At 29.5% G+C, this 67,037-nt stretch overlaps 14 protein-coding genes and 2 long non-coding RNA genes across 22 annotated transcripts; 2 read left to right on the plus strand and 14 right to left on the minus strand.

The window, feature by feature from the left end:
* Positions 1-2,361: 2,361 nt before the first annotated feature.
* LOC108562546 lies at positions 2,362-7,532 on the minus strand. Its single transcript, XM_017920928.1, has 13 exons — positions 7,526-7,532; positions 7,202-7,357; positions 6,983-7,139; positions 6,684-6,927; positions 6,496-6,606; positions 6,114-6,216; positions 4,372-4,527; positions 4,158-4,314; positions 3,863-4,106; positions 3,693-3,803; positions 3,526-3,628; positions 3,379-3,470; positions 2,362-2,409 (listed from the first exon to the last, which is right to left on the minus strand). The coding sequence occupies exons 1-13, from the start codon at positions 7,530-7,532 to the stop codon at positions 2,362-2,364; spliced, it is 1,689 nt and encodes a 562-aa protein (XP_017776417.1).
* Positions 7,533-9,349: 1,817 nt separating this feature from the next.
* Positions 9,350-11,372, minus strand: LOC108562550 (cytochrome P450 9e2-like). Its single transcript, XM_017920933.1, has 5 exons — positions 11,072-11,372; positions 10,811-10,974; positions 10,425-10,756; positions 9,911-10,367; positions 9,350-9,860 (listed from the first exon to the last, which is right to left on the minus strand). The coding sequence occupies exons 1-5, from the start codon at positions 11,266-11,268 to the stop codon at positions 9,424-9,426; spliced, it is 1,587 nt and encodes a 528-aa protein (XP_017776422.1). The 5' UTR covers positions 11,269-11,372; the 3' UTR covers positions 9,350-9,423.
* A 991-nt stretch (positions 11,373-12,363) lies between these two features.
* LOC108562556 lies at positions 12,364-14,352 on the minus strand. Its single transcript, XR_001891065.1, has 3 exons — positions 13,990-14,352; positions 13,831-13,928; positions 12,364-13,747 (listed from the first exon to the last, which is right to left on the minus strand). It is a non-coding gene; the product is annotated as an uncharacterized LOC108562556 (long non-coding RNA).
* A 657-nt stretch (positions 14,353-15,009) lies between these two features.
* Positions 15,010-17,199, minus strand: LOC108562553 (cytochrome P450 9e2-like). Of its 2 annotated transcripts, none has more exons than XM_017920936.1 (5): positions 16,851-17,199; positions 16,539-16,702; positions 16,155-16,483; positions 15,638-16,094; positions 15,010-15,583 (listed from the first exon to the last, which is right to left on the minus strand). In XM_017920936.1, exons 1-5 carry the CDS (start codon positions 17,045-17,047, stop codon positions 15,147-15,149), a joined length of 1,584 nt encoding a protein of 527 aa, XP_017776425.1. In that variant the 5' UTR covers positions 17,048-17,199; the 3' UTR covers positions 15,010-15,146. The 2 variants fall into 2 exon arrangements, with proteins under 2 accessions (XP_017776425.1, XP_017776426.1); XM_017920937.1 differs by having other exon boundaries at positions 16,539-16,724; positions 16,851-16,930.
* A 675-nt stretch (positions 17,200-17,874) lies between these two features.
* On the minus strand, positions 17,875-21,231 carry LOC108562552 (cytochrome P450 9e2-like). The gene is made up of 6 exons (XM_017920935.1): positions 21,075-21,231; positions 19,992-20,144; positions 19,760-19,944; positions 19,541-19,704; positions 19,152-19,483; positions 17,875-19,097 (listed from the first exon to the last, which is right to left on the minus strand). Exons 3-6 carry the CDS (start codon positions 19,927-19,929, stop codon positions 18,207-18,209), a joined length of 1,557 nt encoding a protein of 518 aa, XP_017776424.1. The 5' UTR covers positions 19,930-19,944; positions 19,992-20,144; positions 21,075-21,231; the 3' UTR covers positions 17,875-18,206.
* A 2,123-nt stretch (positions 21,232-23,354) lies between these two features.
* LOC108562551 (cytochrome P450 9e2-like) lies at positions 23,355-25,342 on the minus strand. Its single transcript, XM_017920934.1, has 5 exons — positions 25,250-25,342; positions 24,995-25,194; positions 24,776-24,939; positions 24,389-24,720; positions 23,355-24,334 (listed from the first exon to the last, which is right to left on the minus strand). The coding sequence occupies exons 2-5, from the start codon at positions 25,186-25,188 to the stop codon at positions 23,441-23,443; spliced, it is 1,584 nt and encodes a 527-aa protein (XP_017776423.1). The 5' UTR covers positions 25,189-25,194; positions 25,250-25,342; the 3' UTR covers positions 23,355-23,440.
* Positions 25,343-25,775: 433 nt separating this feature from the next.
* Positions 25,776-27,745, minus strand: LOC108562557. Of its 4 annotated transcripts, none has more exons than XR_001891069.1 (3): positions 27,220-27,745; positions 26,827-27,156; positions 25,776-26,522 (listed from the first exon to the last, which is right to left on the minus strand). It is a non-coding gene; the product is annotated as an uncharacterized LOC108562557 (long non-coding RNA). The 4 variants fall into 4 exon arrangements; XR_001891068.1 differs by lacking the exon at positions 25,776-26,522 and adding an exon at positions 26,688-26,773; XR_001891067.1 differs by lacking the exon at positions 25,776-26,522 and having other exon boundaries at positions 26,719-27,156; positions 27,220-27,375; positions 27,422-27,745.
* Positions 27,746-28,231: 486 nt separating this feature from the next.
* LOC108562566 (cytochrome P450 9e2-like) lies at positions 28,232-30,432 on the minus strand. 2 transcript variants are annotated; one of them, XM_017920948.1, is made up of 5 exons: positions 30,175-30,432; positions 29,921-30,120; positions 29,640-29,803; positions 29,252-29,583; positions 28,232-29,188 (listed from the first exon to the last, which is right to left on the minus strand). In XM_017920948.1, exons 2-5 carry the CDS (start codon positions 30,112-30,114, stop codon positions 28,298-28,300), a joined length of 1,581 nt encoding a protein of 526 aa, XP_017776437.1. In that variant the 5' UTR covers positions 30,115-30,120; positions 30,175-30,432; the 3' UTR covers positions 28,232-28,297. The 2 variants fall into 2 exon arrangements, with proteins under 2 accessions (XP_017776437.1, XP_017776438.1); XM_017920949.1 differs by lacking the exons at positions 29,640-29,803; positions 29,921-30,120 and having other exon boundaries at positions 30,175-30,431.
* A 622-nt stretch (positions 30,433-31,054) lies between these two features.
* LOC108562565 (cytochrome P450 9e2-like) lies at positions 31,055-32,930 on the minus strand. Its single transcript, XM_017920947.1, has 4 exons — positions 32,722-32,930; positions 32,503-32,666; positions 32,121-32,452; positions 31,055-32,069 (listed from the first exon to the last, which is right to left on the minus strand). The coding sequence occupies exons 1-4, from the start codon at positions 32,913-32,915 to the stop codon at positions 31,179-31,181; spliced, it is 1,581 nt and encodes a 526-aa protein (XP_017776436.1). The 5' UTR covers positions 32,916-32,930; the 3' UTR covers positions 31,055-31,178.
* Positions 32,931-34,795: 1,865 nt separating this feature from the next.
* LOC108562568 (cytochrome P450 9e2-like) lies at positions 34,796-36,519 on the minus strand. Its single transcript, XM_017920951.1, has 4 exons — positions 36,422-36,519; positions 36,210-36,373; positions 35,826-36,157; positions 34,796-35,771 (listed from the first exon to the last, which is right to left on the minus strand). Exons 1-4 carry the CDS (start codon positions 36,478-36,480, stop codon positions 34,881-34,883), a joined length of 1,446 nt encoding a protein of 481 aa, XP_017776440.1. The 5' UTR covers positions 36,481-36,519; the 3' UTR covers positions 34,796-34,880.
* Positions 36,520-37,443: 924 nt separating this feature from the next.
* On the minus strand, positions 37,444-39,394 carry LOC108562567 (cytochrome P450 9e2-like). The gene is made up of 5 exons (XM_017920950.1): positions 39,298-39,394; positions 39,043-39,245; positions 38,825-38,988; positions 38,438-38,769; positions 37,444-38,384 (listed from the first exon to the last, which is right to left on the minus strand). Exons 2-5 carry the CDS (start codon positions 39,234-39,236, stop codon positions 37,494-37,496), a joined length of 1,581 nt encoding a protein of 526 aa, XP_017776439.1. The 5' UTR covers positions 39,237-39,245; positions 39,298-39,394; the 3' UTR covers positions 37,444-37,493.
* A 5,127-nt stretch (positions 39,395-44,521) lies between these two features.
* On the minus strand, positions 44,522-49,127 carry LOC108562558 (centrosomal protein of 131 kDa). Its single transcript, XM_017920939.1, has 9 exons — positions 48,399-49,127; positions 48,184-48,337; positions 48,008-48,130; positions 47,513-47,954; positions 46,975-47,364; positions 46,672-46,916; positions 45,857-46,028; positions 45,553-45,695; positions 44,522-44,708 (listed from the first exon to the last, which is right to left on the minus strand). Exons 1-9 carry the CDS (start codon positions 48,868-48,870, stop codon positions 44,576-44,578), a joined length of 2,274 nt encoding a protein of 757 aa, XP_017776428.1. The 5' UTR covers positions 48,871-49,127; the 3' UTR covers positions 44,522-44,575.
* Positions 48,951-50,093, minus strand: LOC108562547. The gene is made up of 5 exons (XM_017920930.1): positions 49,957-50,093; positions 49,680-49,802; positions 49,514-49,616; positions 49,053-49,454; positions 48,951-48,976 (listed from the first exon to the last, which is right to left on the minus strand). Exons 1-5 carry the CDS (start codon positions 50,017-50,019, stop codon positions 48,951-48,953), a joined length of 717 nt encoding a protein of 238 aa, XP_017776419.1. The 5' UTR covers positions 50,020-50,093.
* A 2,124-nt stretch (positions 50,094-52,217) lies between these two features.
* Positions 52,218-54,484, minus strand: LOC108562559 (esterase E4-like). Its single transcript, XM_017920940.1, has 8 exons — positions 54,057-54,484; positions 53,655-54,000; positions 53,407-53,597; positions 53,183-53,351; positions 52,951-53,129; positions 52,739-52,892; positions 52,560-52,689; positions 52,218-52,504 (listed from the first exon to the last, which is right to left on the minus strand). The coding sequence occupies exons 1-8, from the start codon at positions 54,393-54,395 to the stop codon at positions 52,318-52,320; spliced, it is 1,695 nt and encodes a 564-aa protein (XP_017776429.1). The 5' UTR covers positions 54,396-54,484; the 3' UTR covers positions 52,218-52,317.
* A 1,737-nt stretch (positions 54,485-56,221) lies between these two features.
* LOC108562563 (GTP-binding protein 128up) lies at positions 56,222-57,744 on the plus strand. The gene is made up of 4 exons (XM_017920944.1): positions 56,222-56,390; positions 56,448-56,744; positions 56,801-57,209; positions 57,267-57,744. The coding sequence occupies exons 1-4, from the start codon at positions 56,349-56,351 to the stop codon at positions 57,620-57,622; spliced, it is 1,104 nt and encodes a 367-aa protein (XP_017776433.1). The 5' UTR covers positions 56,222-56,348; the 3' UTR covers positions 57,623-57,744.
* A 2,561-nt stretch (positions 57,745-60,305) lies between these two features.
* LOC108562562 (BUB3-interacting and GLEBS motif-containing protein ZNF207) lies at positions 60,306-64,406 on the plus strand. 2 transcript variants are annotated; one of them, XM_017920943.1, is made up of 8 exons: positions 60,306-60,545; positions 60,696-60,904; positions 61,144-61,405; positions 61,462-61,598; positions 61,656-61,903; positions 61,970-62,204; positions 62,746-62,783; positions 63,949-64,024. In XM_017920943.1, the coding sequence occupies exons 1-8, from the start codon at positions 60,505-60,507 to the stop codon at positions 63,952-63,954; spliced, it is 1,176 nt and encodes a 391-aa protein (XP_017776432.1). In that variant the 5' UTR covers positions 60,306-60,504; the 3' UTR covers positions 63,955-64,024. The 2 variants fall into 2 exon arrangements, with proteins under 2 accessions (XP_017776432.1, XP_017776431.1); XM_017920942.1 differs by lacking the exon at positions 62,746-62,783 and having other exon boundaries at positions 60,505-60,545; positions 63,949-64,406.
* The last annotated feature ends 2,631 nt before the right edge of the window (positions 64,407-67,037 follow it).

Here is a 67,037-nt window from a genome sequence, read left to right on the forward strand (position 1 = left end):
TGAGGCTCAAGACGTCCTCCTCATGCCTTGATAGAATCCTTACTAAGGTAGTAGACTCTCCGGTCTTCCTCGAAGTGATACGCCACAGTTTTGATGGTCGAAGCTGATGATCCATCAGGGCTTCCTCTACTTCCTCCATGGTGATGGTTTTGTGTACACCTTTTGTGTAGGAGCACTGTTCATGTTGTTGCGTCGAAAGAAAAGTGAGGAAATCGAGACGGATGGGTTGCCTAGACGGTTCGGCAGCGTCGCAAGCTTCTCTCCCAGCTTGGCGTTAGCAGAAGTGATAAAGGCTGTAGTGCCTCTAAGTCTAAGATCTTCAGTGCTCTTATTAAAATTCATGCCGAATTCAAATGTTCGTAGCAGCTTCGTCATAAAGGTCGGCGTGGAATTAGCGACGGGGATGTTATCAACGCGCCACTTGAAAACTCTAGTTGAGGAGGTCGGTGATGATGGCAAACGCGGTGATCTAGGAGCTGGAGAATCGCGTGACGGGGCAGGAGGAACGGGTGGCGGGGTAGGAGAACCGGGAGACGGATCTGAAGAAACGGGGGACGGAGTCGGTGAAATTGCAGTGCGATTACCTTGTCTATTTGTTAAGCGTGGGGATGAGTCTTTTGAGGTTATGTTTGGACTGCTCGGCGAGGCGGTTACTGCTGGAAGCGTACGCTTTGATACGGAGGACTTGGTGGACGTAGATGGTCCGGCTTTCTTAGGCGCAACTGCACTGCGGGATCCCTTCAAACGATCGGATCTCTTCACGTCGGATACTAAATTTCTATTTACGGGCATCTTGACTGTGTTCACTGGTCGGCCATTGATACTCGAGCACCTTCATAGCTTCTTCTCACACAAGAGCAGCGCACAACTTTATAGACATTATATGTTTTTAGGTGGATTTTAAACTTTTAATTATTGTAATTATTTTATAATTTATTTTGTTTGCTTCATATTATAATAACATAATAAGAAATAATACAAATGGTTAGTTGACGTTGTTTGTTGTATGTGACTATTATATTACAAAATATTGTATAATAACATATATAATAACATATAAATTTAATGTTGTTTTTTTTCAATTGTCTAACATAAAAATTCTACATAAATTGAAATTAATATAAAATTTCATACAAAAGTGAATATTATAGAATAATTTTATCTCTTAAAGATAATAATCTCGGTTAACATTTCAATCAATGTCAATCTTTTAGAAATTTCCATAATAAGAATTTCATCATTAACCAGAAGCTCTGGTCTTAATTTTTCATCTACACGAATTTGAACCAAAATGGATAAATATTTATTATGACTTTCAAATTTTTTTTGAAAATCATCTAAAATATAATTATAATATATAAATAATTCAATGTAACAAAAAATTAAAATATTTTTTTATAATAATAATGTAAAAAACATTGACAAAAATTCAATTTAGTAAATTTTATATTATTATAAAATTCAAATCCATGTTTAGAAAAATAATATATAGTAAGAATATTTAACAACAAATTGAACTGAGTGACTGCGGTTAATAGCCCTTTGTTTGTTATTATACAATAAGTTTTGTTTATTATTATATATGAATACACGTAGTTTAGGTTTCATGTACATTTTAAACATAATAAATTGTGTTTCAGTAGCAGCTGGCATATTGACAAAATGTATAACGGCAAATCTATATGCATAGTCTTTCTAAAATAAAATATTGATTATGCAATTAATGAATATAGAACAGTAGATTTATTCTTACATCGGAAAGTCCAATGAATTTTATAAAATCTGTAGGTTTAATCTTACTAATTACTGAAACGTTCACATTGGAAAAATCGCCAATATATTCATCTCTATTGTTGATGTCGTATGTTACAAGAAGTTTCAGGCTCATGAGTATTTTAATATGGCAAGTGTTCGTAAATCTTTTGTAAGTTGTGATATACCGACCACCTTACTAAAAAATAAGTTTAATAAATTAAGAAAATATATTTAAGAAAAGATATTACAAATATCTGTAGAATTTTAGAATTTTAGGAAGTAATGGACTGAGAAAATGCAACTCAGACATTAGATTGCGAATGGAATAATTCATTTCCAATCTCGATTTAGTTTACTCGATGGAACACTTATTCATTAACAAATATGAAAAGATTAGTCTATCACCTGAAATTGTATCGTATATTGTACTCCATCCGTTCCGAAATAAGTGTCGGATTTCAGTTTGTTTATGGATTATTGAAAAAATGAATTAAATTTAGCAGTATTTATTTGACATTTGTCAAAAAAGAAAATTAAATCCCGCGATAAAATATAAATGGCCTATTGATAGTAGAATCATTCCAATCAAAATACAACAAGATAATGCTAATCCACATTACAGTGTTGATGATGAGGAAGTTGTTCGCGCTGGTTCTGAAAATGGATGGAACATAAGAATGATTTGTCAATGATTTTTCAAATAAATAAAATGATCAACACAGTTTGATCATTTTGTAACTGTGTGCATATGCATGTACGTATAAAGGCTAATGACGTATCTGTCGATGCCTCCAAATAAAGAAAAAAACATCAATAACTACCTCTATACGAGATTAAAATGGTCGACAAGATTGAATTAAATGATTTTGATTCATAGCAGACAAAACTTTGAGTATAGCAACTTCTAAGGAAGTACACCCCTAGGGGTGTCGTGAAAAATATTTGGGGGGTCGCAGAAAAATTGATGACAGATTATTCCGGGATGTTGTAATTTATTGCTGTGTTGGTGGTGGAATTTCTACCGATCTTAAATCACTAATCTTCTCCATTCTTAACGATCTTCTTAAAATTTTACTTGAAATATCGTTAGACTTTAACAAACTCACAAATAACTTTTTAAAAAACAAATGAATTAACGCCTACTTAGCGAACTTTTGTTAGATCCCTCGTACAATTAATTAATAAAGTATAAAAATATGAAAGTGGCTTGATTAAGGATATTAAGTCACCAATTACTCGTTCCCCAATTCGAAAAAATTGCATAATCAAAAAATTCAAGAACTCAAATCAACAGACCATAATTTATAATGTGTTTAATTCAAGTGAACCAGACCATAACAAGACATAATTAGGGTAGATGTAAAATTATTATAATAATAATTTTATATAATCTATAAACCACAAATCATAAAATTAATAATAAAAAAAACATTTAATATAATTTTACAATTATTTTGCATTTCTTTATAGATTAATTATCCTAAATGAATATATGTATATTATAACTATAACATATTATTACCAACAACAACATTTGAATAATAATTCTGAAATTGAAAACATAAATTAATCAACATCGAGCTTTTTAAAATTTCCATAAAAACCAAGAATTTCATCATTAACAAGCGGCTGAGGTCTTAATTTTTCATCTACGCGCATTTGTAGCCATCTCGAGAAATATCCATCGTGGCTTTCAAAAAACTTTTGATAATCGTCTGGAAATGAAACAAATCAAGAGATTTATATGATATTAAATGTAAATATAATAACCTGTAGCTTCATTTATGCATTCACCACTTCCACCGTAATCTTTTGGTAACATATCCACGCTATAATATTTTTTTAATGTCTCAAAGCCTTTATGACAGATTAACTGGATAAAATAAAATATTTATTTGAAGTTATATGATATTTAAGTATGAAAAGTAGTTTCTTACTCTTTCACGGAGTTTTGGCTTCAAGCAAGCTTTAAATATATTTAACAAAGCTTCTCCAGCCGCTGGCAAATTAACAATATGTATAACAGAAAATCGATTTCCATATACTTTCTAAAATATTATATGTATTATACAATTATCGAATACAAAATATAAAAATTATTGTTTACGTCATAAATAGTAACTATTTTCCTCACGTCTGTTGGTTTAATTTTGGTAAACGACGAAAGACTTAAATTCGTGAAATCAGCAATATATTCATCTCCATTGCTGATGTCGTACATTGCAAGAAGTTCTATACTCATAATCATACGTGAAAGGATAAGAGTCATATCAAGACTTGCATCATCTCTGTATATAATGATACAAAGCCTTCGTAAATCATTCGTTAGTTTTGGGACACTCAAGAGTTTACTAAAAAAATAGTGAATAAAAAAATAATATTTTAAATCAATTAAGTATTACTAATATTTATGGGATTCTCTAATTTTAGGATGTAATGGACTGTGCGAATACAAATCAGCCATTACATTTCGAATGGAATAGTTCATTTCCAATCTGGATTTCGTTTTCTCGATGGAAAACTTATTCATCAACAAATAGGAAACGATTAGTCTGTCACCTGAAAAGTAAGTTATTTATTGATTATACATCTTAATTAGTATATTTTAATGATTACTGGGCATATCTGGAATATGCGGTTGAGTTTTAAACCATTCCTTCATTGATTCCAAATCGATCTCGAGGTCCTTCAAATTCTTCCCATGGATTGCTAATATTTTATGCACATCATCCTCGGTGTAATATAACTTCGAGTATTTGAATTCTAAATCAACTTGAAAATAAAATAAACATATTAAAAATGGAAACACATTAAATAAAATATAATTATACATAAAAAGGACAAAAGAAAATCGCAAATGTTTGTATTATGTTATTATATATTAATTATTATTATTAATATATAACCTATACTCTTCTCAATAGCATTCAAGTATCATATTTTTGGTATTTTACAAATATATGAGAATATCAAATATTATTTTAGAATGAAATCATAATAATAATAATAAAATCAGTATTATACTAAATACGTATAATACTAAAAAAATATTGATATAAAAATATCTGTTATAAAACCTCACCTGGCATCTTAAAATAGTATGCACGTATACGTATCGATAAATGTGTTATTGCAATCATTCAACAGCTTTTATAGACATTTTATATTGTGAATAAACAAGTTAAAAACTAATGGACCCAAAAAGAGAAACAAAATATAATTGTTTTGAGAACATCAATTAATAATACATATAAAATGAGTGTTATGCATACCAAAAACAGGTTACATATTTACATTATCTTTCATAATAGATCTTTTGGACGCCAACCTTTATTATACGAAACTCACCGACCAGTAGCTGTTTCGATATGTTGGTCTCCGTTACCAATGAACGGTTAAGCGGTTGTACCACCCAATATTACCGGTAAATTTTGATAAGAAATACTGGTAATTTCAGTAAAAATTTTACATTCGGAAATTGAAAGTGATGTTGCACTTGTAATTTTGCCTTGCCTTGTCATATATTAGAATACATTTATTTTTTTTTGTAACACTTATAACATCTGAAGTGTTGTTTCCTGGTGGTATAAAAACTGTATAACCCAACTAGAAATTGTAATAACAAAGTAAACTACATCTTTGTTTTCATTGCGCCTATCTGTATTTTAGAACATAAAAAGATGAATTTTCTTCTTTTGTATATTTTTTTAAGAGATTTAAATCAATTATTATTTATATAAATCACTTAAACTTATTAAATAATAATAAATTAGTTCTGACATCTAAATGCCTAAATTATTATTTAAAAAATAAAACAACATAAAAACCTAAAAAGTCAAAAAGTTTCCATCGTTTTTTAATATGCAAGCAATTTTACATTTAATTAAGTCATCAATTAAATATTTTTTATTTTATTTTTCTACTTTATGTTAATAAAATTTAAGTTAATCCAATCTAATTATTTATATAGAAAAATAACAGATATTATATGTATTAAATACAATTGTTATTAATGGAAGTTCTCTATTTAAAATTTATTTATAAGTTTTACTTTCCCATCCAATATAATTAATGTTTAAATGTAATATTATTGTAATATTTAATTATATAAATTTTAGATAATATATAATTCTATATTTATAATATATTAATCCACGTCAATTTTTTTGAAATTACCATAAAAACCAAGAATTTCATCATTAACTAGTGGTTGTGGTCTCAATTTCTCATTTACACGCATTTGCACCCATTTTGTTAAATATTTATCGTAACTTTCCAAAAATATTTGATATTCGACTAAAACGATTTTTGTATAAATAAACAAATCTGTACAATTAAATTCATATGTAATTAATTACGTGTGGCTTCATCTATGGATTTAGCGTTACCTCCATAATCTTTTGGAAACATATCCAACCCATAGTATTCTTTTAAAGAATCAAAGCCTTTATGAAAACGAATCTAAAAACAAACAAAAATAATTTCATACTTTATCAATAGAGTGTATATGGAAATACATATTCATCAAATGATTTATCTCTATTTTTAACATACATCCAAAATTACATTAATAAAATATTTCATATATTAAAGCAATAAAAAATATAAGAAGGAAAATGTTTTTAAAAAAATATTCCATTAGACCAACTAGATGAACTTTAAATATATATATATAAGATATTGCATAATATAACTAGTCAATTAATAGAAAAATGGTTTGTAGTTATAAAAATACATTACCTTTTCTCGAAGTTTCGGCTTCAAAGCGAGCTTAAAAATATTAAACAATGTTTCGCCTTCTGGTGGCAAATTGACAGTATGTAAAACAAGAATTCGATTTGCATACACTTTCTAAAACATAAAAAACAATAGCAATAATATTTTTCATTTAGTGTAAACTAAATGAAAAATACATAATATGAATTTACCTCAATAATCGTAGATAATTTTTTTAGATCGGTTGGTTTAATTTTACTAATCATTGACAGGTTTACATTCGTATAATCGCAAATATACTCATCACCACGACTGAAATCGCAAATTGCAAGTAGTTCCATATTCGTAATTATCCGTGTAACAATGAAGTGAGGATCGTAACAAGCATCATAATCGAATTTTATATAACAAAGCCTACGTAAATCTTTTGTTAGTTTTGGCATGGCGAATATCTTACTAAAAATTAAGGGAAATAATTTACTAAAATAACTATATAAAATCTGTCGCCCACCAAAAAGTATGGCTATCTCTGAATTTTGGTTGCAATGGACCGTTGGAGTATATATCAGGCATTACGTTGCGAATGGAATAGTTCATTTCCAATCTTGCTTTTGTTTTCTCAATAGAAAATTTGTTCATTAATAAAAATGAAGCAATAAGTCTATCACCTAAAAATCGAAGATATGATTGTTTGTCGCATAGATAACTTTGTGATTTTAATGATGATTACTAGGCATTTCTGGTATATGCGGTTGCGTTTTGAACCACTCCTTGATTGATTCCAAATCGATTTCCAAGTCCTTCAATTTCCTCCCGTAGTTGGCCAATACTTTATGCACATCATCCTCTGTGTAATGTAACTGGGGTGATACACATCCGATATCCACTTGAACACACAAAATCTTCAGATTAAAATAAAGTTAATATTATTATAATATTATAGATTATTAAATCGAATAATAATTTATAAAAAGGTAAAGTTTTATTTTTATACTCATATTAGATAACGTATATTTATGTAAAATCTATTCATTTTTGTACAGTAAATACTCACAAGGCATATTCTGTGTGATTCTTGCAAACTAAATGAATATGATCATAACGAAACTTGCACTTTATATAGTTTTCAATAACAGTTGATATAAAAAACTGATAATAGCGTTTCGAAAATACGTATAAAATATATTTTTAACCATAATTAAACGATATGTTTATGTATATAAAATTAAAATAAGTCAATAAAATTTTTAATAGACTTATAATTTATGTAGAAGAAATATTTGAACATTGAAAAATGATGTGATAGTTTAATTTTTATATGTACGAGAAAAGTATTCAAAAATTTTTGTCAAGTATTATGTTTTATATAAATATATATTTTTCTTGTTTTTAGATAATAAACAATTTTTAATTCTGAATAAAATAATTATTATAAATATAAATATTTCTTTTTAAACAAATACTTTGTAGGGAACCGAAATAAGCAATAATTATGTATAATACATATAGACTATAGACAGAAGCTCTATTAATTATGTTCTTACAAAAATAATAAATATGCTCAATAATCACAAGGAAATATGCATGAAAGAAAAAAAAACAGTAGTCATTATTATAAGAACATTAGATATTGGAATAAAGTACATGTAGGATACTCAAATTTGGGATGGTTATTTGAATTTCGATGGGATATAGAATTTAGAGATGGAAGAAATATTTAACGAAAAAAAAGAGGGGTACAGAAACAATGTTAGTTTTGTAATACACGAGATTCTTTCGATATCGATTAATTTCAGTACAGCAATGCCTTCATATACGATTCAAAATAATCCAATTTTAACATTTTAACCTATAGACAGAAGACTTTCTGCACACAATTTTTCATTTTCGAAGATGACAAATCAGGATATAATCAATTTGTGAAGATCATCTTCAGTAAATTTTCAATTAAACCTGAAAATTGATTTTCCATAATCATTTGGAAACTACTCATTTAAAATGTGCAAATAAATTATTATAATTTTATTTTTACATAATACAATATTCGAAATTATAGCCTTCCTTCATATTCCTTATAATATTGCAACAGTTCCAGAAGTCGTTCATAGTAAAATACTTAAATATGAAAGGAGGGCGACTAATAGCCGAGTGGTTAAGTCGCCCAACCAATGATTTCGTGGATGCTGGTCAATCCAGGCCCTTTGTAAACCCTCTCGGTGCTTGCAGCAATAGAGCCATTGTTCATCAAAGATGGACAGTCAAATGAACGAGGTTCAGCATATCGACCTGAGCCAAGTCGATAGACAATGACAGTGTTAAGGATAGCAGCAGTTTCACAGTAACAGGAAATAGTGGAATCGCAGAGCATCAATATACCTCTGAAGTTAACCTATAAGATGACAGCCAACCAACAAATTCAAAATCAAATGATCAAAATGGTAACTAACAGCCGGGTAAGATAATCTATTTAATGTTAACCTCGATCTTAAATTTACTCAATATTCACATGAACAGATTGTGAATACAATTATACGATACAAAAAAAATATATGAAGGGATTTCGTTTTCGTTATCTGATTTAGTAACAAGCAGCTATTTTAGTATGAGGGATCAATATGTAAGGTTATATTTACATATTGATGCCCGGGGTCTAAAAATCATAAGGACGGCACTAAATAAATGTAAACATTTTCTTTTAAAATACACGTAAAACCAGAAAGACATACAAGCACTATACGAAAGAAACATTGCTATTAGTGTGGGAAAAGTATAAGAATAAAGTACTTCCTAATTAATTTTTTTAAATAATTTTCTTAAAAAACTACAAAATATTTTGATATACAATTATTTATTTCTAATACATTGAAGCAATTATTATTAAAATCAATATTATTAAAAGCACAATATATATCAAACATATAAACGTTATTTGTAACGCATAAAAGACATAGATCATTTATTTCTTGGTTTCAATCCAACCCAAACTCCATTTTTGGCCAAAAAGTTGAAACCAGTTGTCACTAAAGGCAATGGAATATCAGTTTTGTTTATAACTACAATTTCGAACTTCTTCAAAAGGTGAACGTATACCACTTTGGTTTCCAACAAAGCAAATCTAGAGCCGATGCAGCTCCTAGGTCCAAGACCAAAAGGCATATATGAATAAGGTTTAATTTTAACTTTGTTTTCTTCACTGAAACGTTCTGGATCAAATTTATCTGGATTCTCAAAATGATTAGGATCCATATGAAGTCCATAAACTGGTAACATAACTGAATCTCCGACATTGAATTTAATCTCCGGCTCTCCGGGATTCACAGGGGTAACAGTATATGGTTTCACACATACTCTATCATTGGCAACAGTACCAGGCCACTTCCTCAATGTTTCTAAAACAAAAATATTTATTATACAATGACCAATTTGTTCTACTATTTACCTGAAATGATCATATCTAAATACTTCATTTTAGTAACAGAATCATAAGTCACTTTTCCATTTGTTTCCTTCATAGCATCATCAATCTCATTGCGAAGTCGTTCTTGAATATCAGGATGCAAAGCTAATTCGTAACCAAGGAAAATCATCAATGTAGATACAGAATCGAATCCAGCGAAGAAAAAGAATAGGGCATGTGCCGTGATATCTTTAATAGTAATTTCAGATTTTTGTCGTTTCGTAGATTTTCCAACTTCGGATTCTTCGACTGTTGCGAATCCAGTTTCCTTCTCAGTCAAAGATTCTTCATGCTTCAAACGACCTTCTCCAGCTTCCATCAGAAGGTGAATCATGTCAGGTCTGACGATATTTTTCTCTTTGCGCATTTGCACCGATTGCGAAATCGCTTTCTCGAAAAAACCAATAGTGTTTTTATTGAAAATGCTAAATCTTAATAACTAAAAACGATAAAGAAATAATTATATAATTCATATTATGAAAATATGTGAACCTACTTCACTCATTTTCGGACTCGCGATTGATAAAATAAATTTGAATGATTTCCATAATCCCTTAAAATCGGTTAATTCATCTCCCATCATGTAAAATTCGTTTTCTCTATCTTTCATTGAATTGCATTGAAATCCAAAAGCGCATGTTCCTATTATATCATTGGCGAATCTCGTAAAAATATCTTTCAACTCAACGTCGACTACATCTTTTTTCTGTTCTGCGAAAAACTTGACAAATTCTTCTGCGCATTCATCCATCAAAGTGAACATGGATCGCATTTTGCTACTCGTAAAAGCCGGACTCAAAGTCGCTCGAATATCCCTCCATTTCTCGCCTAAAACAATTTAGAAGATAAAACGCAATTCATTTTACATTTTCCATTTTTTACCTTTTAAAGAAAACAAATTTCTGGTCCAGAGAGGTTCAACTGATTCAGGGAAAAACGTGATGTGATCAGTGAAATGATCAAAGTCTTTAACAGTTATTTGTTTAATCAAATCCAAATCTCTCGCAATTAATGCTGGAAATCCGAACTGATACATTCCTATATATCTAATTAAAAATATTTAATTATTATTTTCTTAATAATAATAAATATAATTTATATGCAATTATATACATACAAAATGTTATTTATTTTATGTGTTACCTTTCATTAGGAAATGCATTGTACTGATCCCTGATTATTTGAGGATACGGTCGTTTTGTAAAGATCATTTGTAGTAAATCACCAATTAACCAAGTCTGTTGCTGGGCAACTCCTCTGCTCTTCCAAAAGCTATACGGTTTTACGCATAGGAAATAGAAAAGAATTAACAACAAAATACCGATGATAATCCAAAACATTTTTGCTGTATTAATCTAAAGAACAAACACTAATCTAATATAATAAATTTGTAGGTTAGATGCAATGTATACTGTTACATCTCCAATTTAGAACTGGCATATGTTAAATTTACATTGGACCTTGACGAAAACTCTGACTCAATTTTTAATTAATTTCAAGTGCGTGATATGAACTTCAATTATAAATATATAGATAAATATGACATCAAAGCGTGTTTTATTAAACTTATGTGGAAATATAAATATTTTTTAAAAATTAATTTAGAAATAAATATACAAATATAACTAATGTTCTTAAATTCCTTTACTTCGAAATTATTATATGCAACAATTACAAATAAATTATAGTAAATGTAATTATAATCTATTAATACATATTACAAATGATGAATTGATATGGTAATTTAAGCGCATTTTAATTGAATTGGTTTGACCTTGTTTGTTTCCTACGAACACAGATCATTTAAATATGTTTAAAAAATATATAGCAACGTCGAAGCAACACAGTGAAATAATTGAAAAACTAGTTTTTAATTTCCATAATAAATAATTACGATTCATCGATTATTTTTTGTCTCCATGATATTAACATTAATAATTGATCCATATCTGTTTATAAGAATCAAATATTAATCATATGAATAATAGTTTTGTTTTTGCATATTGTGTTATAAATTAAACAAAAAAACAGTATTATTAAATACGAACGTTATATATTTTTTTAAATAATCTCTCCCATTTCGCAGCAATTTTAAATAAACTATTCAAATTGCAAACCTAATGTGAGAGCACTTGTAAGAAAACCTTGATTATGTTCATGATTATCCTAACACATTGCGTGACTATAATTTAGAAAATTATACAAGATTTTTCGACCGTGACCATCAATAACATAATAATATAATTATCAAATAATAATATAACTATCAAAATTGAATTAAAACTGCAAAAATAAAACACTCTTTAAGGTACAACTAATACAATGTTATTTAAATATCAATAATCTAATATTATATATTTTCAACTGAAATACTAAGAACATTTTGTATGTTTATTTACTATATATCAATGTAAATAATAAGTTAATTTGTGGTAAATGAATAAACTAATAAATAATTATTTACTTAAGTCTATATACTAAGTCTAGTGATTTATAATGCTTAAGCCTATTGGTTGTTTTGTTATTATCAAGCTTGTAAATAGAACATTAGTATGTGATTTCAACATATCTTCGTGAGATAAACCACGATGCCCTGTTTTTATTCCTTATGCATTTTCATTGAAACCTTTAGATAATTTGTATGTACAATTTGCTGATTCCACTCCACAATTGAATAGCATGCTTCCATACTGATTTTAATATTACTAGTAGAGATTTGTAAACTTAATTTGCAATAGTTATTATAAATATTTATTTTTCTGTTTGTAGCTAGTCTCCAGACCATAGAAATAAATGTATCCTATGTTTTAACCATCTGCAATGAAATGAGATCCCAATATATCATAATTATTTTTAAAGTGTTCCTTTTTAATGGTGTATTTGGATACACATTTTTATTGCTTGTAGATAATTTACTTCGTAATTTACCAATTCACAATGGTTAATTTACGATTTTATAAGAACTGCTGTCCCGTCATGAACAGTACATTCGGATGCTTTGTGTTGTACATAAATTCGGAAATGTTGAAAAAGCTTTTATCCGTGAAATGTGTCTCTGAAATTAGCAAAATATCAATTTTATGATTTTTAAGTAACTTACTTACTGCATGATGACTTAGTTTGTATTCCATGCGGCTATTCGCAGTGAGTTGTTTAATATGGGATGGTCGTTGTTTACCGCAAATCCAGATCCTTTTATTGCGTTGTACATTTTTTTTATTAGATTCAACGACTGTTCCATCGACTGTTTTTGGAGAAATGGTTGTTGTCTTTTGTCGAGGCTGCCTTTCGGCAACTATTGTACAATAGTTACACGTCATTATGGGAAGGCTAAATTCCATAGTCCTATTGTTTTTGTCTATTTTTGTCGTTGTTGTTTTTTGTTATTTATATGTCTGATGAGACTTTTATTGCTGCTGTTACTGAGTATTTTGATCTTAGTTGTTGAGAATCTGATCTTGCAATAGTTTAATTTATTGTTATAGATACAGGTTATATTCGTTCTTTTATTTTTTTTTATATATAGTAAATCCTTTGTAGTCAGTCGGATGTTCGACATTGTATTGATTTTGTTTTCACACATTTAGCACGCGTATCAGTGTTGCAGCATATCTGTGATTATAGTGTTAGTATCGTATAGCTTTCTATTCAGTTTCTCTAAATGCGTTTCATGTACTACATATTTTATTACCGGTAACTCATTTCTTTCTTGAGTTGATAAGTTTAATATTGCATATTCGTGTCTTGGAGTTCCTACCCTGTTTTTTTTTAAGATTTTGATGTTGTGTGGTTGGACATTTTTTTTCCAATTATTTGGAGCTGCAATGTATAATACAGATAATAATTCTTGTAAATTTAATGAAACTCGGTGAGGTCCTTTCGCCAACTTTATTTACACTTACTTTGTGAGATTCCATTTCTATCATTTTCATTGCATCGTTCTCCATTCAGAACATACAACTTTGGTTGGCATCATCTTCATATTTATGTATTTTTATTACTAAAACAAGATTTATTTAATGGTTATTAATTTTGGAGTTATATTAACGGTTCTTTGTCACTTTTCACTTTGTGTGTTTTTATTTTAATGTTCACTTTCACAGAATTAGATGTGGTACCCACATGTGTTTATGATCACTTTTTAGGATGTTAGGGGAGCGATATGACCTTCCTGTTTGGCGGTTAGAGCCAGAATGAATTTTCATCAAAATCCAAAATAAATACAGATTATGTAATACAATATAATGTAAATGTGTTCCTTATATACAGATGATCGGTTAATGAACATAATCCGTGAAAAGATATAAATCAAAACATATAAATCTTTTACAAATCTTAAATGATTTGTTCGCAATCCGTATTATTTGTTAACGATCACCTACTGTATTTAAACATTTCGTAACATACTTTTTCATTTTTTTTTAATATTTATTATTTTTTTATTTATTTATAATTTTTCTTTACATCCATCAACAAATTATTAAGCATATCAACTATTATATGTTTTTGATGTACTATTTTTTTTATGTCGTGTAATTTTATTCAGGCTAGTAGTCGCCATGATGTACTAATTAAAATCAATTATTTATATAATAAAACTTCTGAAATTGTTAAAAATTAAATATCTTGGATAATTTAAAAAATATTTCTGATTTATCAGTTAAATTTAGCATGCAGATGAGCGAATACGACTTTTGCTTCCAGCAAAGAAAATCTTGACTAATGTATTTTCTTGGTCCAGCGCGATCGAGACATCTGTGGTTTAATTTTCAATTTTATTTTCATTGTTGAATTGTTTAACATCTAACTTTTCGAGATGATATTTGCGATTTCTATGATAAGAGCATGGAAGTAATGCTTCCAACATTTAGATTTAATGGATTTTCGTCAGATAAAACAGTCTCAATGTATCGAAATTATCAAAATAATTCACTTTATTGATGAATTTGCATATTACCTTTCTATCTTTTTTTTCACAAACGTCATCTATTTCCATTATATGTTTAATTTGATTCATTTTATAAATTAATAAATAATTAATAATAATTAATAATAATAAAAATCAAATAAAATTAGGAAACTCTTCGGTTGACAGTCTTTTTAGCAACATTTATACAATAAATATTATTATCAAATATTATAAATACATACAATTTTTGTCTTATTAATATAGATATAATTTTTTAAATATAATAAAATAATTTATTATTGTATTGGATTATATATTTCTCGGTTTTAATCCAACCCATACTCCATTTTTAGCCAGAAAACCAAAACCCGTCGTCTTTAAAGGTAATGGAATATCTGTTTTCTTAATAACCACAATTTCAAAATTCTTCAAAAGATGAACATAAAGCACTTTCGTCTCCAATAAAGCAAATCTAGAACCAATGCAGCTCCTAGGTCCAACGCCAAAGGGCATAAATGAATAAGGCTTTATTTTACATTTGTTTTCTTCATTAAAACGTTCCGGATCAAATTTATCTGGATTTTCAAAATTTTTAGGATCCATATGAATTCCATAAATTGGAAACAAAACTGAATCTCCTACATTGAATTTAACCTCCGGTTCACCAGGATTCAAAGGAGCAACAGTATATGATTTCACACATACTCTTTCATTGGCAACAGTACCAGGCCACTTCCTCAAAGTTTCTAAAATAAAATTCTTTATTATAAAATTAATGATCAATATAATATATGATTTACCAGAAATGATCATATCTAAATACTTCATTTTGGTAACAGAATCATAAGTCACTTTTCCGTTTGTTTCCTTCAAAGCGTCATCAATCTCATTGCGAAGACGATCTTGTATATCCGGATGCAAAGCCAATTCGTAAGCAATATAAATCATCAACGTAGATACAGAATCGAATCCAGCAAAGAAGAAAAATAGTGCATGTGCCGCTATATCTTTTACAGTAATTTCTGATTTATGAGGTTTTGTAGATTTTCCAACTTCGGATTCTTCGACTGTTGCGAAACCAGTTTCCTTATCAGTCAAAGATTCCTCATGCTTCAAACGACCTTTTCCAGCTTCCATGAGCAGATGAATCATGTCTGGTCTAACGATATTGTTCTTTTCGCGTATTTGCACCGATTGCGAAATTGCATTTTCGAAATAATCAATAGTATTTTTATTGAAAAAGCTAGCACCAAACAACTGAAATTCAATATATATTTCATATTATTTAATTCATATCTTTTAAATTTGTAAACTTACTCGACTCAATTTTGGACTTGTGAGTGACAAAAAAAAATTGAGCGTTTTCCAAAATCCAAAATCAGTTAGTTCATCTCCCATTCTGTAAAACTCATTTTCTCTATCTTTAATTGAATTGCATTGAATACCGAAAGCGCATGTTGCTATTATATCATTGGCGAATCTTGAAAAGATATCTTTCAGCTCAACAGAAACTACGTCTTTTTTCTGTTCGACGAAAAACTTGACAAATTTTTCTGCGCATTCATCCATCAAAGTGAACATGGACCGCATTTTACTGCTCGTAAAAGCTGGACTCAAAGTCGCTCGACTATCCCTCCATTTCTCGCCTAAAAATAATAAAGAACATGAATCTAAATTAATTTTACATATAACATTTGTTACCTTTTAAAGAAAATAAGTTTCGTGTCCAGAGAGGTTCGACTGATTCAGGGAAAAACGATATGTGATCAGTGAAATGATCAAAGTCTTTAATAGTAATTTGTTTAATCAAATCCAAATCTCTCACCATTAAAGCTGGATGTCCTAATTGATACATTCCAATATACCTGATTTAAATAATTTTTAATACTATAATAATAATATTTATTAGAACAGTCACATAAACAAATACAAAATTAAAACTTATTTATATAATAATATAAAATGAACAATTTCGTCCGGTTACTTTAATACTATTATTATTATTTTATTTACCTTTTTGTAGGAAATGCATTATATTGATCTCTGATTGTTTGAGGAAACGATTTTTTTGTAAAGATGATCTGCAGTATATCTCCAATTAACCAATCTTGTTGCTGAGAAACTCCTCTGTCCTTCCAAAAACTATAGGGTTTTACGCACAACAAGTCGAAACAAATTAATAATAAAATAGCGATTATAAACCAAAACATGTTTGTTCTTAAATCTTAATAAAATGCACAATTTTAGTAGAACATATTTCTATAAAATATAAACAGTATGCTATAAAGTCACATATTTAGAACTGGTATATGTACAGTTTACATTGGACCTTGAACTGCAACACAATTTTTAATTAATCTCAAGTGCGTGATACCAACTTTTTTATATTGTAAATATATTTACAAATTCGATAAATATTTTGCCCGATAGCCAACAAAAATTTAAATAAATAAGTTTTGTTATTAAATTTCAATGGATGAATGTATCTATTTCTAAATATTTATTATATTTTAATTTCATATGCCAAAAAAAAGATCGATAACATCTCAAATCATTGATTGGTACCTCAAGCGAATTGTCATTTAATTTGTTTGACCTTGATTATTTTCTGTAGCATAACATAAAGCATTATATGTTTTAATATGTTAATATGTTAATATGTTTTAATATCACAACTTTATCACTAAATATTCATAAATTATATTGGAATTTATTTACCCCACGCTTATCATCTTCACGTCACCCCGTCACATTGGGGTAATGCCGACGTAAATGAATATATTTTGGGGTAATAAGTAAAAAAATCCCCAACACTTGATTTAAAAGCCATGTCAATTTAGAAAATTCTATTGTTCAAAAGTGTATATTGTGCAAATTATAAAAGAGGAAAAATATTGTTCGAATAAGTTGAAATATTTATATAAATCAGAAAGAAAAATAATAATAATATGTATATTATTAAAAACGTTTAAGCAATACAAGTTACGAATTAATTATTATACAATAGGACATCTGCAAATCAATATTCTCATTCAAAAATGTTAGTTTATATTTTTCTGGTATTGTCCTTAAAACTTTTTAATAAGTGAAAACAGTTATTACGTTCATGAACATGTAAATAAAAAAAATAAGAATATAATTATAGATTTAAATTATAGCAATTTCATACCTAATGACCATTCGAGCACTTATAAGAAAACCTTGATTAAGTTTATGACTGGCTCAACACATTGCGTGACTAAATCGTTTGATCTAACTAAAATACATTTGATAAAAATACATTGTGCATTAGAAAAATAAAATTTATCAATAAAAAATACATTATATAATGTTTGTGAAATGTAAAAAATGAGATCAAATGCCAATAAATTAATCCCTACGTTTTAAACCAAACCAAAATCCGTTTTTAGAATTAAAAGTGAAACCAGTCTTCGATAATTTAAAAGGTATTTCCGATTTTTCAGTTGGAACAATATTGAATTTTGCTAGCAGATAAACAAAAACAACTTTGGCTTCTAATAATGCAAACCTAGAACCAATGCAGTTTCTTGGTCCAGCACCAAAAGGAAGATACATGTGAGGCTTAATGTTAACTTTGTTCTCGTCGTTGAATCTTTCGGGATCGAACTTTTCAGGGTTGGGATAATATTTGGGATCTCTATGAATTCCAAAGATTGGCACAGAAATAACGTCTCCAATATTCAGATTTACCGGAACCTCGTCTGGAGCAACTGGTGCTATGGTGTAAGGCTTAACACATACTCTATCCATGCCTACAGCTGCAGGCCATTTTCTTAATGTTTCAGTAGTAATCATATCCAAATATTTCATTTTGTTGATCGATTCGTAAGTTATCACTCCATCGTTTTCTTCAAAAACAGCATCAATCTCCTTTTGCAACCTTTCTTGAATATCTGGATTAACAGTCAATTCGTAAGCCATGAGGACCATTAATGTTGCAACAGAATCAAATCCAGCAAAGAAAAAAATTAACGCTTGAGCTGTTATGGTATCATCTGTGATTGGGTCTTTTACTTTCTTCACAGTCTTTCCAATTTCCGATTCTTCGGCTGTAGCAAAACCAGTCTCTTTTACAGCTGAAGTTTCTTCGTAATTTAATCGACCTTTTCTAGCTTCCATTAATAAATGTAGCATGTCCGGTCTTGAAATATTATTTTCCTCTCGCATTTTAAGCGAGTCTTTAATGATGCAACGGAAAAACATCTCCACTCTTTTGTTGAAGAACGAAATTCCAAATAACTAATGAACAAAATTTGTAATAATATTATTTGAATATTTATTGATTCTACTCACATTGCTCAATTTTGGCATCATCATGTATAATAGAAATCTGATATTTTTCCAAATGCCCGTAGAATCTGTCAATAGCTTTCCCATCAAATAAAACTCATTTTTTCTTTGTTTAATTGAATTGCATTGCACACCGAAAGCGCAAGTAGCTATAACGTCATTAGTGTACCTAGTAAATAGATCCTTCAGCTCAATGGATTTGCTTTCCTCTGGATTGTTTTCAAAGTATTTGGATACTTCTTGGGCACATTCTGACATCAAAGCAAACATTGCTCGCATTTTACTTCCAGTAAATGCAGGACTTAGAGTAGCCCTCATATCTCTCCATTTATCACCTAGAAAATACAAAATATATTCTATGTTTACAATCTACCTTATATATAGAAGATTACCTTTCAAAGCAAACAAATTACTTGTCCAAAGAGGCTCAACGCCTTCCGGAATAAAGCTCATATGATCTGTGAAATGATCGAAATCTTTCACTGTTATCTGCTTTATCAACTCGGAATCTCTCAGCATAAGCATAGGTCTACTAAACTGAAAAACACCGCTATATCTGAAACAATACATTATCGTCATATGCAAACTACAAAAATAAAAGAAAAGCCTACCTAGACTCTGGAAATTCATTGTAACTGTCTAGAAAATATTCTGAAAATGATTTATTCATAAAAAACAATTTAAATTTTTGTTTGACGCCTTTATTAGTCCAATAATTCAATTTTTTATAAATGAACCAACAGAATGCAATTAACAGCAAAACGACGAGTAACCAAAACATCGTTTTATCTAAAAACTGAAATAACTTTTATTTAATATAACTATAAATTAAATAATATATACCTTGCTTGTTGTCTTATATACGTCTTGCGTGATGTCCACTGAGCTACTACTGAACCAAAATCAACGAACGTATTAATATCATTTAACCTTGACGTAATTGTGGGTCTCGTAACTTAATCAATTATATGATGACATCCTACAGGCAAGTGTACTCTTTAAAAACAAAAAATATATATTATATCTTTTGTTATTAACTCTTTATGATAATATTAATCATATAGGCCAAAAGACCTAGGTCGATAATATTTTGGTCATAATATTTGACAAATAAATATTTTAAAATAAATAAAATATTCATATAAGTAATAATAATGTTTATTGCATCGTACAAAAAAACATACAGAAATAAAAAGAATAAAATAAATATATATTTATATTATATTAACCATAAGTCTTTCTGCTCATATAAGTAATATGATTTCAGTTTACAGACAGCATTTTTTTAAATAAAATAATACATATATACTAATTGTGCGTAATAAAATAATTATTTAATACAGTTAATAAAAAAACATAATTTATTTCAGAAATTAAAATTATAAAATCTATCTTTTTCTATTAATACATAAACTATTGACCGCAGAATAACCGCCCTAATTTTCTTAAATATATTACTCAAAATGTGTAAAATCTAAAATAGTTCTTATATTTATATGTATTTATTTCAACTATATGTATATTTAATACATTTATTTCTATGTTATTCAAATGTAAAAAAAAACAGAAATCCAAACCAAAAATAAGGTATCTCATATTTTGAAGCAGTACAATTTCTTGGTTCAGAACCAAAAAACAGATACAACAATAACTCGATTAATACTCTTCGAATAGTCTGGATTCATTAGAGTCTCGTTTAGAAAATTTAAAAACAATCTAAATTTTAATTGAACAAAATAAAAATAGATTCTAAATGATAGTATATAAATGATCAGGTTTTGTTCAGTTCGTTTCCATTTCCATGAAATAATAACAATAATTGTGGAAACTGTATATAAATTTTGATAAGCATTGTAAAATGCATTTTTTTCTGTTACATTCCTGTTAAAAATACATTTTGATTAGTTTATAAGTTTAAAGTCTTACCTTAAGTTTGAGTATTACAAGTAGGGATCAGCGAGTAAAGATGTTGAGCACAGAGAGCTCTGAAATATGCTGCGAATATGGGGTCCCCTAGGGGGAAGTCCTTGCTCTTGCGCTATACTCTATATACAAATGACATAGCCAACATTGAGTTAGAGAGAAGCATATACATGTATGCGGACGACACATGTATTCTGTACGGACATAGGGAGGAAACGGCGTTGCAGAACAGCATCAACAACGACATAATTAAACTATTAACAATAAATGAGACTAAAACACAATACATGATTCTACACCAAAAAATGCTAGAAAGATCGAACTAAACATCACTATAAACAATATCAGCATAAAAAAAAAGTAGAACAAGAGAGATACTTGGGAATACTATTGAACAACAAACTGGGTTGGGACGACCACATAGGCTTACAAAAAAAATGCTACGTTAACTATGTTTCCATCGTTGAATCGTTCGGGATCAAACTTTTCAGGATTTTTGATAATATTTTGGACCTTTGTGAATTAAAAATACTGTCACCGAAAGAACGTCTCCAACTTTTAAAGTAAGTGGAATTTCATCTAGTAAAACTGGTTTGATGGTATATGGCTTCACGCAGACTTGATCAATTCATTAATTAAGAATAGTACCTTTCAAAGTAAACAAGCTTCTTGTCCAAATTGGCACAGCATCCTCAGAAATGAATGTGTTGTGATCGGTAAAATGATCAAAGTTCACTGTTATTTGCTTTATTAAGTCAGAATCTCTCAAGATTGAAAAAAAAAAGAAAAACACCGCTGTACCTGAAATGAATCATATATGTTATATATAAAATATAAATATCATCAATTGATAACCTTGATTTTGGAAATTCGTCGTAGGTATCTTGTAAATTTTCCGCAAATGATTTTTTCATACAAAGCATTTGAAAAATTTCATATTACAGGAATACTTTTTTTGTTTAATACATTTGTTAGTCCAATAATTCAATTTATTATGATTGTACCAAACAAATATTACCAGCAGCAAACCTACGAGTAACCAAATCATTTTCCTTTTGTAAAAAATCACATTAATATAAGAAAAGCTATAAACTAAATAATGCTACTACATCAACAAATGCATTTGTTTTATTTAATCTTGCCTTAATTTTCGAGCTAGTATTTTATTCAATTTAGTATCGCCATTACAGACTTTTTTATCTTCTGAAAACAAAAACAATACTCAGTAATAAAGTGGAAAATCTGCGGTCAATAGCGCTTTGTATATATATGTACAATTCATTTTGTTTATTATTAATATTATAATCTTTTTTGCAATTAACTTTTTTCATCCCAGATATAAATAATATGATTGATCTTCGCTCAGCAGCCATCAGCGGAAGTGGTTTGCTACTCCAATAACTTTGTCTGTAAGCAGATTGATGCCGAACAACAGTGGAGCAAAGTCCAGCAAGAAATGATTGCTTGGAGTCTACATACAAAACAATAATTATCGTTAGAACTGGTCTAGTTGAGGTGAATTTTCTGATACGCAGTAGAAGTTATAGATGGCGTTCCACCAACAGATCGGTGACTGCTGGAATAGTGGCAGAAAAAATGAAACAATTCAGAGAAGTGACCTAATGTCTAATCCCAGTCATTTTATACTGTATGGCTAAAAAATACAGCCACATAAGGTTTCACATGGGCCAGGCGCTCTTAGGAAACGGGTGCTTTGGTAATTGAAGTTTTGAAGGGTCTATTGTAAAGATGAGGGACGTGATGGTTCCGAAGAACCGACAGCACAGGTTATGCAGATGGAAAAAAATGAACAACTCAGGAAACTAGATCAAGATAGCTTAGTTGGTCAAATGCTGAAGAGACAGATGGTTGCAGAAAATGACAATGGTCCTGGATGATTGATTAAGAATATTTAGTGAATAAAAATCCCACAATATCACGACTCCACCCATTTACCTAAGCAAGATTTCTTGTAAAATACAATAACATATAAATAATATGATTTAAATTATTTTATAAATTAAATCTTAAAATTTAGCTTAAATAAAAACAACCAACTATAACCAACTTTCAATATATAACGTCCCTATAAATATATTTAAAGGAACTATTTTATATTATCTTTTTATTCCGCTTCATTATAATAATTCCTCATTATAATTACAATCTTTTTTATGATAACAACTTTAATTTATTATTTTGGCTAAAAAATAGAAAAACATTTTTTTAAATTAAATTATAATAAACACAATATATTAAATATCAGTAATTATTACAATAGAAAGACCAAATCTATATTTAAATAAAATGTATACGTGACGTAAACGTATATTAGTGACATATAAAATACAATTGTATCGCTTATGAACTTATGAATCCCTAAGTTTCAAACCGAACCAAAAACCGTTTTTAGAATTAAAATTGAAGCCTGTCTTGGATAATTTTACAGGTATCTCCGATTTCTCAGTTACAACAATATTGAATTTTGCAAGTAAATGAATATAAACAACTTTCGTTTCTATTAGTGCAAATCTTGAACCAATACAATTCCTTGGTCCAGAACCAAATGGCAGATACGTGTACGCTTCAATGTTAACTTTGTTTTCATCGTTGAATCGTTCGGGATCGAACTTTTCAGGATTAGGATAATTTTTTGGATCTCTGTGAATACCATAAACTGGCACAGAAATAGCGTCTCCAACTTGAAGAGTTACTGGAATTTCGTCTGGTAAAACTGCTGGAATCGTGTATGGTTTTACACAAACTCGATTAATGACTATATTTGGCGGCCATTTCCTCAAAGTTTCAGAAGTAACCATATCCAAATATTTCATTTTGTTGATGGCATCATAAGTTATCTTTCCATCGTTCTCCTCGAGAACGATATCTATTTCGTTTTGTAGCCTTTCTTGAATATCTGGATGAACAGCCAATTCGTAAGCCATGAGGACCATTAATGTTGCAACAGAATCAAATCCAGCAAAAAAGAAAATTAATGCTTGAGCCGTTATGTCATCGTCTGTAATTACGTCTTTTACTTTTTTAACGGTCTTTCCAATTTCCGATTCTTCAACTGCGGCAAAGCCAGCATCTTGGATAGCTATATTCTCGTCATAATTCAATTGACCTTTCCTAGCATCCATTAACAAATGAATCATATCCGGTCGTGTAACATTATTTTCTTCTCGCATTTTTATGGTGTCTTTAATAATTCGACGAAAGAATATTGATACACTTTTTTCAAAGAACGAAAACCCAAGTATCTAATTATGAGAAATATTAATAATTTTACCATAACTTGTATGAATAATACTCACTTTACTCAATTTCGGTAACATCATGTATATCAACAATTTCGTAATCTTCCAAATACCCGTAAAATCTGTAGCCAAGTTTCCCATCAAGTAAAACTCATTATTCCTTTGTTTAATTGAATTACATTGTACTCCAAAGGCGCAAGTTGCTATAACGTCGTTAGTGTACCTTGTGAATAAATCCCTTAACTCAATGGATTTACTTTCTCCTTGATGGTTTTCAAAATATTTGGCTACTTCTTGGGCACAATCGGACATTAGAGCAAACATTGCTCGCATTTTACTACTTGTAAATGCAGGACTTAGGGTAGCTCGCATATCTCGCCATTTATCACCTGAAATACAATATATAGCTTCTATATGTAAATTAATTTATACTAAGAATATTACCTTTCAAAGCAAATAAATTACTGGTCCAAAGTGGTTCAATACCTTCCGGAACAAGGTTTATGTGATCGGTAAAATGCTCGAAGTCTTTTACTGTTATCTGCTTTATCAACTCGGAATCTTTCAATACCAGTAATGGACTATACAATTGAAAACTACCGCTGTATCTGAAACAAATCATATTTACATAGAAACCAAAGAAAATTATAAACGTGCACTTACCTTGAATCTGGAAATTCATTGTATGTATCTTGTAAAAGTTCCACAAATGATTTTTTCATAAAAAACATTTTATATAACTCATACAACAAAAACGTTTTTTTTTGCTTAACACCTTTGTTAGTCCAATAATTTAATTTCTTGTAGTTGTACAAATATAATATTATAAATAACAAACCAAGAAGTAACCAAAACATATTTCTCTAAAAAATAAAATACCATTACTTTTACAAAGTTACTGTCCAAAAAATACTGTACTAGTTTTTAGATATCCGTCTTGAGTGATATCCACTATGATACAGTTGTATTAGAAGATGTACTCGCTATATTTTCCTTGACGTAACTTAAGATTAATCAATTTAATGTTGGTATTGCAGCACAAAAGTGTTCTCTTGAAAACGATAATAGTAATAACGTAATCTCTTTGGCAATTTATATTTATCTTCCCGGATGTGTAATACAATTTTGTCGTGACCGACCTTTTTATTATCATCTATTATATAAATAATTGGAATATTTGTTAGGCATATAACTTCCCTCTAAATTATTATAACGCACATGTCACATATAATGTTAAATACTTGAAACATTATTCATATTAATACATGTGAAGAGACTTATGCTATGGGATGGCTTACTTCTGAATTGTTGTAAACAGGCAACCAAGCAAACAAAGGAAATTGTAATAACACGGATTTACATCTATAAAAATAAAAAATAAACGTATGTACTAGGAGAGGTGATAGTCTAATGATAGGACAAAAGAAAAAACATATATCTCTGTGGTAAGTTTATTAACTTAAAAGATTAAATTGTTACCCTTAGTTAACAATCTATGAGATCAACACTTGTACAATAAAAATATTTGAGAATATTGCATATAATTTTCATAAACCCCACTAAAATTCCGCAATTCCAATTCACGGTGTCCAGAGTTTTAAAAGAAATAATATACCGCCTTTTCAAAGGCGTAACATATGTCTTTAAATGATTACGTATCTCTTAATTGTGAGTAGTTTAAACGTTAGTTTATAAATTGTAGCTCGTAAAACAAAATCTTAGATAAGTTTTAACCATATCCAAATATTTCATTTTGTTGATGAATTCAGTTATCTTTCCGCAAGAATATCATCGATTTCATTTCGAAATCTTTATTGAATATCTGGATTAATAACCGATTTGTAAGCTGTTAGGACCATAAATGTGGAAACAGTATCAAAACTGACAAAATAGAAAATTAACGCTTAAGACTCATGTCTTTCCAATTTACTATTCTTCGATAATCAATATAAGATTTTACACTCTTTGCATAATTTTGGCATCATGCAAAATATCATCAATGTGACACAATTTGGTTGCCAACTTTCCTTTGTTTAGTTGAATTGTTTTGTATTCTAAAATCGCAAATTGCTTAACGTCGTTAGTGTACCTTGTCAAAAAATCCTTCAACTTAATAGATTTACTTTCTTCTTGATTTTACTAATTGCAAATGAAAATGTAAGCATTTCTCTCATATCTCACTATTTATTACCTGGAAATGCAATATGTAAACTTATTTTTTAATTACGAATAATAAAAGTAAAAAAGTTTATTGTCTAAATTACCTTAGAATTTTTAGAAATGAAAGTGTTGTGATCAGAAAAATGATCAGTCTTTCACTACTATCTTCATGTAAATCACTTTTGTTAGTTAGTTAGTTAGTAATTAAATTTATTTTGTGTCTTTAATGATGCGACAGAATAATCTTGATACACTTTTCTCAAGAAACGAAAATTCAAGTATCTAATTATAAGAATATTAATCATTTTACAATAACTTGTATGAGTACTACTCACTTTGCTCAATTTCGGTAACATTATGTATATCATCAATTTCATAGTCTTCAAAAACCCGTAAAATCTGTTGCCATCTTTCCCATCAAATAAAACTCATTATTCCTTTGTTTAAATGAATTGCATTATACTCCAAAAGCGCAAGTTGCCATGACGTCGTTAATGTACCTCGTAAATAGATCCTTCATTTCAACGGAATTGGTTTCTTCAGGATGGGTTTCAAAGTATTTTGCTACTTCTTGGGCGCAGTCTGACATTAAAGTAAACATTGCTCGCATTTTACTACCAGTAAAAGCTGGACTCGAAGTGTCCGCATATCTCGCCATTTATCACCTGAAATGCTATATGTAGTTTACAGATGTAAATTAATTTATATTATGTCTGGTTTTATATTACCTTTCAAAGAAAACAAATTACTGGTAAAAAGTGGTTCGGTACCTTCCGGAACTAAGTCCACGTGATCGGTAAAAGTCTTTCACTGTTATCTGCTTTATCAACTCGGAATCTTTTAATACTAGTAAGGGTCTACAAAATTGATAACTACCGCTGTATCTGAAACAAATCATTACATATGAGACCATTATAATCGTTAACTTACCTTGAAGTTGGAAATTCATTGTATGTATCTTTTAAAAATCCGCAAATGATTTGGTCATAAAAAACATTTTATACAATTCAAATAAATTCAACCCTCCTTTTTGTTTAACACCTTTGTTAGTCCAATAATTCAATTTCTTATAGTTGTACAAACATATTATTGCCAATAACAAAGCAAGAAGTAAACAAAACATGTTTTCTCTAAAACATTAACTCTACAAAGTTACTGTCCACAAAATTATATACTTGATATAATATATCCTTCTTGTACGACGTCCACTGTGCTACTACTGGATAAAAATATGTATTCGCTTCATTTAACCTTGACGTAATTTAAGATCTCGTAAGCTAATCAATTTAATGTTGGTATTTTCAGAATCAAATTGTTCTTTTGAGAACAAAAATAATAATAATAATATATCTTCCCGGATGTAAATAATATAATAGAAATTATTTTTTTAATTTTAGAAGAAATAATAATATACTGAGATAAAATAATCAACCTCAGCCTTTTCACCTTTTAGAATTAATTACTTATTTCTATAAATTATTACATATCTGTTTTTTGCAAGTATATTCAATTTTACTTTACAAATTGTAGTTAGTTAAATAAAATCTAAGTTGAGTTAGAAACCTATCAACAAAATATGGAACAAATTTATTTTCAAATTGTACTCGATGAACCATATCTTTCTAATTAATTAATCTGAGATTTTGTTTGTTTGATCTGTGTACCTAACAATAATATTTCAAGTAATAATAAATTAAATATATTTCTTTATTCACATTTTCTAATAATTTTTTATTAATAATGAATGTATAATAAAACCTCTTTTCTTATACTATTAGTAGTAAAATAATGTGTAGTGCTTATGATTCAATCTCTTTGTTTTAAGGCAAACCAAAAACCCTTTTTAGAATTAAAACTGAAGCCTGCATTGGATAATTTTAAAGGTATCTCCGATTTCTCAGTTGGAACAATATTGAATTTTGAAAGCAGAGAAACAAAAACGACTTTTGCTTCTAACAGAGCAAATCTTGAACCAATGCAGTTCCTTGGTCCTGAACCAAACGGCATATACATCTGAGATTTAATATTAACTTTGTTTTCATCGTTGAATCGTTCGGGATCGAACTTTACAGGATTTGGGTAATATTTGGGATCCATGTGTATTCCATAAACAGGCACTGAAATAACGTCTCCAACTTGTATTGTTACTGGAACTTCGTCTGGTAAAACTGCTGGTATGGTGTACGTCTTTACGCAGACTCGATCCATACCTATAGCTACAGGCCATTTCCTCAAAGTTTCAGAAGTAACCATATCCAAATATTTCATTTTGTTGATGGATTCATAAGTTATCTTTCCGTCGTTCTCCTCGAGAACAGCGTCTATTTCATTTTGTAGTCTTTCTTGAATATCTGGATTAACAGCCAATTCGTAAGCCATGAGTACCATAAATGTGGCAACAGTATCAAATCCAGCAAAAAAGAAAATTAGCGCTTGGGCCGTTATATCGTCATCTGTGATTGCATCTTTTACTTTCTTTACCGTCTTTCCAATTTCCGATTCTTTAACTGTAGCAAAACCTGCCTCTTGTGCTGCTGAAGTTTCCTCGTAATTCAAACGACCTTTCCTAGCTTCCATCAACAAATGTATCATGTCCGGTCGTGTAATATCATTTTTCTCTCGCATTTTTATTGTATCTTTAATGATACGACGGAAGAACATCGACACTTTATTGTCAAAGAACGTAATTCCAATTACCTAAGTATTTAAAAAAATATTATTTATAATTTATATATATATATATATATTGATACTACTCGCTTTGCATAATTTAGGCATCATTACATATAATATCACTTTGAAATTCTTCCAAAAACCCGTGAAATCTGTAGCCATTTTTCCCATTATGTAAAATTCATTTTTTCTTTGTTTAATTGAATTGCATTGTACGCCGAAAGCGCAAGTTGCTATTATGTCGTTAGTGTATCTTGTGAAGAAATCCTTCAATTCAATGGATTTCTTTTCTTCTGGATGATTCTCAAAGTATTTTGATACTTCTTGAGCACATTCTGACATTAATGCGAACATCGCTCGCATTTTACTACCAGTAAATGCAGGACTAAGTGTAGCCCTCATATCTCGCCATTTATCACCTAAAAATACAACATTTAGATACTATATATAGACTATTTTGTAGTACAAATTTTACCTTTCAAAGCAAATAAATTACTTGTCCATAAGGGCTCAGTGCCTTCCGGAATAAAGTTCATGTGATCCGTAAAATATTCGAAATCTTTCACTGTTATCTGTTTTATCAACTCGGAATCTCTCAAAACGAGCACAGGCCTATAGAATTGAAAACCACCGTTGTATCTGAAATTCAATCGTTGTGAGCAGAAATAACAAAAGATCATTAAATATGAAAGTTTAGTTTATATATCTCAATCCAGAATTAATTATTAATCAAAGTATGCGTCTCAAAAATCTTACCTTGAGTTTGGAAAGTCATTGTAGCTGTCTTTTACTATTTCTGCAAATGGTTTTCTCATACATAGTACTTTATATATCTCATATAACAAGTACACTCTTTTCTGATTAACGCCTTTGCTAGCCCAATAATTTAATTTCTTATAATTAAACCAACAAAATAGTGCCAATAACAAACCGATCAGTAACCAAAACATTTTTTACTAAAAGCAAAGTCACACTAATGTTAAAAAAAAACTACAAATTGTATAGTATACCGTATTTGATCTCGTACATCCGCCCTGCATGAAGTCCACTGTGCTACTACAACATCAAAAATGATTTAATTCCATTTAACCTTGTCGTAATTGTGTATGACGTAATAATATTTTAATGTTAACATCGCAAACGCATTTTTATCTACAGAAAACAACAAATATAAAATTATCTCTCTAGAAATTATCTTTCGATATCCCAAATTCAAATTATGTGATTTAAATTTGAAAATTAAAATGTGAGATCGTTTGTTTTGATCGCTGACCTCAGCCTTTTTAAACAGATTATGTCCAATAAATATTTGTATTTGTATACATAATAAATGCTTATATAGTATATATCATATAAGTTTAGATTTTTGAAAATTGTTTACCTCAAAAAAAAAAGAGTAACAAAACAAGATAATTGAAAAAAAACAGTTAAAGCTGATTACAGAACATAGATCCGCCTACACTATTTTCATTAAAAATTTTCTTCAAATTATAATTTTTAATGTAACAAATTGTATTTATATAATTTTGACAATCACATGATTTTTTTATTATTTTATTTAGAAATATATTTAATGGATTTTTTTAGTATTATGTGTGAAAAGCAACTTCCTTCAATTGAATTTAAATTTAACAAAAAGTGAGAGAAACTATTTTGATTTTCTAATACTGGAAATCGTTGAATTGTGAATAGAATTATGTTAATGTCGTTATTTGAAGAAGATGCGGAAAGCAGACGTTCGGACATAAAGAATAAAATATAATTAACTGTAAAATGTAAAAAATATGTTTCAAGACTTGGATTATTTTAATTAATTTTAACTTAGAACAATATTGTTGAAGGAATATAATTTTAGATTGTAGCAAAGCATACCAAATTATAAAGAAAACATTTTTATAACAACTATAATTTTAATTTTACAACTTATAACTGTTTTCATCAATGTATATTAGCTAATAATAAACATTTTATAATGGTAGTTACGTAAAAAAAAAAGATTTACATTACCTATGAACTATGCCCTACGTTTTAAACCAAACCAAAATCCGTTTTTAGAATTGAAATTGAAACCAGTCTTGGATAATTTTAAAGGTATCTCCGATTTTTCAGTCACAACAATGTTAAATTTTGTAAGCAAAGAAACTAAAACTACTTTCGTTTCTAACAAAGCAAATCTTGAACCAATGCAGTTTCTTGGCCCAGACCCAAAGGGCAGATACATATATGATTGAATGTTCATTTTATTTTCATCGTTGAATCGTTCGGGATCAAACTTTTCAGGATTTGGATAATATTTTGGATCTCTGTGGATCCCATAAACTGGTACCGAAATAACGTCTCCCACTTTTAGAGTTACTGGTTTTTCGTCTGATAAAACTGCTTGGATTGTATAAGGCTTCACACATACACGATCCATACCTATAGCTATAGGCCATTTCCTCAAAGTCTCAGAAGTAACCATATCTAAATATTTCATTTTGTTAATCGCTTCATATGTTATATTTCCATCATATACTTCGAGAACTGAATCAATTTCTTTTTGCAATCTGTCTTGAATATCTGGATTGAGAGCCAATTCGTAAGCCATTAGGACCATTAATGTGGCAACAGATTCAAATCCGGCAAAGAAGAAAATTAACGCTTGAGCCGTTATGTCATCATCTGTGATTGCATCTTTCTGTTTCTTCGCGTTCATTCCAACTTCTGATTCTTCTACTGTAGCAAAGCCAGTCTCTTGTACTGCTGAAGTCTCTTCGTAATTAAATCTCCCTTTCCTAGCTTCCATTAACAAATGAATCATGTCCGGTCGTGTAATATTATTTTCTTCTCGCATTTTAATGGTATCCTTAACGATACGACGGAAGAACGTCGACACTTTCTTGTCAAAGAACGAAATTCCAATTACCTAAGAGTATAAAAATGAATAATTAAAAAATATGTATTTATACCAACTTGCTTTGAATAATTTAGGCATCATTATGTACAATATCAATTTCAGATTCTTCCAAAAACCCATGAAATTCGTCGCCAACTTTCCCATCAAATAAAACTCATTATTCCTGTGTTTAATTGAATTGCATGTTACTCCAAAGGCACAAGTTGCTATAACGTCGTTAGTGTACCTCGTGAATAAATCCTTCATCTCAATGGATTTGCTTTCCTCTGGATGATTCTCAAAGTGTTTGGAAACTTCTTGAGCACATTCTGACATTAGTACAAACATAGCTCGCATTTTACTACCAGTAAATGCCGGACTAAGAGTAGCTCTCATATCTCGCCATTTATCACCTAAAATTACAACATTTAGCTACTAAACTATATTGTAGTACAAATTTTACCTTTCAAAGCAAATAAATTACTTGTCCATAGGGGCTCAGTACCTTCCGGAATAAAGTTCATGTGATCAGTAAAATGATCGAAATCTTTCACAGTTATCTGCTTTATCAACTCAGAATCTCTCAGCACTAATACAGGTCTGTAGAATTGAAAACCACCGCTATATCTGAAATAAAATATAAATGTCATATAACAAATAATATGTATATAAAAAATGTCACCTTGAGTTTGGAAATTCATTGTAACTATCTTGTATAAATTCTGCAAATGGTTTTTTCATATAAATCACTTTAAATAACTCATACAACAGAAACACTTTTTTTTGTTTAACACCTTTGTCAGCCCAATAATTCAATTTTTTATAGTTGAACCAACAAAATATTGCTAACAACAAACCAATGAGTAACCAAAACATTTTTACTCTAAATACTTAAATCCAATTAACGTTAAGAAGCTACAAAGTCGATAAATATATTTGTCGAAGACATCCACTTTGCATGAAGTCTACTGATCTACTGGTACTTCAATGAATGTATTTGTTCCTTTTAACCTTGACGTAATTGTGGATCTCGGAGTTTAATCAATTTAATGTTGGCATCGAAGACGCATTTTATTCTTTTGAAAACAAAAACAATAAAATAATCTCTTCAGGAATTTTGTTATCCCAAATGTAAATAATATAATTTATTGAAACTAGTAAAGAAATACTGTTGACAGTCCTAATATATTTTGATTAGTTTTAATTGAAATTTTCCACAATATTTATTATGATAACCACAATGAAATAAAATAAATATTGTAATACTAAAATAGTATCAAAATACTACTTCTTAAAATTGTTTGTATAAAAACACATATCGCATCTATCTGTAATCTTTTAAATTCCAATGCACGTATTAATTAAAATATATACACTTTTACTTTCTACAATATAGAGAAGAGTTTCGTTGCTTAACTTATCTTGTGTATATAAATAGTTTACAATAATAATTTAAATATTTGTCAATGTTTAGGCAACACAAGCGATTTCATAAAGAGTCAAATTGACATAGTAACGGACAAAATTACAAAGAAAAATCAGGAAATGTCATTTCTATTAACAAATAACAAAACTATGTACAATATGATTCTATGTGGTGAATACCATAGTCTCAAAATTAATAAATTGTTTCATTATTTCTAATACAGTCAGTTATTATTTCTATGTTTCTAATTATTTCAAATTACAATAAACCGTAAAAATATTTTAATACTAATGTATGAACAATATGCCTTAAAAACTAATTCAGTCAATTTTCAGCATGAGGACTTCCTGAAGATTTGATCGCAAATACCATAATGAATATGGATGAATAAGTAGCATATGAGCACATTTTGAAAATGCTTTTGTCCTGAGCGATTTTGTTACGTCGCCCTCTAAGAAGCAGAACAGGCTTAAATAATTGTAAAACGGCATTATATCTCCAACGAATTATCTTCATGTATCATACAAGTATAGAAGAAAATATACACTAGCTGTCTAAAATATGTTCTGGAAATGATTTTTTTTATACAAAATAATTTAAATAAATCATTTAACAGAAACACTCTTTTTTATTCAATTTCTTTGTTTGTCCAATAATTAAAATGATTAGAATTGAACCAAACGAATATTACCACAATAAACCGATGAGTTATCAAAACATAATTTCTCTCAAAACTAAAATCGCATTAGCAAATAATAAACTTGTTTGATGTCTTGCATGATGTCCACAGCGCTAGTATTGTACCAAAATCAACAATTGTGTTAATTAAATTTGACCTTCTCATATCTGTGGAACTCGTAGGTCAATTGGATGCTGCCAACGCAAAAGCAATTACTTTTATTTGAAAAATATGAGACGAGTTGCTGATATATTAAAAATGAAACAGCAATTATATTTTATATGCCAATATACAGTAGTATCTCCATACTTGACAAATGGTATTCCACTTCTCATTCTCACCATGAACTCAATTAATCCGTTTTTTTAAATAGTGCTATTGCCGAAGACATGCAAAATGCAAAATACTTCACTTCAATCTCCCAATTCTTGAAATTATTTTTATGTTTTTCGATTAATTGTCTTTTTAATTCATCATTTTAATTTGAAATAATAATAATATATATGAAACAAATTATGCAATTAATATTTTTTTTTTATTTTGGAATATAATACTAGATTAATAATATATTTTTATTTACAACAAAATGGAATACAACTAATATTCTAATTCAAGTTTATTTAAGATTTGTTAAATTACAATTATAAAGTAAATATTTTAATTTAATACATGCCATTAGTTATTCTTTAATGTACACAACTTATTATACTGTTAGTGAAATTTAAAGGCTTCTAAGCTAATCTCTAAGTTTTAAGCCAAACCAAAATCCGTTTTTAGAATTAAAACCGAAGCCAGACTTCGATAATATTAAAGGTACTTCTGATTTTTCAGTTACAATAATATTAAATTTTGCAAGTAGATGAACGAACACGACCTTCGATTCTAACAAGGCAAATCTTGAGCCAATGCAATTTCTTGGTCCAGAACCAAACGGCAGAAACATACACGATTTAATGTTCACTTTGTTTTCATCGTTGAATCTTTCGGGATCAAACTTCTCGGGATTTGGATAACATTTGGGATCCCTGTGAATCCCATAAACTGGTATAGAAATAATATCTCCAACTTTCAGAGTTACCAGATTTTCATCTGGTGAAACTGGTGGGATAGTGTATGGTTTCACACATACCCGATTCAATTCTAAAGCTGCAGGCCATTTTCTCAATGTTTCAGAAGTAACCATATCTAAATATTTCATTTTGTTGATGACTTCGTAGGTTATCTTTCCATCATTTTCTTCCAGAACTGCATCGATTTCCCTTTGTAACCGTTCTTGAATATCTGGATTAACAGCTAATTCGTAAGCCATTAAGACCATCAATGTGGCAACAGGTTCAAATCCGGCAAAGAAGAAAATTAACGCTTGAGCCGTTATGGTATCATCTGTAATTGGTTCTTTTACTTTCTTCACGGTTTTTCCAATTTCCGATTCTTCGACTGTAGCAAAGCCAGTGTCTTGTACAGCTGAAGTTTCTTCATAATTTAATCGACCTTTCCTAGCTTCCATCAATAAATGTATCATGTCTGGTCGTACAATATTATTTTCTTCTCGAATTTTAATAGTATCTTTTATTAAACGACGGAAAAAAATCTCTACTTTTTTGTCAAAGAACGAAATTCCAAGTACCTAAAGATTAAAGATATTTAAAATTTTACAAAGATGTATAGTAATTTTACTCACATTACATAATTTTGGCATCAATATGAACATACAAAATTTAATATTTCTCCAAATACTAGTAAAATCAGTAGCCAGCTTTCCCATCTTATAAAACTCATTATTCCTTTGTTTAATTGAATTACATTGCACGCCAAAAGCGCAAGTAGCTATAACGTCGTTAGTGTACCTCGTGAATAAATCTTTCAGCTCAATAGATTTGCTTTCCTCTGAATGATCCTCAAAATGTTTGGCCACTTTTTGCGCGCATTCGGACATCAGGACGAACATCAATCGCATTTTACTACCTGTAAATGCGGGACTCAAAGTAGCCCTCATATCTCTCCATTTTTCACCTGGAATTAGGATAATCAGTTCTACAAGTTAGATATATATGACGAGTACTACCTTTCAAAGTCAACAAGTTATTAGACCAAATCGGTTCATTTAATTCAGAAATCAAGTTCACGTGATCAGTAAAATGATCGAAGTCTTTCACTATTATTCGATTTATCAACTCAGTATCTCTCAGAAGCAGAACTGGTTTAAACAATTGAAAAACTCCATTATATCTGAAAAAAAAACATTATGTACAAATACAATTATATAATAAAACTTACCTAGAGTCTGGAAATTCATTGTAATTATCTAAAAGAAGTTCTGAGATTGATTTTTTCATATAAAATATTTTAAATAAATCATATAACAGAATGTTTTTATTTTGTTTGGCGCCTTTGCTAGTCCAATAATTTATATTCCTACAGTTAAACCAAATAAAACTTATTAACAATATACCGATGAGTAACCAAAACATTTTTTTTCTAAGAATTAAAATCACATTAACATTAGAAACCTAATAACAAAAAAGAACTGTCGCGTTCTATTACATCCGCATTGTATGATGTTCACTGTACTACTGCTGCATTAAAATCAACATCTGTATTTATTCCATTTAACCTTGACGTAGCTAAACAACGAGTTAATTTATTGTGAACATGTTCAGTAATAGCATTCTGAGTAGAAATTAGACGATTAAATATATTTTGCAATTTAAAGAAATTTTTATTATATAAATTATTACATATTTCTTTTGAAAAAATGGCAATAACAAAAATTAAGAAAATTTTACTTATTGAATGGCGAAGCTTGAATTATAATAATGAGAAATGTATTACCAATTTAAATCTATTTTTGCAGTACTTTTATATAATACAAATTATATACAATTATACTAAATAATAGATATATCAAGTATATATTTAAACAAATATAATAAAAAAAACTAAAACATATCAATTTCCTTCATTGCAATTTAAAAACAATAGAAACTTGTAGATGTTGGACTATGAGAAAATCTGGATGGTTATGGGATTTAAAAGCAAATAATAAAATGGTTTCCTAATTATAATCAAAATTAATAGAAACAAATTATAATAAACAATACAAGTTCAAATCTTTCCTCGTCTCATGATCCAATCCTAACATATCTCATCATTAACCATCCAAAAAGAAATTACTCAATGTTTTGCTTTGTTTTATTTTTAGAATTAGAATTAGAACTTTAATTAGATTGTAAATATAATATGCTAGAACTGTAAATTTGCAATGAAAATATAACATTGTAACCTAATTTAAATTAGCAATTAAACATTGAAAACTAATATGTATATAATTTTATATAATGTACATGCACTACTTCCTAAGTTCTAATCCAAACCAAAATCCATTTTTAGCAGTAAAATTGAAACCTTTCTTGGATAATTTTAAAGGAACCTCTGATTTCTCAGTTACAACAATATTGAATTTTGCAAGTAGATAAAGAAAAACAACTTTCGCTTCTAGAAGTGCGAATCTTGAACCAATGCAATTTCTTGGACCAGAACCAAAAGGCATGTACATGTGCGAATTAATGTTAACTTTATTTTCATCGTTGAAACGTTCAGGATCAAACTTTTCGGGATTTGGATAAAATTTTGGATCTCTGTGAATTCCAAAAGCTGGCAAGGAAATAATATCTCCAACATTTAGAGTTACCGGATTTTCATCTGGTAGAACTGGCGCAATGGTGTATGGCTTCACACAGACTCGATCCGTTGCTACAGCTGCAGGCCATTTCCTCAAGGTTTCAGAACTAACCATATCTAAATATTTCATTTTATTGATGACATCGTAAGTTATGTTTCCATCATTATCCTCAATAACAGCATCAATTTCGCTTTGTAAACGTTCTTGAATATCTGGATTAACAGCCAATTCGTAACCCATTAGGACCATAAATGTGGCAACAGATTCAAAGCCGGCAAAGAAGAAAATTAAAGCTTGTGCCGTTATGGTATCATCAGTAATTGGGTCTTTTACTTTCTTTGTTTTTTTTCCAATTTCTGATTCTTCTACTGTAGCAAAGCCAGTCTCTTGCACAGCTGAAGTCTCTTCATAATTCAATCGACCTTTCCTAGCTTCCATCAACAAGTGAATCATATCAGGTCGTACTATATTATGATCCTGTCGCATTTTAATAGTGTCTTTTATGATGCGCCGAAAAAACTTGTGTACTCTTTTGTCGATGAACGTAATCCCAAGTACCTAATAATCAGAAATATTATTTTTTTATAATAACACATATTAATATCACTTACTTTGCTTAATTTTGGCATCGCCATGGATATTAAAAATTGAATATTTCTCCAAAAACCCGTGAAGTCTGTTAACAGTTTTCCCATCAAATAAAACTCATTTTTCTTTTCTTTGATTGAATTGCATTGTACACCAAAAGCACAAGTAGCAATAACGTCGTTAGTGTACCTCGTGAATAAATCCTTAAGTTCAATGGATTTTCTTTCCTTTGGATGATTCTCAAAGTATTTGGCCACTTCTTGGGCACATTCTGACATTAATGTGAACATTGCACGCATTTTGCTACCTGTAAATGCAGGACTAAGTGTAGCCCTCATATCACGCCATTTGTCACCTGGAAATACAATTTGTGACTCTTTTATAATGCGAAGTTTTATTACGAATTGTACCTTTCAGTGCAAACAAATTACTTGTCCAAAGTGGTTCAACATCTTCCGAAATAAAGCTAAAGTGATCGGTAAAATGATCAAAGTCTTTCACTGTTATCTGCTTTATCAAGTCAATATTTCTCACAAGCAACATAGGCTTAAAGAATTGATATGTACCATTATATCTAAAACAAAGTACCATCTTTATGTACATATATAAATGAGAAAAACAAACTTACCTAGAATTTGGAAATTCATTGTAACTATCTAATAAATGTTCTGCCATTGATTTTTTCATAAAAATAATTTTCATTATATCATTTAAAATGAATTTTTTTTTTTGATTTACACCTTTTTTGGTCCAATAATTATATATATTATAGTTGAACCAAAGTAATGTTACCAACAACAAACCGATTAGTACACAAAACATGTTCTGTTTCTAAAAAAATAATCATATTAACCTGAGAGTTATAAACAAAAATATCTCTTACTTGATTTGTAATATACGCCTCGTGTGATATCTACTATACTAATACTGCATTGAAATCAACAAATGTTTTTATTCCACTTATCCTTGACGTAACTGTGTATCTCGTAGTTTAATCAATTTAATATTAACAGCGCAGTCGCAAATATCTTCTCATGAAAAAGTAAAAATATTGTAATATTTTGGCGAAATAACAGCTGTTTTTTTTTGTATCAGCACATGGCCAATAGCCCTTTGTAACAAAAACTTATTTGAAATTATATATATTTATTTTGTTCTGTATATGTTTTTTTGTACGATTGCTGCAATAAACATTATTATTTATTATTATTGTTTATTTGATGACGGTATTCTGGATAGAAATTTGTGTTAAAACATTTATTTAATTCTACAATTTATTAGGTATATATTCTCCCTGCGTACTTATAATACATTCAACAGCAATAAAAATGTAGATTAAATTTTACTTTAGGAATAGCGGCGCGTGAAATACGAAGTAAGAAGAGTTACGGATGGAATAAATATAAAACCAATTCATTTTCTAATTATATTCGAGGAAATATATTTATTTCCGACAAAATAAAATAAAATTTATTGTGTGCCTGTCTTTTCATATTAATATTTTTATTCAATTTTTTGTACATAATAATATTTATTGGAATAGTCTTTTTTATCACACATATTATTAACAATAAATTATTGTAGATGTTTAGTAGTGGGTGCAAATTTTTATAATCTCTACTCTCGAGATTATTAGGAACGAAATGTCTGATTATTAAAATTAAATTTTCTGCTTCCCGAGAAATTAAAGACTACTGATATTGATGGGACTGATTACCCGGACTATACGAGTTATAGCTGTATTTATTGTAATTAATATTTTTTAATACATAATATAATAATCTATATTTGTAAATACTTAACAAAAAGTAATTACACATACTAATATATGACAATATGTAAGATAAGATTACACAATTAATCAAACAAATATTTACTTTTCAATTGAGATATAGATAAATCATATAAAAATAAGATAGCAAAATATAAAATTAACATAAACAGATTGAAGTATTTAAGAGAAGGCTCGAAGCAAGTAAAATTATTATTTATACTAAATACTAAAAAACATTTTGCAGAATTTTTAATGCAAATTAAATATAAATTTAAACGTCTTAAATAAAGAGATGTGAATGACAATAGCATAACATGGTCAATTAGATTAAAACACACTAAACATAAATTTCATTTAGTTTTGAAAAATACATTAATTAATAGTAATAGTGGCTATTTCGCTCTTCGTAAATATGTGTACCATCACCTTTTCAATTGTTGAATGGTCTGAGGATAATCACGAAATACTCTTTCGTTTTAGAGTTTGCGAAATTATCCACAATATGGCAGCATGTCTTTGTTAAGGCAAATTTTTGAGGGATGGATAATTTTGCAAACTCTAAAAAGAAAGAGTATTCCGTGATTACTACAAAGACTACGGTTTTTACTCTTTCATCCAGATGTTCTCAACAATTTTTCTATATATATTATACACAGTGTGGTAGATGATAAACATTTCAATTATCTAATATGAAAGGTTACATAAATTATAAATAGATAATTAATTGGGTCGAATTAATAATGTGTTTATATTCTTTTTTATAAACGGTACAATAAATAACACATCTGTCCTTGGCCTTTCGCCAATTAGGTAAGTTAATATGTTTGCTACAAACATCTATAATGAACAAAAACAATTATATCACATTGCACTATACTACTCAAATTTTTCCCTTTATTTTTTCGCTTTCTATTAAACAATTACAGATTATCTTTTAAAATGATCAAAAATGTGTTTTTGTATATCAATACATAGATATTAAATTTTTAAAGCAAATACAAGCGATGTTTATAATAATCTATATTTGTAAATACTTAAGTAAAAAGTAATTACACATACTAATATATGACAATATGTAAGATAAGATTACACAATTAATCAAACAAATATTTACTTTCAATTGAGATATAGATAAATCATATAAAAATAAGATAGCAAAATATAAAATTAACATAAACAGATTGAAGTATTTAAGAGAAGGCTCGAAGCAAGTAAAATTATTATTTATACTAAATACTAAAAAACATTTTGCAGAATTTTTAATGCAAATTAAATATAAATTTAAACGTCTTAAATAAAGAGATGTGAATGACAATAGCATAACATGGTCAATTAGATTAAAACACACTAAACATAAATTTCATTTAGTTTTGAAAAATACATTAATTAATAGTAATAGTGGCTATTTCGCTCTTCGTAAATATGTGTACCATCACCTTTTCAATTGTTGAATGGTCTGAGGATAATCACGAAATACTCTTTCGTTTTAGAGTTTGCGAAATTATCCACAATATGGCAGCATGTCTTTGTTAAGGCAAATTTTTGAGGGATGGATAATTTTGCAAACTCTAAAAAGAAAGAGTATTCCGTGATTACTACAAAGACTACGGTTTTTACTCTTTCATCCAGATGTTCTCAACAATTTTTCTATATATATTATACCACAAGTGTGGTAGATGATAAACATTTCAATTATCTAATATGAAAGGTTACATATATTAAAAATAGATAATTAATTAGGTCGAATTAATAATGTGTTTATATTCTTTTTTATAAACGGTACAATAAATAACACATCTGTCCTTGGCCTTTCGCCAATTAGGTAAGTTAATATGTTTGCTACAAACATCTATAATGAACAAAAACAATTATATCACATTGCACTATACTACTCAAATTTTTCCCTTTATTTTTTCGCTTTCTATTAAACAATTACAGATTATCTTTTAAAATGATCAAAAATGTGTTTTTGTATATCAATACATAGATATTAAATTTTTAAAGCAAATACAAGCGATGTTTGCGACAAGCGACAGTGACATTAAATTATAAGTGCTTTAACGTTCTCGAGTAAATAGTAAGAATAGTAATTATAATATAAAACAAAGTTTTTTATATTTTTTTGTTGTATTATATAAACATTGTATTTACAGGAATTGTTTTTACATAAATATTTCACATATTTTAAATATTTTATATAGCGCCTTTAACAAAAGAAATCTTTGAATTAGAAATAATAATATTTTAATAGAATTCATGGAAATAAAACTTGTCTATAATCGAAATTCTGCTGGAAATAAACATAATGTCGGATTTCTTCTAAATATAACAATTTATTAAACTACGCGTTACTGCGATAAATATAGTAATTTCCTTTATGTGTTATTCGAATAATAAATTGAATTACAGAAACTCAATTTAAATATATATACTTATCCCGTTTTATGTACTTCCAGAAAGTTTACTATATCTTATTTTACGTTATGACAATTTTAGATGTTATATAAAAAGATATCGGACTGTGTGAAATTGTGGTTGACATAAAATGTACCCCAAGTTCTGGTCCATTTATTTTCAGTAGGTCGTGTAGTCGCGTAATTTTACGGTAGAATATAATTCGCTGGTTATCGATCAAATGTAGATGCTTATCTCTGAAAGCTTGCATAAATTTTACAATATTTCAATGTACGTATAATTTCGTTGAGTTTGCTCCTCTGTAATATATAACATTATTTATGCGATGCTAGGCATTATGATGCAACTTGCTTATTATAGCAGTGATTAAAGTTCTATATTTAAGTTAAATATATACTGCACACACATTTTTTTTTTAATAATTACTGTAAGATTCATTTATTTTTAACATGTACGAGTTTTAACAAAAATTTTCAAATTCGGCAAATATGGTTATAATAAATAAATAAATAAATATTGTTTATACAAAACAAGAATCAATATAATAATATCTAAAATATTTAGAAAAACATATTTAGGTTTATATAAAGAATAACCCAATTGAGCTGCATCTTTTCAGAACGCTGTATTTTTTTTTATTTGGAACTGAATTTCATTGAACCACAAATTATATAAAATAAACGTAGAGAAAAAGATCAAATATTATAAAAATCTTCCACCGTTCACGTAGTTTGTCAAATTATAGAAAAACCTAAAGTTTATTATGGAAACCGAAGTTTTGTCCTTCTCTATGACATTAGTCCAAAATAGTTCATTAGGAGATCAAGTTATCCATATTCATTTAAATATATACTAAACTAACTTAGATGATTCATCTTTATCAGTTTTTTTCTTTATTTAGTAATGAGTATGGAAGCACGCATGATTGCTTATTAAAAATACAAACATTTAAAATTTGTGACCGCCAAAGTAAAATTTTCCTTGGTAACACTAACTGTGTATTTTTTTTCCACATCACTAACGCAGGGTTAATAACTTTAATGATTAAGTTGGATATTTGTGTTACAATATAAAATATACTACAACAATACTTGTGCGGATTGTGCGGCTCCGATCAAGCCGGTTTGAAAATTTTAGTTGAGACAATATAAATAAATTTAAAAAAATGAGTATACAAAATTATATTTTATTCATAAAAGATCGTTTATTTCTTTTCTGTATACAGTCAAGTCCATTTTTGCACTTTGTATGTGTACAGTTCCTCAATTAGTCCGGTTTCAAACAGTCCGGGATATTGACAAAACGATTACCAGCACCATAGAATGTATTGTTCCATAGAATATGTAAAGTAACGAGTATCTGTCTGATAGTTACTATCTTATAAGATTAACTTCAAAACTATTGTATCTCTCTTATATATGATGTTCTTTTATCATAACATTGATTTTTTCGCATTTAAAGTTTTAAGTTTCTGAAATATTAGTGACTAAAATAATAAAATCATTAATATATCCAACATATTGTCGAAGCCACATACTCAATTGATTTAATGCACAAATATGTAACGTACATGTTTTTTAAAATTTTTATTATGTTTTATTCTGTTGGACTATAAAAATAATTATAAATAATAAATTAAGAAATATGTAGGAAAACTTTCTACGTTATTACATAATTTAATACTTTTTATATAATAATTATTGAAACAGTTTCATGAATATTTTTTTTACTAATTCCAATAAATTAAAACGTAAAATAAATAATTTGTTACAATTATATAACTTTTTTTTATATCATAAACATGTTATTGGGAATAATGAAAATGTATTTTAATTAAATAGTAAATATATTTAAGTAAAAGTAAAATATATAAGTATAAAAATAGTCTAAACGTATTTCAATCAATAGAAAACCCACACCAACAAAATGCACAAACAAAACACACAATTATTCCTGCCGTAGATTCAGTACTTCATTTTATCAAATACTCCTTCCTCTGCTGCTCTAGAAGACTTTCCAAATATTTGCATTTCTCTTTCAATGCCCCATGATCCCGACTCAATTCGCAAAACATCTCATCTTTCCTAGCAACAGCAACTTTTACCCTGCAAAAAATATTTTTTTTATTCAATTACTAATTAATTTATATTGAATTTAACTAGTAATCATCAATTAATAATGGTTTTAATAATTGTCATAATGCTTTTACTGAAAATAATGAAAATGTAGTATTATTATATAATAATTAAACTGCATTTTCTTCTTTTTGAAATAATTTCGTAAAGCGCTATTTTGTTGAGTAAGAACACATTTTTCATAAAACAAATTTGTGTACGTTCGTAATACTTTTAACAAGGAAATGGAATTCCTAAATTTTTAATAAGGGGAAAAATAAAAATTACGTTTTAAAAATTAACAATTCAACTAAGCAGCTTAAATGAATGAATAATAATTACCAGAGGAAATTAAAATTTAAATATGTTTTTTTGCCAACGTAAATTGGACATACAAAATCCATAAATATTTTCTAAAAAAGCAATTACTTAAATTGAGAACAGAATTCAGGTTTCACATTTACAAACTTTCGCAAACTCCAATTTTGTACATTTAGAAAATATTTTTCAATTAATCTTTTAGTAAATGAGATTTCGTAAATTGAGAACTTATTTGTCTTAAACTCAATTGATTTACTTTAGAACTTTTCACTTTGAAATAAAATTTATTAAAAATAGAGTACTTTCGTAACAAATAAAAATTGCTTTTGACCAATTCAAGTAAGCAGCATGAATTAATGAATTCTAATTACCAAAGGAAATTAATATTCAAATTTGTTTTTTTTTGTCAACGTAACAAAAAGAATACGATAATTAACATGAAGTTTTCGTTTCGCGAAATTTAACTTTCTTTAATTTCACCCGATCCCCACTTTTATAATAATCTCGGCAATACCTGGCATATACTTGCTGAAGCTCTGCGTCTCTGTCATTCTTAATTCTTTCTATTTCCTGCTGCAAACTGGAAATCTCGCCCCTCATTTCCTCCCGCAGACCTTCGCGCATTGTGCTTTTTTCGCTACACAATTTCTCATACAACTGTAAAAAAAGAGATAGAAAAATAAAATGGGATTACATGAAAAGAAATAGAATTAACATCGTTCTCTTTTTCGTTGCTGTTAGTATTCTCAAGTGTGCTGAGAACAGGATATTCAATTACTCTTACTAAATTGACTGGTAACAGGAAACAAAATACTTACATCCTGGATATCAACCAGTCGAATTTCCAAGTGTTTCACGTTGCCTTTCAAGCCGATAACGATATCCTCTGTTTCTAACAGTTTTCCTTTGGTTTCCGCGTATTTAGCTTTTGACTCGGCCTCTGACGATTCTAGATCTCCAATCTCCTTCTCAAACTTTTCCTTCAACCTTCTAAAATATAGAAGAATGTTGTTCAGAACGGATATTACAAATATAAGGAACAGTTTCCGAATTAGGACCGGCTCCTAGATTGAACCACTATTACAACTTAAACTATATACAGAATTTGTATCAAATAGCAAATTATGTCATTATATTCCTAGTAATACATTTCCATATTTGAGTGAAATGTTAATATATGAAATATTTGAAAAAATTGACTACAAGTTAAGAACATTATTGGACCGGTATAATTTCGTTAACTTGTATTCAATTTTTAGAAGAAAAACCAGAAGGTTGTTGTAATAACACGTATTTCCTGTAAATACAAATTAATTACAGAAAAAAATAATTTTATTTTAAACTTAACAGCCGAAAATTAGCATATTTGTATCTGCAAATAGTAAAAAGTACTTTTGCTTCAATTATACTAATAAAAGTTCCATCTTGGAAAACTAGTTGCTTTGATTAGACCCAGAGCGTATATTTCATTTTCATTCTGAGTAGATTTTTTTAAATAAATTATATTATTTTGAATTTATAAATAGTAAAAATGTGATATTTTTACTTTTTCTTTTTTTTTATTAAAAATGGATCAAATTCGGCTACGTTTCCTTATTTCCCCATCAAATTATTGATGAAAACTCAATTTTACCTGATCCTATTCTCCGTTGCAATTTCCAATTGGTTTCTATTGTCACTTGCCTCCGCTTCCAGCCGCTCAATAACAGCCTCGATCTCTTTATCCCGTTCCCTCCTGCAATTCTCCCGAATACTTTGCTCCCTATTAGCTATCTGACATTCCTGCTGTTTCCTTAAGTTACTCCTCCAAGTTTCCATCTCCATCTCGGTCGTCTCCTTCAGCATCTTCACTTCTCCTTCGTGCCTTCTAATCACTCCCTTGTCAATTAACAACGTAATTAATAAATACACCACTCAACTTGTTAAATATATTTACTTGTAATTTATCTTCGTACTCTTCTTTTGTTTGTTTAATGGCCCTTTCCTTTTCGGTAACGGCAGCTGCCTCCCTCGCTTCGCATTCCTTCAACCTGTTTGAGTGCTCATGGAGTAATCTTTTTCTTTGCTCCTGATAACCTTTCTCCTCCGACTCGACCAATGATTCGTATCTCAATCGAATTACTTCTCGTTCGTGGGCCAATGCTTTCTCCCTTTCTTCAGTAAGTTGTTGTCTCAATACTTCACACTGCTGCTGCATTTTTCTTGCGTTCTTCAGTTCAATGTCTTCGATCTCGCGTTTATGCAATGATCGTAAATCTGCTAATTCTTGCTGATGTCGTACAGTCATTGATTGCAATTCAGGCTCGATACTTTTTACAGTCATTTCCTACAATTTACAATAGTTGAAATAATAGATCATCAAAAACTGAATGAATATGCAAATCCTCGTGATTAAATCATAATATTATAATATCTTTTCTACTAAAAAAATATTTAATCTTGACTTATAAATTATTAATACAAAATATAATTACCTTAATTTTTTGAGTTTTTGAATCCAACCATCTTTCTCTTCTGATCTTCTCCCCAGCCACTTGCATTTCCTTCACCTTCTGCAACTCAACTTGATGTCTATGTTCAGCAGCTCTCATATTTGCCCCAAATTTATCTTCCAAAGCCTTCATTTCGCGCACCAAGCTTTCACATTTTTCATTCAAAGACTTTTTATCAACGATCAATTGATCAATAAATTTTTGATGCCTCCTTATAATACCATCGGTTTCATCCTTTTGAGTCTTAAGCTTATCCTTTATAAGTGTATCAGTCTGTTTAGTAGTTTTAATAGCTTGCTCTCTGACCGCTGACAATTCATCTTGAAGCATCTTAATTGAGGATGACTTTTCCTTCAATCTTAAATTCAAGTCTATTATTTGATTCGATAATTCTTCTGAATTAAGGAGCAATAAATCATCTGCCCTAAAATATACAATATTTTAAATCGTATACAGTTACATAATAATAAAGGTTACTTTGGGATTGTGTCTAATCTTATACCGTCGATCATCTCCGTTGCCAAAGATAATCTATGCTTGGCGTTGCATATTGAATCTGAGCTGCTTTTCTCAACTTCATCCAGGAAGCATAGGATATCCCTGCATGATTTATAGTTATAAAATATTTTAATATAATATTGTAAATTACTCACTTAAAATTCGCAGATTTTCCACTCTGCTTCACTTGATTTGGAACCTCATCAATTTTAGAAGCTTGTACTTTTTCTAACGGTTTTATGTTCACAGTGTTGATGGTTGCACTTAATTCCTCAGTTAATATATTCTTCATACATTCTATATTACTTTCTAAAAGAAACAAAAAAGTTATGATAAATAAATAATTAATTACGTAAATAACAAATCTTACGAGATTTTTTACTTTCAGCTTCCAGCACTTCCAAAATATCAGCAATCTCATCATAACTTGAAGCATCATCCTTTTCCGATGTTCCAACCGAATCCTCCGACTCACTTGTTTGAGCAACCCAAGTCTCGGATTCCTTACCATCATCCCTCTCATTTTCAAAATCAACTTCGCTTCTAACTAAAGTCGAAATAAATTTTACTTTCGGCTCTTTCTTCTTACATTGTTTAACCTTAGACTTTCCACTTGCTTCGAAATTAAGTGTCTTATCACTTTCTCCGACAAAACGAACGAAACTCAACTCATTTTTCTTTTTTTTTATCCTTTCGATTGCTTTCACATCATCGGACTTGCAATTCTCTTGCTTTTTATGTTTCAAAATATTATCCTTGATTTCAGATTGGTAATCAGATTTTGCACTTCTCGGTGTGAATTTACTACCGCAATCCTTTTCAGCTTTTGTTTTAATATTCATGCATTCTTGTCGCGCGCTTATGTTTTTAATCGCTTTATCCTTTGATCCTATTTTTGAAAGACCGCCGTGATCTGATGTATTCAGTGATTCTTTGTCGTTCTCAGGGCTACAAATGCCCGAATCTTCAGAATAATTTACATTTTCTGGAGAGAAATTAGTAACAATATTACTTGCTATATTACTTTTGGAGTAATCTATTCCGCCAGTATTAAATTTTACTGTAAATCCAGTAGAATATTTTGGACTATTTTTTGAAACAATGCTTTCATCTTCATAGTAATCAATAATACCCTCAATATTTTCTAACTTTAGTTTATCCAAAATAGCATCTGTTCTTTGTTCAGCAATGAGGCTTTCATCTAACCAATTATGGTACTTAGAGGGCTCTTGTCCATTATATTCTTCCAGTGTTACCTTTTTTGGTGGAATTGGTGGTTTCGATTTTAAACCTGGTTGTAGATCCGATGAAGATGGTTTCGTATTTTTTATTCTGTGGACATGTTTCATACCATCCCTCCAAGATACAATAGGTTCGGATATCAACGAACGCAACAACTCGGTGGATGGTAAATCTTTATCTATTTCTGTAAAGTAAATTATGTTAATACATGTAAAAATTTATAAAGTTTAGATTGTTCGATACCTGAAATACTTTCCAAACTCGAATTAGAGCTCAATTTATTTTCGCATTCTCTCGCATTGTCTGCTGAATAGGGTCGATGGGATCTTATCGTTTCGTAATCTCTCTGAAAAATTGGAAATTTCACATCAATTTGCCGCTCGTTTGATTGACATATTATTCTCCGTACCTTGTCTTCGTAGAGAGTCAAATTGGGGACGGCTGAGAGAGGCCTCGAAGGGCCTTGAACCAAGTAGGCAGATTTAGATGAGGCGGAGCTCCCTCGCGACGAAGGCCTCGACTCCAACCTGATCTAATACAAAGCAGGGCGACCATTAATCTCGTATAAAAATTGGTGATTAATCGTTTGAAATCTTTTATTAATATGGATATGCCGCAAAAATCAATCATTTGAAGGGAAAGTAATTAATTTTGGTACGGCTTTTCTCTTGTTCGGCCTTCCTTACTTTATCTCCTTGTAATCTTAAATCGATGTCGAGAGTGGGATCCTGCCTCATGACGTCTGGCATAATTATGAATTTTTGATGATAATCACTACGAATGAGAAAGGGTGCTCCAGCCAAATTGAAAACTGATCAAACTGACATCGTTTGCGCGACAATACAAACAAAGCGCCCCGCGTGCATTTGTTCGATATTCCTCGCCCCTACCATAGCCGTTACCAAGGATACTTCATCAAAACTGGGCAGCTTATTTTATTTTCAATTTTGTTTACCACAAGCATTTGAACAATGTTTGAATTACAATATATACAGTTAAAAATGTGTTTTATAAAATTTATTTTTCAATTATCATCAATTCCTGAAATTCATTTAATACACACTTAACTTTTTTTAATATATATAATTTGTTATATTTTAAATATTTTACATATGTTTTATCGAAATCCCGACGTTCGAAATAGTCGGAATTTCGATTGCCATTGAAGAATATGCGCTATGCAAATTCAGCTCAATAAATGAATAGTACTTACTTAACAAACTTTTGATAATACGTACATTGTTATTTACATCCTTCTGACCGAACTCACGTACAAATATCCGAAAGAACGTACATTGATATCAATCGAGCATTAACATAATATTTTTACTTCTATTGTCATATTTATGTGCATTAATTTATATATATATATATAATGACAGATAATTGTCTTGTCATTTTCTGACAAATATATATTGCTCCCTCTGTCCAAAAATATGGTATACATTTGAATATTTTTTTGCGAAAAAATCAAATAAAACTAAAATTAAATGTAAAAAACTATTAAATTCATTTTATTATCACGATATAACTAAATACAAATAATTTTAGTGTAATCCAAATTTAGTTAAAGTTAGATTTAGCTTTGTTTAATGCTTCTTCTGAACATATATATTTTTCAGTAAATTGACCCCCACGACGAAGTTTTACCTTATTTATATGAGAAATTTTATTGGAATTTTACCATCCTGTTAACTTTTTTACCATCCTTTATACTTTTCTTAAAAAAAATAATTTTTGGTCTTCAAATACCAACTTAACTCAAAAGCAACGACTTTCAAATATGTTAGGTTATTTAGCTATCAATGTAAATAATACCAATATAATGAGTATTGACTGTTGCTGTCGAAACACTAGATAATCTAAGATTTCAAATGTATACCATATTTTCTGACATTATAGATTCAAGAGAAAAATTATAAAACTATTGTAAATTATATTATAAGATTGAATTACAAATAATCTAATAATTAATCACAAGTAAACATATCTATTTTTTCTTATTTGATAGAATCGTATTAACTGAAATAAACAGTTATAACCAATATTTTTTTATAATTATATTAATTATTATAAAAATTATTTATTTATTGCCGCTTTATATTTATTACAAAATTATCTAAGTACATTTAAATGAAAACAATATTGTTAGTTAACTTTATGAGACAATTTATGTTCACGGGCGGAAAGACCTCGGTCGTTAGCCCTTTGGTCAGCCTATTAATATATAAAATAAATAAATTATTATTAATTGTAAAAAATAAATAATAATTTGAATATTTACAAAATAATTTAATTTCATTGTATTTGTAATATTATGAGTACTTCTTACAAAAAATTCTAATTAAAATAGACCCATATCTCATTTTACGGCCTAGATACATTCCGGAAAAGTTGACCGTAGAGCCATATAACAAATCAATTATTTTGATATAAACATTTATTTAGATTTATTTTTGGCCGTTTAACAAAATATGCTGGGCCGTAAATCGAAAAAGTGCCAGAATTAAAGAAACCCGTATAAAGAACGTGTACTTTAATTTTGCATATACTAAAATTATATAGTATAGACATTATCTAAATAAAATTTCAGGAATATTTTCTATTTTGTCATTGTTGTATACAAGAAACCAGCATGGAAAAATACGAAAAAAAATCTAATATTTATTATCATTATCGAAATAAATAACTGCTGTGACGATATCATCATTGTTATATATTTACAGAATGTGTATACTTGAAATATTAATAATTCTACTACAATTGTTACAAATTATTCATTAAAAGAATGACTATTTTGTGGCAAGGACTATTTTTTTAATATTAGAATATGATTGAACTTATGTAGTTAATAATTATATAAGAAAAGTAATAATATAAAGTTATTTTATACGAAAGTGTTATAAATAAAACAAGAAATAACATTCCTTTTCTTAAACCTTCAACATTTATTTTTTTTGTCATTTTCTTTATTGCCGACCTATATCTAAATATTTATCATACATTAATTTACAGATTCGTTTTAGCAATTTATATTTGTTCCAAATTCAGCCGGAGTGAGCAGCTGAGTGTTTGTTAAGAGGGAACAGCTTCGCCCATTCGGCGTACCTTTTCTCATTCAGGTTCTCATGCATGACCATCTTATTCCCAATATCCATATACTTCTTGTTCTTCGTGGTATAAGGCTCCCACTTTACATTATCTAAGATATCAGTGACTGTTGGTATTGGTTTGCTACAAAAATACATTATTAACAAAACAATATAATAAAATATTAAAAGAAACATACCCAGAAGTAACGAAATTTCCCCAAATCATAACCATCTTCTGTAAATTCGTCGTTTCCGGATCGTTTTCTTTGAAATCAGTAAATTTGTTGTTGTGGAACAAATAAATTAAATCATCACCATGCACAACTCCTACAAAAAGACATATTGATTATAGATTAAATTAATTAATTAAACGTACCATATGGAGAAGTGTTGTTGGTATCAGGTAAATAATAATTACTTAACTTTCCTTTAAAGTTAAATTTGTAATAATATACTGATTCGTTAACTTTTTCTGATAAAATATTTGCGGCTCTGTTAACTGCAAAACCTGCAAGGGCATCCGAGTATATCTGATAAAAAAAATAGAAGTAAATTCTCATAAGTGCAAAAAAAAAAGATTATATTTACTTCGGCGATTTTAGGTAAAGTCGTGTTATCAATTTTCCCGCTTTCCCAGTAAAAGGTCCTCAGTGCTTTCGAAATCACCTTAGAATTGTCGGTATCTCTTTCGTAAATGAAGGAAATAGGCGCCATTTTTTCGAAGTTTTTGTCGTATTCTTGCAATAACGTTTCATTCAAGATAACATCTAAAAAATATCAACGTTTAATGTTATTTCAATTATGTTCATTTTGTAATTACTGAAAGCTTTGAATCCAAATTCATCATTAGTTTGTGCAATCATTATTGGCACATTCGCAACTTGTCCATGGTTGAGCAGACTTAGTGGATGCATAGTCAAAAAGCGATTTTGCCCAAAATCTTGTTCGATTGTTGGAAGCCACGTATAATGAGGATCTTTTACAATTTCCTAAAATAACAACAACTTATATTTTATGAAATTCATTTTTATCATTAAATTTTACTCTTAATTCGGAATTGGTTGCAGCAAGATCCTTGGCAGGTTTCTCTTTCAGACATTTCATCATATCTGCGTTATTCTCAACGGCACAACTCAACTTTTTTGCAACCTTCTTAACTAAATTGAGCTGATTATTAAGAATGGGAATGTTGCCATACGCTGAGCCACTTGCGATAATCGCTTTGTGATATAAACCTTAATACAAAAATAAAATAGTTATTATTAAGATCATAGAAAAATGATTTATATAACCTTTAGATAATGGTGAAACTAAATGTAATGAAACGCTGAAACCACCTGATCCTGAACCAGCAATTGTGACACTATCCGGATTTCCACCAAATGCAGCAATGTTTGCTTTCACCCATTTTAGAGCTTCCAGTTGATCCAATAAGCCGTAATTACCAGTCGCTTCTTTATCTCCTGTATTGATGAATCCGAATATACCAAGCCTATAGTTTGCCGTGACCAAAACTAAATCCTGGTCAAGCAGATATTGGGGACCTAACAAACTGCTTATGGATGATTGATCAGTGAAATCACCTGCATGGAAGAATACCAACACAGGTTTTTTCGGACTATCGTTCCCTTTAGGCACCTTTAAATAGTTATTTCGTTATAATTATAGTATTATTAATAAGAGTAATATTATACTTTAGGACTGTAGACGTTAAGGAGTAGACAATCTTCTCCCGAATTTGGAATATCTGGTTGGGAACAGGCGATTCCGTCTTGAGTAGCATTATAAACGCCTTCCCATTTTTCAGGATCAACCGGAGGCTTAAATCTCAGCTCATCTAAAGGAGCCTTGGCGTATCGGATTCCCCTGAATGCAATGAGATATTTTCCTTCTCTTGAGGTCATACTCGCACCTTGGATGTCCCCAAGGGGAGTAGAAATCGTGGGATAAGCAGCATGTAAACTGGTCGTTTTACTCACGGGCTTTCCACAAGAAAGTCCAATTAGTAACACCAACGTCAACTCCCTAATCATTTTCACTATTTCGAAGAATTATCAACTATTTATTTATTATTATTATAAGCTAACTTTAACATTTGCATAACGCAACTGACGTAGATTGAGCTTTGCTACAATCCTTTTATACCTTTATGCTAAATTGATGTTAAAGTGAATAATTTATTGTTGTAAATAATTGGGGGGGAATCGTAAGTGGATTATGTGCGCTCCAGAACTTTCCTATACAAATTGTTATGGCCATTGGCCAATTGTGTAACGGTCTCTTCTTTTTCGTTTGCGTTTGTCCACTTTCAATAGGATAAGCGGTGATCTTTTGTTGCAAAACGCTGAAACATCAAATTCATGAAATTGCTGCAAATAAATAATGAATCTTTGCTGTCTCTCTCGCCCTCGGTGTATACAAATACTTGTTCAGAAATATTCCGTTTGTCTGCGTTGTCTGCTCAAAAGGAAATTAATAATGCCGAGGACGTGATTGCAGCTCCAACCATTGTCAAGACAATTTTCTAATTTGGAATAACACCAAATGTCCCCACATTTGTATTTTCTACTGCGAATGATTTATCACCACGATACGACAGCAAAAATGTCCGCACGAAGGATGATTTACTACACAATATCAGTTAATTAAAATACATTGAGATCAATAAACGTAGGAAATTAATCTATTTTAACTCAATTTTAACAACACAACTATGTAATAATAATATGCATTATATATATAAAACATTTATAAATTGATATGTAATCATATTTATTGTAACAATCCCGTATAAACAAATAAAAAACATATCTAAATAAAAAAACAATTATTTGTTATAAATGTCTAGACTCTGGAGGTCTTTCTGATCTGCTTATAAATATATATATATATATTTTATAGATAATAAAACCTTACTTATAAATTAAAAATGCATAATGATATTGACCCTATTTTAATTTAACCAAGAAATTACAGATGGAGAAAAGACTGCGGTCAATAGCCCTTTGCATGGAAATATGTATAATACATTTTATTTATAATTTATTCATTAGTTTATTGTATTCAAAACCAATTTTCAAACAAATATACTTGAAATTGAATATAATATGTTTATAAGTAAAAATCGCATATAGGTAAACTTTAAAAAAATATTGTAAATAATAAATTAATGTTCAAAAAGTAAATATATGGTAAACAATAAATTAAATATTATCTCTACTATAAGTTAAATATGTATTTTAATTGATAAATAATATGTGTAGAATTAATGTATCTTCTTAGTATAATTAATTCTGCTGCGTGATATAAAAGTTCATAAATATATTGGCATTATGTTTTCATATATGCATTTGATTATACTTGATTGTATTAGTGGTCCTATAGACTATATGTTAAATACAGTCAATCCTATAACACTATTGATACCACGTTTTAAGAAGTCAGCTTAAAACTAATGCATTTCCCGAATCTAGTCCTCGTTTATATCATTCAAATTGAAATTGTTGATGGTTAATATCTCAAAATTATTCGCCGCTTAAAATATTAAAACATATTTCTGTGTTTTAATATTTCTACATTAGGGAGTCAAAATTTGATCGCGTTAAGGCTTGACTGCATATTGGTATCACGGTACCAACTGTAGTCAAAAGAACGTAAACGAGGGTTTACTGTATACATTTTCATTTTTTTTATAATATTTATAATTAATAGAATTTATAATGCTACAATATTTAATATAGGTAAAAAAGCAGTTATGAATTTAATTTCTATTCAAGAAAATTTTCTTCCCAAAAATGTCACTAATTTTAAAATTGCCGCGCTTTATATTGTCACTTTAGTATGACACGCTGCTCACCAATGCTTTCTATTCCTGTCAGCCACATGCGAGTTGTCAGGCAATTTCATAACACATTTTTGATATTAATTCAAAAATTACAAAAGTAAACATTATAATTTATAGGTGAAGTGAGAACAAGTGATTCAAGATGAGTACGATACTAGAGAAAATTGCGACTATCGAAAGCGAAGTAAGTTTTTGATCATATTTTGTGTCGCCGATTATGGCTTAACCTATAATTTTGTAGATGGCAAGGACCCAAAGGAATAAAGCCACAGCTGGCCATTTGGGTTTACTGAAAGCTCGGTTGGCTAAGCTCAGACGAGAGCTCATCACCCCCAAAGGGGGTGGCGGTGGTACTGGAGAGGGTTTTGATGTAGCCAAAACTGGTGATGCCCGAGTAGGATTTGTGGGTTTCCCATCTGTAGGAAAATCAACTCTGCTGAGTACTTTAGCTGGTGTATACTCTGAAGTAGCAGCATACGAGTTTACCACTTTGACAACCGTCCCTGGGTGTATTAAATATAAGGGTGCTAAAATCCAGGTTTTTTTGTTATTCTAATAGTACATGAGATGTTTTTACTAATGCTATTATTTTAGCTGCTGGATTTGCCTGGTATCATTGAGGGTGCTAAAGATGGTAAAGGTAGAGGTAGACAGGTAATTGCTGTTGCAAGAACCTGTAGTTTAATTTTTATGGTCTTGGATGTTTTAAAACCACTTGGACATAAGAAACTCATAGAGCATGAGTTGGAAGGATTTGGCTTGAGATTGAACAAGCAGCCACCAAACATCAATTTCAGGAAAAAGGATAAAGGAGGTATCAATTTGAACGTCATGGTACCACAATCTGAATTGGACTTGGATACTGTTAAAAGCATTCTGTCTGAATACAAAATTCACAATGCTGACATTACTTTGCGTTACGATGCTACCAGCGATGACTTGATTGACGTAATTGAAGGAAATCGTATTTACGTCCCATGCATTTATCTACTGAACAAGATCGGTATGTGGTTAAATTATTAATTACCATATATATCAATTTTAATTCAAACTTTTTCAGATCAAATTAGTATCGAAGAACTGGATGTTATTTATCAAATCCCTCATTGTGTACCGATTTCCGCTCATCATAGATGGAACTTTGATGATTTGCTTGAAAAGATGTGGGACTATTTGAAACTTGTTAGAATTTACACTAAGCCTAAAGGACAACTTCCTGACTACAATTCACCAATTGTCTTGCATTCTGAACACACCAGCATCGAAGATTTCTGCAACAAACTGCACAGAACCATTGCGAAAGAATTCAAATATGCCCTTGTATGGGGTACATCGGTAAAACATCAACCTCAGAAGGTTGGTAAAGATCACCTCTTGTGCGACGAAGATGTCGTCCAGATCGTCAAGAAGGTGTGATAGTAAAACGCGCGGATTTGGGATTGAATTTTGTATTTTATAATTCTAAATGAATTTAAGCTCATGTCATTGATTTCAAACTAATGTTATTATTACATAAATAAAATCAATTTTAAGATTCATACTTTTTAATAAAGTAGACATTTGTTTAACCTTCTCACATGCAATTTAATAATATACTTTTATAAAAAATGTATTGAGTTACGAAAAAAATGAAATATAATTTATCATTCTGTAAAGAAATAAAGAATGTAATGAACCTGAGGGCTCAGGGCTAAAAATTACAATCAAAATTATGAAGTTTTATAATAAATATTTGATCGCCTTGAAACATTCATTGAATTCTATAGAAATATTTATATGCTCTGAAATTATTTATATGAATATAAACTACAAAGAAGTTTGACGCTACATTTTATACCAAATGGCAACACTTGCATTTGTCGCGCTTAAATAAAAGGACATATTTATCTAAATATTTTGTAATTAAGCTTATTTAAATAATACAGTAGAAATTATATTTGCAAGTATAGTCCGCTTTAAACAAAGATAGTCGAAGATGGTTAATATATACAAAAATACACATAATAAGTGTGCACAGGACTTCTCTTCTCATTTTGTGAGCCATTTTGTTAAGCGAGGTTCCTCTGTACTTTGTTTAGTTTTGCAATATCTTTCATGTCTTTAAGTATTGAAGTATTTTTTAATTTGTGGACTCATTTTGATTTGAGATCATTATTTTTCATTCTTCTCAATATACTATTTATAAAGACAAGAAGACTGATAATAGAATGTAAGATCAAACAGTGACAGTCACGAATCTCTTCAAATTAAGACACAAAATATCTTCTGACCACATACAAAGTTGAGTGGTGTCAATCCGACAGAAGTGACAAGAAGTTTAAACCACATTAAATGTCAAATGCATCAAGAAGAATCAAAAAACCTTATTTCTGTGCTCCATTCATAATCACAAGTCTCGTAGAATCAACCAACCACTACAAATATGAACTAATCCTCAAATGTTTTAATAAAATCATCAAAGATCTCCCTTTGAGCAGTATCGCCGTACATAGTATAAGGTAAAAGAGAAAATACTTTGAACGGGAATATATGCAGAAAACTGGGCGGCAAATTTTGATAAATGTACATATATTTTTTAAGCAAGGGGTGGCAAATGCTTGTTTTGTCAAAGGCGGCATAAATCATAGTCATCTATAAATCACCCCATCCAGTAATTCTGGATTTCAATTGAGGAGGCGTAATAATCTTGAATTGAAATAATCCTTGAAGAAAGGGAGATGTACAAAACAAATTAATGTGTAGTGTAACACTTTCATATACTCAATTTTGTTTCCCCTCCTTCATAAGAAAAGGGCGCCAAATATCTTAGGATGGCTCTGTTAGTGATGAAAATTACACTCGGTCCTCTTTTTATGCATACTCTATTTATGCGGTTTTGAAGTCATGCGGTTTTTATTTTAAGAAGCATTTTTTTTTTAATTTCTATTTTAGGCCATATTGACACGTTTTGACACAAATTGACAAACCATTTCATCGATAATAAAAAAGATGATACTTCTGAACGAGCATTCAAGTTTCAATGCGAGCTTCAGAATTGCATTTCTGCTTATCAGGAATTGTACAAAAAAAATAGCAAAGCCATCGCAAAGTTTAATCACTGATTATCTGATTATATTATATTGTCAAAGGTAAAAAATCACATTCTAGTGATGAAAGTGATTTCGAACCAGTTCGCAAATTGTGCCGAACACTCTCCTATAGCGACGATAATTTTAAAGAAAAAAATGTGAAGAAAGATTAACTTTCATAAAAAATTTCTATATTTTTTTTTGTAAAATTTTTCCGTATAAATTTATAAGGAATATGTTAAGATTATATTTTTCGGAAATTTAATAAACTTGTCTATGATTGTTTACGTTTTTATAAAATTATGAATAAACATTTCAGAAAGAATATAGTAAGACTAATTATTTTTCTGAAATTTAATATTGTAACTCATTGATTTAGTTTTATGCGGTTTTAAAAAAATATGGAACGTATCCTTTAATTGTATACGTGTGTCTAGTCCTTTTTTGTGCGATTTATTTTTATGCGTTTTCCTGTGGAACGTATCTACCGCATAAAAAGAGAACCAAGTGTATGTGTCTAACTTGGTCTAACTAGAGAGGAGGGCACTTTCTAACATTGCTGGTTCGACTGGGTTCGACTAATCTGCACGAAGTGTGGAGAAATATTGCCAAGACAAGGGTTACCCTAACCACGATTGAACGAAAGCCAAACAATTATATGAACTGTAACTTTGATATAGAAATAAATGAAAATGTAGGACTATTGTTATTAAGAAATTTATATATGATTATTAAATTAATGTAATGCCTGTGCAGTGAATACTGATAAAAAAAAATTATAAATGTTGGCATCAAAACTTAATACTTTGTACCAAATTTGTTATTATAATATCTTTAAAATTAGAAAGTAATGTATGTAATGTATTTTCTAATATAATATATTTCTTGCATAATATACTTTAATAGAAAGTAATGTTATGTCATTGAAATGGAAATTAAGTTTTGAACATTCTGAATTACATAGATAAATATTTTGGTAATTTAGTTGTAGTTCATGAAAAATCTTAAGGAGGTTACAGATGTCGCTGCGAGCGCACCTAGAGCGTCGCAACAAAAAGGTGGACGCCATATTGACGTCTCCATTGGTTTTAGTAATACGTGAAGGTTTTTTTTTTATAGCAGCAAAAGTAATCTGGAAATTTTACGTTTTACGCACTTCCCGCAATACATTCAAATGCTATACCCGTGTCTGTGATTCTTTTAGTGAGATATAGTAAATAATAGTTGAAGATGGGACGCAAAAAGAAGAAGCAATCAAAGCCCTGGTGCTGGTATCCTTTTTTTTTTCATAATGTAACCCCAAATTTGTTTTCCAACTGAACTGTGTTTTTGCTTTGCCTACGTTCTGCTAACCCACTACTCCAAGTTTATATTTAGTATGTGTAGACTATTTTTAGACAAGTTTTCCTTAACTAGACCAGGTACTGCAATCGCGAGTTTGAAGATGAAAAGATCCTCATACAACATCAGAAAGCCAAACACTTCAAGTGCCACATTTGTCATAAGAAATTATACACAGGGCCTGGACTCTCGATACATTGCATGCAAGTACACAAAGAAGCCATTGACAAGGTTCCTAACTCATTACCAAACAGATCCAACATCGAAATTGAAATTTATGGAATGGAAGGTAATACATTTTAACATAAACAACTTACAACACACCTTTTTTTGAAGGTTTGAGGTTATGTTCATTATCTAGTAGTTAAGTGTTAATAGTAATGCAAGTATGATTTACAGTAGTTTATATTTGTAATGTGTTATCTCTACAATATATCTTAATTAAATATATATAAATTTTGGTTTAGACCAGGTTCTATAAATCTGTATTAACATATTCGAATATATATAAATTAAAACTTGTTAAAGGTATTCCACAAGCGGATCTGAAAGAGCATGAACGTCAAAAGGCTGGAAGTAGGCCAAGTGGATCAGATGATGAAGAGGATGATGAGCCTGCTGCAAAGAAACCTAAACCAGAAGGGCTTTTAGGCACAGCTCCAGGTGTTATGCCAGGGATGCCTATGATGCAGGGCATGATGCCTCCACACATGCAGGGAATGCCACCAGGCATGCAAATGGGGCATATGATGGCAATGGGTCCAATGGGACCACATTTTATGCATCATGGGTAAGATGAAATTACTTCAGTGGAAAAAATCATATTAATATTATATCATGTTACAGAATGCCAATGATGCCTCCTCATATGGCTATGATGCAACAGCAAGGTGGTCCACCAAAGCCTTTATTCCCAAGTGCTGTGCCATCTTCATCACCAAGCAGTGCAGTAGTGGGTGCTGATTTTAAACCAATTACATCAGGTAAATAAAATCATAATATTTCATTATATTATATTTTAATACATTTTCTGATTGAAGGTGCAACAATTAGTGCTCCTCCCACTACAAACAATCTGAGTGCTTCAAGCAGTACAAGCTCAGCCCCAGATACTTCAAAAGTGAACACAATTACGACAACAAGTGCTGCTAGTAAAATTATTCACCCAGCGGAAGACATTTCTTTGGAGGAGATCCGCGCGAGGCATCATAAGTATAAGAAGTCAATACCTACAAAAGTTGAGCGAGAATCTCCGCATACACAAAGTACCAGCTCAGTAGCATCTGATGTAATATTACCTTTGATTACACCTTAATTTATATATAAGTTAATGTTTATTTTTATATATTTTTAGTTGGCGATGGCTGTTTCTGCGGCACATCAAGCTGCTGTCAGGCAACAGGATATTATACACCAGGCGCAAGCTGCAATGATGCAAAGGTTTCCACCAATGAGACCACCGATAAGCATTGCAGGAACGCCCGTATCAAGTATGTCGCTTGTTGCACCAATGCGACCGATGGCTATTCCAGGCCCGCCCACGTTACTAGGTGGACCCATCATGCGACCACCAATGGGAATGCCTCCAGGTAACATGCCTTACTAACACTGTATAACAATTTATTATTAACACCGAAATCAGTAAAAACGAACACATCCAAGGATTCCATACGTTTATATCAAATATATTTATTCGCTAGAAAGTTTTGAGAATAGGGTTTTTTGAAATACTCATTTTGTTTTGATATTATTTAACGCTTAGTAAGTTTTGAAAGAGTTAGTTTTTTAAAGTTACATTCGTGAAAGACGGCGCAAGGAAATTATTTGAGACTTGTGCCCATTTATTTTCGTAATAAAATGTGTGTTCATTTAAAAATTATTTCCTTGTTTATGATCTTTTTTTAGATTTATTACTTTTTAGTTGATTTAAGAAACAATCACTAATTTTGGGTGGCCAAGTTTTGTTTTAATGTGATACTTTGTTTTTATTATTTTGTGTATTTATTTTTTCGTTGGAGTTATTTGGAAAGGCGATTTTAAAGAGCGAGATAACTCGTTTTAGAAGGCAACTAGTCTACTGCATATTTTAATTATAATGCCTTGTTGTCTTGTGTTTTCTTTTCTTTGAAGATTCGTCGGTTGTTTGGGGCTCCTCTGCCTCCGCCCAGGTATACTAAAAAATAACTTACGCACTCAGTGTTGGCATGTTTGCATAAGAACTCTGTCACTTGCTTAGTTTTGCCAGTGGTTTTTTAATTGTCATAATTATACATTTATTACATTTATATTCTGTTCTATTTTTTCATTTACGTTACTGTTTTTTTGTGGTTTATTGCATTATCATTAATACAATTACCAGATGATCCCATTAACTATTTGACAACATAGAATAAAGTATAATTGTATTCGATAATGATGCAAGCGAACCGTATTAAAGTGGTGTCTTACTTGTTTTTATTTTTATGTTCCATAAACAAAATTTCAATTCTTCATCAAATTGTGGTCTTTCCTACGAAGTTCTCGGCAAGTTGAAATTTCCGCTTGTTGACGCTTGTATTTTTTTTAACTAACGTGTAAGTTAAAAAAAAATTGAAAGTAATACATTGTGGAATTTTAAATTGCTTGTATGTGGAAAGTGTGTTGTGTCTCTTAAAAAGCTTTCACAAGGACACTTAGCACTTGATTGAAGTCTTCGTGATTTCATGATTACACTGTCATTCTTTATTTCGTATCGAGATTTTAAATTTCTTTATTACTTTCCAAATGAAGTTTTGGGAAATGAGTTTGCTAAGTGATGAAAAATAATACCCCAGTTGAATTAATAACATATATAGAGAGTATTGTTTTAATTATGTTTGTTTCTTTTTATTTTTGGTAGGTTTTAGAAACCAAAAGACGTTTTTTGGTATCTTGGGTAAACACTTGTGTGGTCAATGTAGAAATATTTTCTATGTTTTAATTTTTATTTTCATAATAGCTGTGTGTTGGATTGATGCTAGGCTTGATACATATTACATTTATTATTTTATTTCCTTTTGATTTTCTACTTCTCATATATATCTATGACTTTCTTTCTATTATTATTTGGTCTCCTGTTTTTCTGTTTTCTTTCTTTATTTGTCTATTGGTTTTATTGTCTCTCTCTCTCTTTGAGGTGAGTATAGTTAATGTTTAGTATTCTGACTTAGTTCGTCCATCAAAGTGATTAAAAAAGAACGATTAAGGAAACTTGTGTAGAGAGTAAACATTTTATTTTGACTTTCCTTTTTGTTTCAACATTGCAGCGAAATGTTTGTTTTTGGTATAAAATTTTGGTAATTTTGTTTGATGCAGGTATGATTGGAATGCCGCCAGGGGTTCTGTACGGCCCACCAATGTTTGGCACCGGTCCAGTCATCATGCAACCACGTTTCAGATGATCTCCGATGTATCTGCTGTACCATCCGCAAGTTTAAAACTTTTTTAGAATAGTTTAAAATATCTACATATACAAACAAAAAAATACTTTAAAAAAGCAGCAAAGAAAAGAAACAACAGTTAATAATTACACTAAAAATTCATACGTTAGTAGGAACATTGAAATTTTTTCCAGATAATTCCAAAAAAAATGCGAAATTATTTGGAAAACCTAAGAAAGTGCATGTCAATTCATTATTTATTTATTTTAATTTAAATTATTATTTCTTTCGTTTCTTTTTTTCTGGGCCAAATTGACCCACGCCAATTCTTTTATCGTTTTATTTTATTTTTTTCTGATTTAATTTATTCTCGACAGGTTATATAACCGTTTAAAAAATAATATTTTATAACCGGCCCGAGCGGTATGTAACATTTTTTTTATCCTACAAAATTTTTAGTTTACTTTTTTTCTCATTAATTTTTTTCCACACACAAAAAACACTTCTACCCTCCGCACTCAAAAAGGTTAGTGTTTTTTTATTTTTTTTTATTATTATTTCTTCCCTATAAGTACAATTAAAGGTTTTCTACTCAATTCCAGTGGTGCAATAATTTAAATAATACGAAACCTTTCATTGTATTTCAAAGAATTTTGACATTTAAAAAAATCTTGTAATAATTTTGTTGACATGGAATTAAGGTTTGTACTATACTTTAATTTATTATTATATTAAAAATATATATATATAAGCTTTGTAGAGGTTTAAGGTAAGATTTGATTTTTTTTTCAATGTACAAAAAAACACAAGTTTGCTCTTTATGAATGAAAAGTGTATAAATTCTCGTTTTTTTTTTAAATTATTATTTTTTTTTAATATACATGTTATTGTGAGGCGAGAGTTACACAAGTAATACTTGTTTTGTTAAACGATTTAGTTTCATTTTGCCAAGTCAAACAATAATTTCAGCTGCTTAATTAATTGTTAAATGGAATATATGCATACTGTATGTTTTGATCAGGCCACTGTGTGTACCTTTGATCAAAGGTAGGTCCGTAGGGTATATTTTTTTTTCTAATTAAATGGTTTCTGTTTCGCACCAAAATTATTCTAAATGTCTGTTTTGAAAAAGGTGTCAGAAAAAAGTATAGGGCAAATTGATTTACATTCATTGGGGGTAACAGAATTAGTTGAACATTGGCAGGCGACGAGCTAAGTCACAGCACTTGTAAGCTGTTGGATTGGTGACCCCCTGATTTATTTAATCTGCGATTTCTTTTATTTAAAAAATATAATCAAAATTTCGTTGAATTCTATTATTAATATATGATTTTCGTTGTTAATTAAACTGAAAAAGGAATCGCCGATTAAGATAAACCAGGTGATTACTGCTAGTCACAGCGATGTAATTGTCTCCTTTTTTCATATCTGTCTTTAATTAGTTTTATTTTCGTTGAAAGTCTCTTTTCGAAAGAACAATGCTGTTGGGCGCCAATCCCTTGCCAAAAGAGACGAGTCATGTGGCTTACAGGCGATTGAGCCTCTCCGAAAAGCGGCTCGATCACAGGATCTGCATCCTGTTGGACCTCGCCGGTTCCCTGTTTCATTTGCTCTTTAAATGTATTATATGTTCTCTATGTAGATTTATTAGACATAACTGTATTTGTTTTTTATTTCCCTTTTGTTTTTCTTCCAAGTTTATTTTACTTTTAATAAAGTTTATATATCTCCATGTTTTTTTCTCTATTTGATCTTATTTTTACATTAACATTCTCCAAATATGGTACTAACACATCTGCAAACTCATTTCCCAACAGCAAAATGATCATCACGAAACGAAGGGATCTCTGCAATTTAAATATTTTACTATCTGAATCCAATAAATGTTCACGTAATAAAAGGAGATTTCTAATGCTGTTACTGTTAATAAGACAATAACGGTAAAGTTATATCATCAAAAATAGATTAATGATATTAATATGAAAAAAAATAGCCATTATTTGTTTAAATTGATTTCCTTCGTAAACCATCAAATCATGCTTATATCAAACAAATTTAAAACTTCCTAAATTTAGAATACACTTTGCTAGTTTTTTTGTATAATATTCGGAACATAATATTAACAATTTTACGAATTAGAAAAATATGTTTTTTTACTTATTGAAAACTTAAATTAAAAGAATAATTTGCTTCATTATTAGTAAGAATCTGCGCTCAGCTGATTGGACTGATTGACATACTTGTACGATTGTATATTTGCATATTTCGAATTGAACTTACATTTTTTCTTACATTTTTCTTACATTTAGTAGTAGATACCAAGATAGATTGGAGTCATATACTAATGTTCTGGCTATTGGCCTACTTGACAACAGTGAAACTACAAACATGCTGAAGCGTTCCAAACTACTAGATTTAGTATATAGATTTAAGTAATTGTTAATGTTCAAAATCATCATAATGGTAACTACCTACCGGAAAAGCTTATCCATTTAATGTCAATCGCGATCTTAAATTTACTCAATGTTCACAGTCATGATCAGATTGTGAATAAAATTATTACGACAAAAAAAACAAGTATATAAATATTTATACAATAGCTCGCATAGCAGGGTTTCAATCAGTTCGGATTTTGTATAGATGTATTTGAATATTTCAAAACAAACTACAAATTTGAATTGATCAAAAAAAATGTTTACACAAAATAGTTTTTTTATTCATCCATTTATACAGTTAAATCGCTTTTTGTGCAGTTAATTTTTGTATGTATTTAGTTCCTCGCTTAGTCTGATATTAAACAGTATATGTATTGGCGGAACAGATTGTTCGCACTATACGAGGTATATGTTTTATTTTTTTCTGTTTAAAGTAAAATTAATGTATATTTTATTTCAATAATATTGTACAAAAATTTATGATTAATACATGATTTACAGTAACAATGTGATACAAATAAAACTGTCTTTATTATATAGCTATAAATATAGATATTATTCCAGTCGATGAACAATCAATGTTTCGATA

The sequence above is a fragment of the Nicrophorus vespilloides genome, unplaced genomic scaffold (genome assembly GCF_001412225.1).
Source record: "Nicrophorus vespilloides isolate i.1.1-1 unplaced genomic scaffold, Nicve_v1.0, whole genome shotgun sequence".
Taxonomy (NCBI): domain Eukaryota; kingdom Metazoa; phylum Arthropoda; class Insecta; order Coleoptera; family Silphidae; genus Nicrophorus; species Nicrophorus vespilloides.

Coding starts and splice junctions, on each gene's coding strand:
- LOC108562566 (XM_017920948.1), bottom strand. CDS start 30,114: ATGTTTTGGTTACTGATCGGTTTGTTATTGGCACTATTTTGTTGGTTT. Junction 29,804..29,920: donor AATGACTTTCCAAACTCAAG/GTAAGATTTTTG, acceptor ATTGAATTTCAG/ATACAACGGTGGTTTTCAAT. Junction 29,584..29,639: donor TAATTTATTTGCTTTGAAAG/GTAAAATTTGTA, acceptor TTGTATTTTTAG/GTGATAAATGGCGAGATATG.
- LOC108562559 (XM_017920940.1), bottom strand. CDS start 54,395: ATGATTAGGGAGTTGACGTTGGTGTTACTAATTGGACTTTCTTGTGGA. Junction 52,690..52,738: donor CAACAACACTTCTCCATATG/GTACGTTTAATT, acceptor GTCTTTTTGTAG/GAGTTGTGCATGGTGATGAT. Junction 52,505..52,559: donor GGAAATTTCGTTACTTCTGG/GTATGTTTCTTT, acceptor GTATTTTTGTAG/CAAACCAATACCAACAGTCA.
- LOC108562553 (XM_017920936.1), bottom strand. CDS start 17,047: ATGTTTTGGTTTATAATCGCTATTTTATTATTAATTTGTTTCGACTTG. Junction 16,703..16,850: donor AATGCATTTCCTACAAAAAG/GTAAATAAAATA, acceptor TATTTAAATCAG/GTATATTGGAATGTATCAAT. Junction 16,095..16,154: donor CAAGTCCAAAATTGAGTCGA/GTAAGTTTACAA, acceptor ATTGAATTTCAG/TTGTTTGGTGCTAGCTTTTT.
- LOC108562563 (XM_017920944.1), top strand. CDS start 56,349: ATGAGTACGATACTAGAGAAAATTGCGACTATCGAAAGCGAA. Junction 56,391..56,447: donor TTGCGACTATCGAAAGCGAA/GTAAGTTTTTGA, acceptor ATAATTTTGTAG/ATGGCAAGGACCCAAAGGAA. Junction 57,210..57,266: donor TTATCTACTGAACAAGATCG/GTATGTGGTTAA, acceptor AAACTTTTTCAG/ATCAAATTAGTATCGAAGAA.
- LOC108562550 (XM_017920933.1), bottom strand. CDS start 11,268: ATGTTTTGGATTATCATCGGTATTTTGTTGTTAATTCTTTTCTATTTC. Junction 10,757..10,810: donor AAATTTGTTTTCTTTAAAAG/GTAAAAAATGGA, acceptor AAATTGTTTTAG/GCGAGAAATGGAGGGATATT. Junction 10,368..10,424: donor CGAGTCCGAAAATGAGTGAA/GTAGGTTCACAT, acceptor TATCGTTTTTAG/TTATTAAGATTTAGCATTTT.
- LOC108562562 (XM_017920942.1), top strand. CDS start 60,505: ATGGGACGCAAAAAGAAGAAGCAATCAAAGCCCTGGTGCTG. Junction 60,546..60,695: donor CAATCAAAGCCCTGGTGCTG/GTATCCTTTTTT, acceptor TAACTAGACCAG/GTACTGCAATCGCGAGTTTG. Junction 61,904..61,969: donor CCAGCTCAGTAGCATCTGAT/GTAATATTACCT, acceptor ATATATTTTTAG/TTGGCGATGGCTGTTTCTGC.
- LOC108562567 (XM_017920950.1), bottom strand. CDS start 39,236: ATGTTTTGTGTACTAATCGGTTTGTTGTTGGTAACATTACTTTGGTTC. Junction 38,770..38,824: donor TAATTTGTTTGCACTGAAAG/GTACAATTCGTA, acceptor TTGTATTTCCAG/GTGACAAATGGCGTGATATG. Junction 38,385..38,437: donor CGATGCCAAAATTAAGCAAA/GTAAGTGATATT, acceptor TCTGATTATTAG/GTACTTGGGATTACGTTCAT.
- LOC108562546 (XM_017920928.1), bottom strand. Junction 7,140..7,201: donor GCATATACCAGAAATGCCTA/GTAATCATCATT, acceptor TTCGATTTTTAG/GTGATAGACTTATTGCTTCA. Junction 2,410..3,378: donor AATTAAGACCTCAGCCGCTT/GTTAATGATGAA, acceptor ATCCATTTTCAG/AACCAGCGCGAACAACTTCC.
- LOC108562551 (XM_017920934.1), bottom strand. CDS start 25,188: ATGTTTTGGTTACTTCTTGGTTTGTTATTTATAATATTATATTTGTAC. Junction 24,721..24,775: donor TAATTTATTTGCTTTGAAAG/GTAATATTCTTA, acceptor ATTGTATTTCAG/GTGATAAATGGCGAGATATG. Junction 24,335..24,388: donor TGTTACCGAAATTGAGTAAA/GTGAGTATTATT, acceptor TCTCATAATTAG/ATACTTGGGTTTTCGTTCTT.
- LOC108562558 (XM_017920939.1), bottom strand. CDS start 48,870: ATGAATATTAAAACAAAAGCTGAAAAGGATTGCGGTAGTAAATTCACA. Junction 48,338..48,398: donor AGCTGAAAGTAAAAAATCTC/GTAAGATTTGTT, acceptor TGTTTCTTTTAG/AAAGTAATATAGAATGTATG. Junction 48,131..48,183: donor GGAAAATCTGCGAATTTTAA/GTGAGTAATTTA, acceptor TAAATCATGCAG/GGATATCCTATGCTTCCTGG.
- LOC108562565 (XM_017920947.1), bottom strand. CDS start 32,915: ATGTTTTGGTTACTCATTGGTTTGTTGTTAGCAATATTTTGTTGGTTC. Junction 32,667..32,721: donor AATGAATTTCCAAACTCAAG/GTGACATTTTTT, acceptor ATTTTATTTCAG/ATATAGCGGTGGTTTTCAAT. Junction 32,453..32,502: donor TAATTTATTTGCTTTGAAAG/GTAAAATTTGTA, acceptor TTGTAATTTTAG/GTGATAAATGGCGAGATATG.
- LOC108562568 (XM_017920951.1), bottom strand. CDS start 36,480: ATGAAAAAATCAATCTCAGAACTTCTTTTAGATAATTACAATGAATTT. Junction 36,374..36,421: donor AATGAATTTCCAGACTCTAG/GTAAGTTTTATT, acceptor TTTTTTTTTCAG/ATATAATGGAGTTTTTCAAT. Junction 35,772..35,825: donor TGATGCCAAAATTATGTAAT/GTGAGTAAAATT, acceptor TTTAATCTTTAG/GTACTTGGAATTTCGTTCTT.
- LOC108562552 (XM_017920935.1), bottom strand. CDS start 19,929: ATGTTTTGGTTACTCGTCGTTTTGCTGTTAATTGCATTCTGTTGGTTC. Junction 19,705..19,759: donor AATGAATTTCCAGAGTCTAG/GTAGGCTTTTCT, acceptor GTATTGTTTCAG/ATATAGCGGTGTTTTTCAGT. Junction 19,098..19,151: donor TGATGCCAAAATTGAGCAAT/GTGAGTAGAATC, acceptor TTTGTTCATTAG/TTATTTGGAATTTCGTTCTT.
- LOC108562547 (XM_017920930.1), bottom strand. CDS start 50,019: ATGCCAGACGTCATGAGGCAGGATCCCACTCTCGACATCGATTTAAGA. Junction 49,803..49,956: donor TAAGATTACAAGGAGATAAA/GTAAGGAAGGCC, acceptor GCTTTGTATTAG/ATCAGGTTGGAGTCGAGGCC. Junction 49,617..49,679: donor TGACTCTCTACGAAGACAAG/GTACGGAGAATA, acceptor CCAATTTTTCAG/AGAGATTACGAAACGATAAG.